Raw genomic sequence first — 71112 nt, forward strand, 5'->3', positions numbered from 1 at the left:
GCCAATTGTCAGCTGTGTGACTTTGAGCAAATCACTTAACTTCTCTGTACCTCAGTTACCTCATCTGTAGAATGGGGATTAAGACTGTGAGCCCCCCCCCCATGGGACAACCTGATCACCTTGTAACCTCCCCAGCACTTAGAACAGTGCTTTGCACATAGTAAGTGCTTAATAAATGCCATTATTATTGAGAGAAGCAGCGTGGCTCAGTGGAAATCCATCAGTCATATTTATTGAGCGCTTACTGTGTGCAGAGCACTGTACTAAGCGCTTGGGAAGTACAAGTTGGCAACATACAGAGACAGCCCCTACCCAACAGTGGGCTCACAGTCTAGAGCACAGGCTTTGGAGTCGTCAGGGGTCATGGGTTCAAATCCCAGCTCCGCCTCTTGTCAGCTGTGTGACTGTGGGCAAGTCACAGAGAAGCGGCGTGGCTCAGTGGAATGAGCCCGGGCTTTGGAGTCCGAGGTCCCGGGTTCGAATCCCGCCTCCACAGTGCTTTGCACATAGTAAGCGCTTAATAAATGCCATTAAAAACAAAAGTCACTTCACTTCTCCGGGCTTCAGTGACCTCATCTGTAAAATGGGGGCTGTGGGCCCCCCGTGGGACAACCTGAGCACCTTGTAACCTCCCCTGCGCTTAGAACAGTGTTTTGCACATAGTACGCGCTCAATAAATGCCATCAAAAAAAAGTCACTTCACTTCTCTGGGCCTCTGTTACCTCATCTGTAAAATGGGGACTGTGGTCCCCCCGTGGGACCGCCTGAGCACCTTGTAACCTCCCCAGCGCTTAGAACAGCGCTTTGCACATAGTAAGCGCTTAATAAATGTCATTATTATTATTATTATTATTTAGTCCAGTGGTCTGCACACAGTAAGCGCTCAATAAATACGACTGATTGATTGATTGATTGACTGTGGCCTGCTGCCCCCTCCCTGCCTACAATCTCCCCGGGCCCCGGGCGGCCATACCTCGATCCCTGCGGGGGTCGGCGGGGTGAGGGGGGCGATGGCGGGGGGCGATGGCGGCGCGGCCTGTGAGGCCCGGCGCCAACGGCTGCTCCGCCGCGCCTCCCTCCTCATCCAGGCGCTCGGCCCTCCGCCGGGAGCCCCGCCCCGACCCCCGACCGCCGACCGCCGACACAATCGAACCCGCTTACGGCCTGCTCTTCCGCCTGGCAGTCAGTCAGTCAGTCAGCCACTCAGTCAGTCAGCCATTCAGTCAGCCACTCTCAGTCAGTCAGCCACTCAGGCAGTCAGTCGTCAGGCATTCAATCAGCCAGTCAGCCAGCCACTCAGGCAGTCATTTTATTAATGATGTGCGTAAAGCTAGAATTCTAGATATACTACTAGTGGCTACTACTAGTGGCTGCTCAGGTAGTCTGTCAGCCACTCAGTCAGTCAGCCGGCCACTCAGGCAGTCAGTCAGCCATTCAGTCAGCCACTCAGGCAGTCTGTCGTCAGGCATTCAGTCAGCCAGTCAGTCAGCCAGTCAGTCAGCCACTCAGGCAGTCTGTCGTCAGGCATTCAGTCAGCCAGCCACTCAGGCAGTCATTTTATTCATGATGTGCGTATAGCTAGAATTCTAGATAGACTACTAGTGGCTACTACTAGTGGCTACTCAGGCAGTCTGTCAGCCACTCAGTCAGTCAGCCACTCAGTCAGTCAGTCAGCCATTCAGTTAGCCACTCAGTCAGCCAGCCACTCAGTCAGCCAGCCACTCAGTCAGTCATTTTATTAATGATGTGCATATATCTAGAATTCTAGGTATACTACTAGTGGCTACTCAGGCAGTCTGTCAGCCACTCAGGCAGCCAGACAGTCAGCCAGCCACTCAGTCAGTTAGCCATTCAGTCAGCCACTCAGGCAGTCTGTCATCAGCCACTCAGTCGTCAGCCACTCAGTCAGCCACTCAGGCAGTCATTTTATTAATGATGTGCATATACCTAGAATTCTAGATATACTACTAGTGGCGGCTACTACTAGTGGCTACTCAGGCAGTCTGTCAGCCACTCAGGCAGTCTGCCAGCCACTCAGTCAGCCAGCCAGTCAGGCAGTCAGCCACTCAGTCAGTCAGTCAGCCACTCAGTCAGCCATTCAGTCAGCCACTCAGGCAGGCAGTCAGCCACTCAGGCAGTCAGTCAGCCACTCAGCCAGCCAGCCAACCAACCAACCAACCGACCAGTCAGTCAGTCAGTCAGTTGTATTCACCGAGCGCTTATTGAGGGCAGAGCATTAATTCATTCATTCATTCATTCAATCGTATTTACTGAGTGCTTCCTGTGTGTAGAGCACTGGGCTAAGCACTTGGGAAGTACAAATCGACAACACATAGAGACGGTCCCTCCCCAACAGCGGGCTCCCTGGCTAGAAGGGGGAGACAGACAACAAAATAAGTAGACAGGTGTCAATACCATCAAGAGACCTCCCTTCAAAGCCCTACCAAGAGCTCCCCTCCTCCAGGAGGCCTTCCCAGACTGAGCCCCCCTTTATCCTCTCCTCCTCCCCACTCCCCCTGCCCTCCCCCTTTCCCCTCCCCACAGCACTTGTCTGTTTGTACATATTTGTTACTCTATTTTATTAATGATGTGCATATATCTAGAATTCTATTTATTTTGCTGGTATTGACACCTGTCTACCTGTTCTGTTTTGTTGTCTGCTTCCCCCTTCTAGCCTGTGAGCCCATGGTTGGGGAGGGACCATCTCTATCTGTTGTCAAATTGTCCTTCCCAAGTGCTGTAGTCCAGTGCTCTGCACACAGTAAGCGCTCAATAAATACGATTGAATGAATGAATGAAATAAATAGAATTACAGATATGCACATATAAACACAAGTGCTGTGGGGCAGGGAGGGGGGTAGAGCAAAGGGTGCAACTCTCACTATTCTCCACCGAAGCAGCGTGGCTCAGTGGACAGAGCACGGGCTTTGGAGTCAGAGGTCACGGGTTTGAATCCTGGCTCTGCCATTTGTCAGCTGTGTGTCTTGGGGCAAGTCACTTAACTTCTCTATGCCTCATGAAGACTGTGAACCCCCTGTGGAACAACCTGATCACCCCATCTTACCTCCTTCCCTTCCCCACAGCACCTGTATATATGTATATATGGCTGTACATATTTATTACTCTATTTATTTATTTTACTTGTACATTTCTATCCTATTTATTTTATTTTGTTGGTATGTTTGGTTCTGTTCTCTGTCTCCCCCTTTTAGACTGTGAGCCCACTGTTGGGTAGGGACTGTCTCTATGTGTTGCCAATTTGTACTTCCCAAGCGCTTAGTACAGTGCTCTGCACATAGTAAGCACTCAATAAATACGATTGATTGATTGATTGATTGATTGAGGATGAAGTCTGTGAGCCCCGGGTGGGACAGGGACTGTGATCAACCCAATTAGCTTGTATTCATTGAATCATATTGAGCGCTTACTGTGTGCAGAGCACTGTACTAAGCGCTTGGGAAGTACAAGTTGGCAACATATAGAGACGGTCCCTACCCAACAGCAGGCTCACTTCTAAAGGGGGGGGGGGGGGGGACAGACAACAAAACAAAACATATTATACAATATTCAATACGGTACGGTATTCAATAAATACCCAATTTGTACTTCCCAAGCGCTTAGTACAGTGCTCTGCACACAGTAAGCGCTCAATAAATACGGATGATGATGATGAAATACGAGTGTATGAATGAATGAAGGAACCGGAAGTTCTCCTGCCCCGAGTTCGGCCAATCAAAACGGCGCCGGTTCGATACCGGAAGTCTTAATGCCCCGAGCGCCTTTCTAGCGGAGCAGCTTCAACCCTCCCCCCATTAGCTCCGCCCCTTTGGGAGAACCAATAGTAGCGTGGGGGGGGCCCGGGAGGAAGGAATGGAGCAACCCTATTGGCTCTTTGCCGGCCCCCTTCAGCCAATGGCTAGGCGCGGGGGAGGCCCCGCTCCCATTGGCTGAGGGGCGAGTGACGACTGCCTGATTTATTCAATCGTATTTATTGAGCGTCTACAGCGTGCTCAGCACTGTACTAAGCGCTCGGGAAGTACAGGGGGCGGGGCTGGGGAGCGATGGCGACGGCCCTGGCCGGGAAGAGTGTGGTGTTCGTCACCGGCAACGCCAAGAAGCTGGAAGAGGTGATGGGAGGGAGGGTCCAGAGGGCCCCCTTGGGATCCCACAGCGGGGGAATCAATCAATCAATCGTATTTATTGAGTGCTTACTGTGTGCATCATCATCAATCGTATTTATTGAGCGCTTACTATGTGCAGAGCACTGTACTAAGCGCTTGATTTTAAGTTTTTCTCCTGGTAGTTTTGATGAGTGACTCTTTTAGTTTTGCAGCTTACCCGAAAGGTTTTAATGGCACCTGTCATTTAGCTATCTTTCTTAAGTGACCTACTCAGTCTCTGTGGGAAATATAAGCATACAATAATAATAATAATGGCATTTGTTAAGCGCTTACTATGTGCAAAGCACCGTTCTAAGCGCTGGGGGGGGGGGGGGGGATACAAGGTGATCAGGTTGTCCCACGTGGGGCTCACAGTCTTCATCCCCATTTGACAGATGAGGGAACTGAGGCTTCGAGAAATTAAGTGACTTGCCCGAGGTCACACAGCAGACGTGGTGGAGTCGGGATTCGAACCCATGACCTCTGACTCCAAAGCCCGGGCTTGTTCCACTGAGCCACGCTAGAGCACTGTACTAAGCGGTTGGGAAGTACAAGTTGGCAACATCTAGAGACAATCAATCAATCGTATTTATTGAGCGCGTACTGTGTGCAGAGAGCACTGGACTAAGTGCTTGGGAAGTACAAGTTGGCAACATCTAGAGACAGTCAATCAATCAATCGTATTTATTGAGGGCTTACTGTGTGCAGAGCACTGGACTATGCGCTTGGGAAATACAAGTTGGCACCATCTAGAGACGGTCCCTACCCAACAGTGGGCTCACAGTCTAAAAGGGGGAGGCAGAGAACAAAAGCAAACATACTAACAAAATAAAATAGAATAGGTATGTACAAGTAAAATAAATAAATAGAGTAATAAATATGTACAAACGTATATACATGTATACAGGTGCTGTGGGGAAGGGAAGGAGGTAAGATGGGGGGCTGGAGAGGGGGACGAGGAGGGGAGGAAGGAAGGGGCTCAGTCTGGGAAGGCCTCCTGGAGTTCACATGGGTTCACACTTTTTGTCATCATCATCAATCGTATTTATTGAGCGCTTACTGTGTGCAGAGCACTGGACTAAGCGCTTGGGAAGTCCAAGTTGGCAACATCTAGAGACAGTCCCTACCCAACAGTGGGCTCACAGTCTAAAGGGGGGAGACAGAGAACAAAACCAAACATACTAACAAAATAAAATAAATAGAATAGATATGTACAAGTAAAATAAATCAATAAATAGAGTAATAAATATGTACAAACATATATACAGGTGCTTGTGGGGGGGGGGGATGGAGAGGGGGACGAGGGGGAGAGGAAGGAAGGGGCTCAGTCTGGGAAGGCCTCCTGGAGTTCACACGGGTTCACACTTTTAGACCGTGAGCCCGCTGTTGGGTAGGGACCGTTTCTATATGTTGCCAACTTGTCCTTCCCAAGCGCTTAGTACTGTGTTCTGCACACAGTAAGCACTCAATAGATACGATTGATTGATTGATTGAGGGAGGGAGACCCAGTGGCTACCAGTCAATCTACGCATCAGGCAGAAACTCCTCACCCTGGGCTTCAAGGCTGTCCATCCCCTGGCCCCCTCCTACCTCACCTCCCTTCTCTCCTTCTCCAGCCCAGCCTGCACCCTCCGCTCCTCTGCCACCGCTAATCTCCTCACCGTACCTCGTTCTCGCCTGTTCTGCCATCGACCCCAGGCCTGGAATGCCCTCCCTCCGCACATCCGCCAAGCTCGCTCTCTTCCTCCCTTCCAGGCCCTGCTGAGAGCTCACCTCCTCCAGGAGGCCTTCCCAGACTGAGCCCCTTCCTTCCTCTCCCCCTCCTCTCCATCCCCCACACCTTACCTCCTTCCCCTCCCCACACCACCTATATATATGTATATACGTTTGTACATATTTATTATTCTGTTTTACTAGTACACATTCATCCTATTTATTTTATTTCATTAATATGTTTTGTTGCCTGCCCCCCCACCTCTAGACTGTGAGCCCACTGTTGGTTAGGGACCATCTCTAGATGTTGCCAACTTGTACTTCCCAAGCGCTTAATACAGTGCTCTGCACACAGTAAGCTCTCAATAAATACGATTGAGTGAATGAATAATAATGATGGCATTTGTTAAGCGCTTACTATGTGTGAAGCACTGTTCTAAGCGCTGAGCACTGTTCTAAGCAAACAAAACATATGAACAAAATAAAATAAATAGAATAGTAAATATGTACAAGAGAAGGGAGTTGAACCCGTGACCTCTGACTCTAAAGCCTGGGCTCTTTCCACTGAGCCACACTGGTTCTCTTGGTGATGCCCTTCCCCTGCTTATTTCAGCTTATCTACATTGAATCGTTCATCTTTTAATAATAATAATAATAATAATGATGATGGCATTTGTTAAGCGCTTACTGTGTGCAAAGCACGGCTCATTCATTGTCGTACAGTAATCACTACTAATCAAGCACTTAGTACAGTACTCTGCACCCAGTAAGCGCTCAATAAATACGATTGAATGAATGAATTGTATTTGTTGAGCACTCACTGGGTGCAGAGCACTGTACTAAGCGCTTGGGAAGTCCAAGTCGGCAACAGATAGAGCCCGACAATGGGCTCACAGTCTAGAAGGCGGAGACAGACAACAGAACAAAACATGTAGGCAGGTGTCAAAATCATCAGAATAAGTAGAATTATAGCTATATGCGCATCATTAACAAGAGTAGTAAATATGTACAAGTAAAATAGAGTAATAAATCTGTACAAATATATACAAGTGCTGTGGGGAGGGGAAGGAGGTAGGGCCGGGGGATGGGGAGGTGGAGAGGAAAAAGGGGGCTCAGTCTGGGAAGGCCTCCTGGAGGAGGGGAGCTCTCAGAAGGGCTTTGAAGGGAGGAAGAGAGCTAGTTCTAAGCCCTGGGATGGATACAAGGTGATCAGGTTGTCCCATGTGGGGCCTACAGTCTTAAGCCCCATTTTACAAATGAGGAAACCGAGGCACAGAGAGGTTAATAATAATAATAATTATGGCATTTATTGAGCGCTTACTATGTGCAGAGCACTGTTCTAAGCGCTGGGGAGGTTACAAGGTGATCAGGTTGTCCCTTGGGGGGCTCACAGTCTTCATCCCCATTTTACAGATGAGGTAACTGAGGCACAGAGAAGTGAAGTGACTTGCCCAAAGTCAGACAGCTGACAATTGGCAGAGCTGGGATTCAAACCCATGGCCTCTGACACCAAAGTCCATGCTCTTTCCACTGAGCCACGAGGTTAAGTGACTTATCCAAAGTCACACAGCTGACAAGTGGCGGAGCCGGGATTAGAACCCATGACCTCTGGCTCCCAAGCTTGGTACTGTGTGCAGAGCACTGTACTAAATACTTGGGAGAGTACAACATAGCAGAATTCGTAGACATGTTTCCTGTCCACGCAGCCCAGTGGCTACAGCCGGACTTGGGAGTCAGAGATTGTGGGTTCTAATTCCGACTCTGCCATGGGTCTGCTGTGTGACCTTGGATAAATCACTTAACTTCTCTGGGCTTCAGTTACCTCATCTAAAATAGGATTAAGATGTTGAGCCCTGTGTGGGACAGGGGCTGTGTCTTGTGGGCAGGGAATGGGTCTGTTTATTGTTATATTGTACAAGCGTTGAGTACAGTGCTTTGCAATACTAAGTGCTCAATAAATGTGATTGAATGAATGAGTACCTGATTAGCTTGTATCTACCCCAGCGCTTAGAACAGTGCTTGACACATAGTAAGCGCTTAACAAATACCATCATTACTATTATTATTATTAATTAAATGCCCATTTCATTATGTTCACGGGTCCAGCAACACTATTGTTTTGCTGTCTCTTGTTAAGCTTAAGATGACCTTTATCCGACTTAAATTTGGAATACTGGGTTCTCTGCTCTACTATTTTTAATTCCGAGTGTTGTGATTGCTGAATGATGTAAATCCAGATGACAAAAAAGATACTCTGTTTTATTCTGGCAGGTCATCCAGATTCTAGGAGATAAATTTCCATGTAAATTGGTTGCACAAAAAATTGACTGTAAGTCTACATTTTTTTAACTATATTTTTTTCCTTTTTTTTAAAAAAAAAAAACAACAGTACTGTTCCTTCTCAAACTTGTTTCCCAAAGTAATCCTTCTCTTTCTTTCCTCAAGTACCTGAATACCAAGGTGAACCAGATGAAATTTCAGTTCAGAAATGTAAAGAAGCAGCAAGACAGGTTACTGTTTTTTTTTTAATGTTCATTTTATTAGCATCAGTTTTATACATCATTTATATCAGTGTTTCCTATTCCTGGAGGGAGGGAAGATTTGAGGGTATCTAGGGAATGCCATCTTTTTTCATAGAATATTAATCTTGATGGAAGTATTAACTCCTTGTTTCACGAATGAAAAAACCAAGGCACAGAATCTTGGAAAGTCTTATCCAAGACCAGGTAATGAGTGATAGAATAAGGTTAGAAGGTCTACTGTGTGACCTTGGGCAAGTCACTTAACTGCTCTGTGCCTCAGTTCCCTCATCTAGAAAATGGGGATTAAGACTGTGAAGCCCCATGTGGGGCATTGACTGTGTCCAACCTGATAAGGTCGTACCTACCCCAGTGCTTAGTACAGTGCCTGGCACATGGTGAGCATTTAACAAATACCATTTAAGAACAAAAAAAGGCATTTTATCCCCATCCTCCACCCCACATTGAAGCTACCAAAAAATCAAGGCAGCTTTGTCTTTTACTTATAATTTGTCCCTCCAGAAACTGTAACCCTTTGTTTTGCGTTCCTGGGCTCTCCATTTTACCTCATCTGTAAAATGGGGAGTTAGACTGTCCAACACGATTTGCGTGTATTCCCCCCCAATGCTTAGTACAGTGCCTGGCACCTACTAAGCACTTATAAATACCACTATTATTATTATTATTATTATTAAAACAAGCTTCCCAGTGATAAGAAACGGTTAAGATCCTCTCTTTGTTGTTTTGGGGTTTTTTTTTGAAACATTTGCTTGGGAAACCATGCTTTTCCAGCTAACGGCTGGTTCAGATTGGGGGAGATAGTCCTGGGATGCGTTTGTCCAGAAGCAAAAGGCGATGCAAGGTTGTTCTCCAGGAAGACTGATAACTCTCAGTAATAACTCTCCCTTGATGGCACTGTAACGATAAGTAGTTCCTAGGTGTACTACACCTCTGCCTTGGTACTTCAGGAAATGCTTGAGTAGGGGGTTAATAATTGTGGTATTTGTTAAACGTTGACTATGTGCCAAGCACTGTGCTAAGCGCTGGGGTAAATATAAGATAATCCGGTCGGACACGTGAGGAAGAGTCCCGTTCTTCAGGCTCCCGAGCCCCATGTTCAGCTTCAGCAGTAAACCTGAGGATGTTGCATTCTCTTACACTCCATGTCTTTATTTCCCTCATTTCCTTGTTGCAGGTACAGGGACCGGTTATAGTAGAAGATACCTGTTTGTGTTTTAATGCCCTTGGTGGACTCCCGGGCCCTTACGTGTATGTATATAGACCATGTCTCATTGCAGGGATAATCTGTGTCTGAAGGGCCACATGATAAATTCAGTAAAAGCTTCCAAGGAAGTTCTCACTTAGGTTTTCGGATTTCATCTGAATGCCCCTAATTTTCCATTTCCCAGTTAAGCAGAGCTTAGTATTCAGTCCCTTGAAAAATTTCATGAGGGTTTCACTGTGTTTAATAGTAAATTATTAATGACTCATAATCAATTGCCTTGAAGATGTTGATTAATCATTCATATTCTTTTTAGGATAATTAATATTGACTCACCCCCAAAATATACTTTAATTCCTTCCCTAGAGAAATGCTACTACCTTTTCACTCTCTCAAAACAAGCATGTATGACTGACTTGGACAAAGGACTCTGCGGTTTAATTGAGATTCAGTCAAAGACGTGATGCTTTATATTCATTCAATCATATTTATTGAGCGCTTACTGTGTGCAGAGCACTGTACTAAGCACTTGGGAAGTACAGGTCGACATATAGAGACGGTCCCTGGGCTCACAGTCTAGAAGGGGGAGTACATATATATAACATTGTGATAGTAATATCCAGTGAGTAAAGGATAAAAGTTTCGATAAAGGAATTTATGTTCACAGAGACTTCAGAACTTCATATAAGAAATTTGAGCGACTTTCATTGAAACAGCGTGTTTTCACTGTAGTAACATGATTCATTACTTTTTGCATACATTGTTGCAACTTGAGAAATCAGTGTAAAGTTTTTTATAGGACCTTAAATGCAGTGGAGATTAACTACCCTAAGGAATCCAGATGTAAAAGCATTTCTAAATAGGATATCACCATTCAAAAGTGTCCCCATTTTGGGAGCAATACATGTGTATTTAATTTAATCTCTGCTGTTCTTTTGCAGAAAATGGTTCCTTGAAAAATTAAAGCCTGAAGGTATTTTTTAAAACAATTATTTTTAACTCAATTCATCATGAGTCGCCCCTCCAGAAAAAATAAGATAACAGTAGCCCTCGAGACAGAAAGTTTAGTTCCTTGGCCCCATTGCCACCCTTTAAAACTACACTAATTTCTGCCACAAAAGTTGACTAGTAAATGGGCACATTTACCATATGAGAACCATATGTTCTGAGTTCTAATCCAGTTCTACCACTTGGCCACTGAGCAAGTTACTTAAATTCTTCTTGCCTCGGTTTCCTCTTTTGTAAAAATGCGGATTTACTACTTGTTCTCCCTCCTCTGTAGACTGAAAGCCCCATATGGGACAGGGATTCTGTCTAATCTGATTTTATTTTATTGACCCCAGTCCTTAGCACAGTGCTTGGCACAGAGCAAGCACCTAACAAATACCAATATTATTATTATTATGGGGAACTCACAGCCCCGGTCACAAACGGCGTCCCTTCTTTGAACCTTACCACCTAGTTCTTACCTAAAATAATGTTCTTTAAAGCTGTCAGTAAATAATGTCCCCTTTGGAGTGAAACTTCGGCATCATGAACTCTTCTCTCCACTGTCTAGGTCTCTACAAGCTGCTAGCAGGATTTGAGGACAAATCAGCTTACGCACTCTGTACTTTTGCATTTAGCACGGGGAATCCAGAGGATCCAGTGAGGCTTTTCAGAGGCCAAACGTTGGTACGAACATGCGTTACCTTTTAAAAATTGATCGAATGCCTTTGCTAGGATAGATGAGCCCAACTCAGTGAAAGAAAATCCTCTCTCCAGGGATTAGTTACATACAGGGAAAATAGTAACAAATATCCCCATTCCTCTGGACCCTTCAATGGCTGCCCATCCATCTCCGCGTCGAGCAGAGGCTCCTTACTTTTGGTTTTAAAGTATTCAGTCAGGTCGCCCCATCGTGTCTCACCTCACTGATCTCCTACTTTAGCGCAGCCCTCACACTCCGGTCCTGTAGTGCCAGCATACACACTGTGCCCCAATCTCACCTATTTCACTGCCGACCCCTTTCCTACATCCTCCCTTTAGCCTGAAATTCACTCTCCCCTCCATATCCTCTGCACACAGTAAGCGCTCAATAAATACGATTGATGATGATGATATCCCCCGACCACCACTCTCTCCACCTTCAAAGCATCTCCAAGTCCCATCTTCTCCCTCTTTTCCCCGGCTCTCTCTCCCTTCTGCGTCTGTGCACTTCGATCTCCGACCATTGAACATTTGATCTTCACCCCACCCCCAACCCTGCAGCACTTATGTACATAACTTTCCATTATATATTATAAATTATTTGTTCATAGTAGTTTCCGTCTCCCCCTTTAGATTTTTGTGGAGCAGAACTGGTGGAGGAGTCACAGTTTTACGTTCTTTACAGTCTTGAGTTTCCATTATTGTTCAGTTATCTATCCTCATTAAAAGCCCCACAGTTCCCCCCCACAAAGCAGACTGTAGTGAGAACTTTGTAAATTTCTGTATTAATACTTGGTCAGTTAACCAGGTCTAATTCCTTAATGTTCCTGGATCCATTCTCCTCTCAATCAATCAATCAATCAATCAATCGTATTTATTGAGCGCTTACTGTGTGCAGAGCACTGTACTGAGCGCTTGGGAAGTACAAGTTGGCACTCCTTTCCATTGGTTTGCTTTTCATGCTGTTGTCCCCCCTCCCACATTGTTTCAACTGGCCTTCATGTTGCTTTTCAATATGAATTAATCAGTGCTGTTTATTGAGTGCTTACTGTGTGCAGAACACTGTACTAAGTGCCTGGGAGAGTAAATTCATTCATTCATTCAGTTGTATTTATTGAGCGCTTACTGTGTGCAGAGCACTGTACTAAGCGCTTGGGAAGTTCAAGTTGGCAACATATAGAGGAGCAGCATGGCTCAGTGGAGAAGAGCCCAGGCTTTGGAGTCAGAGGTCATGGCTTCGAATCCCGGCTCCGCCACATGTCTGCTGTGTGACCTTGGGCAAGTCGCTTAACTTCTCTCAACCTCAGTTCCCTCATCTGTAAAATGGGGATTAAGACTGTGAGCCCCATGTGGGACAACTTGATCACCTCGTATCCACCCCCAGCGCTTAGAACAGTGCTCTGCACATAGTAAGCGCTTAACAAATGCCATCATTATTATATAGAGTTGGCCCCTACCCAACAACAGGCTCACAGTCTAGAAGGGGGAGACAGACAACAAAACAAAACCTGTGGACAGGTGGCAAGTCAATTAAATTTAATCAGCTAAATTAACAGTTAGTAGTCATGTTTTCCTCCCACAAGGAACTGACTAGAGGAAACAGATATTAAATTATGGATACTTTAAGTGCTGTGGGGCAGAGGGTAGGGTAGGGTGAATATCAAGTCAGCTAGTCATTCTGTATTTATTGAGCGCTTACTGTGTGCCGATTACTGTACTAAGTGTTTGGGAGTGCACAATATAACAATAAATAGCACATTCCCCGCCCACATTGAGTTTACCGTCCAGAGGGGGACATTAAAGGGTACAGATCCACGTGCAAATTAGAACTAGGTTCCCTTGCCAACCCACTGGAGGAGGTGTTTAAGCCTGGGGCAGTTTCCCTCCTGTTTGGACAGCTCCAAAGTGCCGTGGAAGTCTCCTCACTCCTGGGAAGGTCCCAGGTTAAAGTCCGAATCGGGATTGGCCTCTCTGCCGTTCCCTGTCCATCACAGCATCTCCATATCATCATCGTCATCATCAATCATATTTATTGAGCGCTTACTGTGTGCAGAGCACTGTACTAAGCGCTTGGGAAGTACAAATTGGCAACATCTAGAGACAGTCCCTACCCAACAGTGGGCTCACAGTCTAAAAGGGGGAGACAGAGAACAAAACCAAACATACTAACAAAGTAAAATAAATAGAATAGATATGTACAAGTAAAATAAATAAACAGAGTAATAAATAAACTTGAACTGAGTGTGTGTTGAATGCATGGCCTAGACTAGGGGCTGCTGGAAGCTGAGGGGGGAGAGGGGTGGGGCGGGAGTGATAAGGTGTTCCCCCCCCACCCCCCGACCCTCAAAGAGCTTGCAACTCTTTTTTTTTTCCACTTTGGGGAAAAAAAAATCAATCAAAAATGTTCATTGAGCATTTACTAAGCACAAAAGCTGCTACTCCACTTTTTCTGAATGACTCGTCTTATATCTGAGCATGACCTGTAATGTCAATGTTGTTTCTGGGTCTATTTAGCAGTTACATCAAGATATGGTTCCGAGGAAAATGGGAGACTCATCGGATGGAATTTCCATAGAAGTCCAATGGTGGATCTCACCCTTAATCCTTAATGGAAGACCCGTTCCTTATTTTCAAGAAAACGGAGTCACTGTGGCTATTTCAAAATAGATTACGGGATATAAAATGGGACTGTGCATTTGAAGTTGCAGTAGCAGGAATTCTCAGGGAATGAATCTCATTGCCATTTCATTTTACTTTGATAGGGCCGTATTGTCGAACCAAGAGGCTCTAGAGACTTTGGATGGGATCCCTGTTTCCAGCCAGATGGTTATGAAGAGACGTAAGGAGGAATTTCTTTTCTATTTTGCTTTTTGGTCAGAGAAAGACTTTCTTTCATTCAATCGTATTTATTGAGCGCTTACTGTGTGCAGAGCACTGTACTATGCACTTAAAGAGAAACGATGAAACAGAAAATGAAAGGCTTAATTAGTACAAAAAGAAAGCTTCCTACAGAACCCAGTGACAGTCTGGATGGTTCACTGTTTTCTCTAGTGCCCTTCTATGAGAGGAATTCTTAATTTATGAGTTCAAATTCTTGTGGAAGATAGAAAACTCATTCCAAGTAATTTTTGTGCAGTCTTAAAGCACTCCTGAATTCTTCTGAAATACTAGTTCTCTTAACTAATAATAATAGTAGTAGTATTTATTGAATACCACCTAGGGGCAACACACTATACTAAGCGCTTGGTATATACCCTTCTTGGTAAATATTCCCTGCCCTCAAGAAGATTACACTATAATGGAGAAATAGACTAGCTATATGCTTGGCTTTTCTCAGATTGTTAATGGTCAGGGGCTAACATCCCCAGCACTCACACCTTTATATTGGGTTATTTCCATCATTCCCACACATCTCACATGAATATTAACTTTGATAGCTTGTAAACCTAGCAGTGACTTATTCAAGGGCATCATCTAATAAATATGAAGGAATGAAATAGATAAAATCGGGAAGCATGCAGTTACAGGGAAGAAGGAAGATTCGGTGGACACAGATTTCCTGCTTTTAGTTGACGTGCCTGCTAATTGTTCGTTGGGAAGAGTTCTGTACCATATCCTTAATGTTTCTTCGCTATTTTTGTTTCACATTTTCATCTGGTTGGATTTCCCTTCCTGAGCTTTCACAGAATATTTGTGACTTTTTGTCTTCAGATATGCAGAATTGCCTAAAGCAGTAAAGAACTCCATCTCGCATCGTTACCGAGCCCTGTACGAGTTACAGAATTATTTCACCCAACAGAATAGCACCTCAGAGGCTCCTTCCAGTCCTCATTAAACAGCTTCAGTACAATGTGGAGAGCAGGAAGAATGAACCAGAAAGTGAAGCGTGAAATGAAAGATAGACATGTACAGTCAGTGTAAATTAAAAATCGTAATTTGCAGGATTGTTGTCATTCTGGGTTGACTTTTCCTTTTAGTTGCATTTAAGGGTAAAAACCATGTCTGCTAAATGCTTTGGGATACGCGAGTTGAAGGAATTACCAGTCTCAGTATGTCTGAATATCTAGTAGATTCTGCTCCAAGCTGGCCATCACTGGGGCTGCTCACTATAACCCTTATTATTAATAATAATAATTATTAATCATTATCATTATATTACTAATAATAATAATGATGGTATTTGTTAAGCGCTTACTCTGTGTGAAACACTGTTCTAAGCACTGGGGCGATACAGTGGAGCTCACAGTCTTAATCCCCATTTTACAGATGAGGTAACTGAAGCACAGAGAAGTTAAGTGGCTTGCCTAAGGTCACACAGCTGACAAGTGGCTGAGCCGGGATTTGAACCCATGACCTCTGACGCCCAAGCCCTCGCTCTTTCCACTGAGCCACGCGGCTTCTCTATCTGTGACATTGATCTGAACCCACTGTGTGCAGAAGGATATTTGAAGAAATAACAAATAAGGTTTTTTTGTTGGGTTTTATGGCATTTATTCAGGGTTTATGATGTGTTAGGTACTATATTAAGCACTAAGGTAGATACAAGATAATTGGGTTGGACACAGTCCCTGTCCCAGATTGGGCTCACAGTCCTAATCCCCATTCTGTAGATGAAGGAACTGAGGCACAGAGAAGTTAAGTGACTTGTCCAAGGTCACACAGCAGACAAGTGGCAGAGTTGGGATTAGAACCCAGGTCCTCTGACTCCTGTGCTCCTTCCACTATGTCACGCTGCTTCTCTTCATGGTTCCTGTTTGAGACAAAAATACATGACACAAAAGGCATCAACATGTAAACAATACATAACCAAGGTGGTGGGGTAGAAAATACATTTGTGTAGAGGACAGGATTTATTGTAGAAATTGGACTTAATTGGGCTGGGTCTAGTAAGGTTTATTGTGAGGAGTGAGTCTTTAGTGTTACGAAGGGCCAAATTTGTTGGCGAGGAGGCAAGATAATTATTTCCACTATCTCCCTATAATTTATGTATGGTGCAGGGTCCTACCCAAAGTGCAAATATAATTAAAAAAATACATAAAACTGCCAATTAGCTCTAGCAACACAAACTTTAAGGGATACCAGCTTTCAAAAGAAGGAATTTGCACACTGAAGGGGTGTAGATGAATCAGCCAATTGCCATCAATTTTACCGGTGTAAACTGCTTAAATTCTTTATCGATTTTTAAAGAAACTTCAACTTGGCAATACCTCTTACGATCACTCCCGAGTTTTCTCAACCAGCCCAGAATGGTTCAAGTAGTCGGTAAGTTTAACGGGTAAGTGGGAGGAAAGAGAAAAATCAATTTATCAATTGTGTTTACTGAGCGCTGGGCACGGAGCACTGAATTCAAATGAATAGCTTCGCTCAAGAGCACGGACCTGGGGGGCTTCTGATTTCACTTGCCTGTTGTGTGACCTTGGGCAAGTCACTTGACTTCCCTGGCATCAATTTCCTCATCCGTAAAATGGGCATTACATACCTGTTCCTTGACCACCTAAGGGTGCAGCACGAGAAGCAGCGTGGCTCAGTGGAAGGAGCCCGGGCTTCGGAGTCAGAGGTCATGGGTTCAAACCCCAGCTCTGCCAGTTGTCAGCTGTGTGACTTTGGGCAAGTCACTTAACTTCTCTGTGCCTCAGTTACCTCATCTGGAAAATGGGGATTAAGATTGTGAGCCCCATGTGGGACAACCTGATCACCTTATATCCTCCCCAGCGCTTAGTACAGTGCTTTGCACCTAGTAAGCGCTTAACAAATGCCATTATTATTATTAACTTCTCTGAGCCTGTTACCTCATCTGGAAAATGGGGATTAAGATTGTGAGCCCCACGTGGGACAACCTGATCACCTTATATCCTCCCCAGCGCTTAGTACAGTGCTTTGCATCTAGTAAGCGCTTAACAAATGCCATTATTATTATTATTAACTTCTCTGAGCCTCAGTTACCTCACCTGTAAAATGGGGACTAAGATTGTGAGCCCCCTGTGGGACAACCTGATCACCTTATATCCTCCCCAGCGCTCAGTACGGTGCTTTGCACCTAGTAAGCGCTTAACAAATGCCATCATTATTATTATTATTATTAACTCCTCAGCCTCAGTTACCTCATCTGTAAAATGGGGATCAATCAATCAATCAAACGTATTTATTGAGCGTTTACTGTGTGCAGAGCACTGGACTAACTTCTCTGAGCCTCAGTGACCTCATCTGTAAAATGGGGATTAAGATTGTGAGCCCCCCGTGGGACAACCTGATCACCTTATATCCTCCCCAGCGCTCAGTACGGTGCCTTGCACCTAGTAAGCGCTTAACAAATGCCATTATTATTATTGTTATTAGTGCTGGCGCCTCAGCCGCGGCCGGCCGCCCCGAAGCGCTGCGCATGCGCCCTCCCCGGCTCGCGCCGCGTGCGTGCTCGTGCACGTGAGCGGGCGGGCAGGGGGGAGCGGCCTCCGTCACGTCGCGCCGGCCCGCCCGTGGGCGTGCGTGCTCGTTCACGTGAGCAGAAGGGATCGGCCTCCCTCACGTCACGCTGGCCCGCCCGTGGGCGTGCGCGCTCGCTCCCGCGCCGCGTGCGTGCTCGTGCACGCGGGCGGGCAGGCGGGACTGGCCTCCCTCACGTCGGCTGGCCCGCCCGTGGGCGTGCGCGTTCGCTCCCGCGCCGCGTGCGTGCTCGTGCACGTGGGCAGGCGGGAGCGGCCTCCCTCACGTCGAGCTGGCCCGCCCGTGCGCGTGCGCGTGCACGTGAGCGGGCGGGATCGGCCTCCCTCACGTCACGCTGGCCCGCCCGTGCGCGCTCGCTCCCGCGTGCGTGCTCGTGCACGTGGGCAGGCGGGATTGGCCTCCCTCACGTCGCGCTGGCCCGCGCGTGCGCGTGCGCGTGCACGTGGGCAGGCGGGAGCGGCCTCCCTCACGTCGGCTTGTCCGCCCGTGGGCGTGCGCGTGCACGTGGGCAGGCGGGAGCGGCCTCCCTCACGTCGCACTGGCCCGCCCGTGGGCGTGCGCGCTCGCTCCCGCTCCGCGTGCGTGTGCTCGTGAACGGGCGGGCAGGGGGGAGCGGCCTCCCTCACGTCGCGCTCGCCCGCGCGCGGACGTGCGCGCTCGCTCCCGCGCCGCGTGCGTGCTCGTGAACGTGAGGAGGCGGGATCGGCCTCCCTCACGTCACGCTGGCCCGCCCGTGGACGTGCGCGCGCGCTCCCGCGCCGCGTGCGTGCTCGTTCACGTGGGCAGGCAGGACTGGCCTCCCTCACGTCGCGCTGGCCCGCCCGTAAGCGTGCGCGTGCGCGTGAGCAGGCGGGATCGGCCTCTCTCACGTCGCGCCGGCCCGCCCGTGGGCGTGCGCGCTCGCTCCCGCGCCGCGTGCGTGCTCGTGCCCGTGAGCCGGCCTGTCGGCGGGCGGGCGGGCAGAGGGGAGCGGCCTCCCTCACGTGGAGGTCGTCGAGGGCCTCGGTCCCCGGTCCTGCGGGCGGGGCGGCGGCGCGATGAACCTGTTACCGAGAAGCTGTAAGGATTTCGGCTGTGCGGCCTACTGGGAGAAGTTCTTCCGGCAGCGGGGCCCCGCAGCCTTCGAGTGGTACGGCTCCTACGGCCAGCTGGCCGCCCTCCTCCACAAGTACCTCAGGCCCAGCGACCGGGTAAGGACCGAGCGCGCGCCCGCCCGCCCACAAAGGGCACGGGGGCCGGGAGGCCCCTCCAGCCCTTGAGTAATAATAATAATCATGATGATGATGATGGCGTTTATCGATCAGGCGTATTTATTTTTATTTATGGAGGCAATCAAGAAGTAGCGTGGCTCAGTGGAAGTGGCCTCCTCCAGGAGGCCTTCCCAGACTGAGCCCCTTCCTTCCTCTCCCCCTCGTCCCCCTCTCCATCCCCCCGTCGTACCTCCTTCCCTTCCCCACAGCACCTGTATAGATGGTTGTACATATTTATTACTCTATTTATTTATTTATTTTACTTGGACATTTCTATCCTACTTATTTTATTTTGTCGGTATGTTTGGTTCCGTTCTCCGTCTCCCCCTTTTAGACTGTGAGCCCACTGTTGGGTAGGGACTGTCTCTATGGGATGCCAATTTGTACTTCCCAAGCGCTTAGTACAGTGCTCTGCACATAGTAAGCGCTCAATAAATACGATTGATTGATTGATTGATTGGAAAGAGCCCGGGCTTTGGAGTCAGAGGTCATGGGTTCGAATCCCGGCCCCACCACCTGTCGGCTGTGTGACTTTGGGCATGTCACTTCACTTTTCGGAGCCTCAGTTACCTCGTCTGTAAAACGGGGATTATGACTGTGAGCCCCATGCGGGACAGCCTGATCGCCTTGTATCTCCCCCCCCGCCCCCCGGCGCTTAGAACAGTGCTTGGCACATAGTAAGCGTTTAACAAATGCCATTATTGTTATTATTATTATCAGTCGTATTGATTGAGCGCTTACTGCGTGCAGGGCACTGGGCTAAGCGCTTGGGAAGTCCAAGTTGGCAGCATCTAGAGACGGCCCCTACCCAACGGCGGGCTCACAGTCTAGAAGGGGGAGACAGAGAACGAAACCAAACATACTAACAAAATAAAATAAATAGAATGGATATGTACAAGTAAGATAAATAAATAAATAGAGTAATAAATATATACAAACATATATACAGGTGCTGTGGGGAAGGGAAGGAAGTCGCCATCCTCCCCCCCCCAGCCGCGGGAGCGTGCGCCCACACGGGCACGGGGGCCGGGAGGCCCCTCCAGCCTTAGAAGAATAATAATAATGATGATGATGGTATTTATCAATCAATCAATCGTATTTATTGAGCGCTTACTGTGTGCAGAGCACTGGACTAAGCGCTTGGGAAGTCCAGGTTGGCAACATCTAGAGAGGGTCCCTACCCAACAGCGGGCTCACAGTCTGGAAGGGGGAGACGGACAACAAAACAATTAATCAATCAATCAATCAGTCGTATTTATTGAGCGCTTACTGTGTGCAGAGCACTGGACTAAGCGCTTGGGAAGTCCAAGTTGGCAACATATAGAGACGGTCCCTACCCAACAGTGGGCTCACAGTCTAGAAGGGGGAGACAGGGAACAAAACCAAACATATTAACAAAATAGAATAGATGTGTACAAGTAAAATAAATAAAAGTAGAGTAATAAATACGTACAAACATATATACATATATGCAGGTGCTGTGGGGAAGGGAAGGAGGTAAGCGGGGGGGGGGGTGGAGAGGGGGAGGAGGGGGAGCGCTTACCATGTGCAAATCACTGTTCTAAGCACTGGGAATTACAAGGTGATCATGTTGCCCCACGGGGGCTCACGGTCAATCAGTCAATCAGTCAATCGTATTTATTGAGCACTTACTGTGTGCAGAGCACTGGACTAAGCACTTGGGAAGTACAAGTTGGCAACGTCTAGAGACGGTCCCTACCCAACAACGGGCTCACAGTCTAGAAGGGGGAGGCAGAGAACAAAACAAAACATTAACAAAATAAAATAAATAGAATAGATATGTGCAAGTAAAATAAATAAATAGAGTAATAAATACATACAAACATATATACATATATACAGGTGCTGTGGGGAAAGGAAGGAGATAAGACAGGGGAGCGCTTACCATACCATGTGCAAAGCACTGTTCTAAGCGCTGGGGAGGTTACAAGGTGATCACGTTGCCCCATGGGCGGCTCACAGTCTTCATCCCCATTTTACAGATGAGGTCACTGAGGCCCAGAGAAGTTAGGTGACTTAATAATTTTGGTATTTGTTAAGGGCTCACAGTCTTCATCCCCCTTCTAGACTGCGAGTCCACTGTTGGGTAGGGACCGTCTCTATATGTTGCCAACTCGTACTTCCCAAGCGCTTAGTACAGTGCTCTGCACACAGTAAGCACTCAATAAATACGATTGAATGAACGAATGAATGAATCCCCATTTTACAGATGAGGTCACTGAGGCCCAGAGAAGTTAGGCGACTTAATAATAATTTTGGTATTTGTTAAGCTCTTACTATGTGCTAAGCACTGTTCGAAGCGCTGGGGAGGTTACAAGGTGATCAGGTTGTCCCACAGGGGGGCTCACAGTTTTCATCCCCATTTTATAGATGAGGTCACTGAGGCCCAGAGAAGTTAGGTGACTTAATAATAATAATTTTGGTATTTGTTAAGTGCTTTCTATGTGCAAAGCACTGTTCCAAGCGCTGGGGAGGTTACAAGGTGATCAGGTTGTCCCACGGGGGGCTCACAGTCTTCATCGCCATTTCACAGATGAGGGCACTGAGGCCCAGAGAAGTTAGGTGACTTAATAATAATAATTTTGGTATTTGTTAAGTGCTTACTATGTGCAAAGCACTGTTCGAAGCACTGGGGAGGTTACAAGAAGCAGTGTGGCTCAGTGGAAAGAGCCCGGGCTTTGGAGTCAGAGGTCATGGGTTTAAATCCCAGCTCCTCCACTTGTCAGATGGGTGACTTTGGGCAAGTCACTTCACTTCTCTGGGCCTCAGTTACGTCATCTGTAAAATGGGGATGAAGACTGTGAGCACCCCCGTGGGACAACCTGCTCATCTTGGAACTTTTCCAGCGCTTAGAACAGTGCTTTGCACGTAGTAAGCGCTTAATAAATGCCATTATTATTAGTGTTATTATTATTACTACTACAAGGTGATCAGGTTGTCCCACGGGGACTCACAGTCTTAATCCCCATTTTACAGATGAGGTAAGTGAGGCCCAGAGAAGTTAGGTGACTTGCCCAAAGTCACACAGCTGACAAGTGGTAGACCGGGGTTTGGACCCATGACCTCTGACTCCGAAGCCTGGGCTCTTTCCACTGAGCCACGCTGCTTCTCAATAATAATAACGATAATTATGATAATATGATGATACCATTAATAATAATTATCGGACTGGTTTAGTGCTTACTTTGTACTGGGCACTGTATTAATAATGATGGGTATTTTTTAAGCGCTCGAGAAGCAGCGTGGCTTAGAGGAAAGAGCCCGGACTTGGGAGTCAGAGGTCATGGGTTCAAGTTCTGACTCCGCCGCGTGTCTGCTGTGTGACTTTGGGCAAGTCACTTAACTTCTCGGAGCCTCAGTTACCTTATCTGGAAAATAGGGATGAAGACTGTGAGCCCCACGTGGAACAACCTGATCACTTCGTATTCTCCCCAGCGCTTAGAACAGTGCTTTGCAAATAGTAAGCGCTTAACAAATGCCATCATTTTTTATCATCATTATTATTATTGCTACTCTGTGCTAGGCACTGTATTAATAATGATGGTATTTTTTAAGCGCTTACTCTGTGCCAGGCACTGTATTAGTAATGATGGTATTTGTTAAGCGCTTACTCCGTGCCGGGCACCGTATTGATAATAATAATGATGGCATTTAAGTGCCCGTCTGTAGTAACAAAAATACTACAGACGGTAGACACCAGTTTTTCTTTCCCCCCGACCGCCCGGTTCTCCCCGTGCTCCTCGGTTCCTCTTTGTTCCACCTGGAGATCCAGGAGAGACCTGTCAGTCAGTCAGATTTATTGAGCGCCTACTGTGTGCAGGGCACTGTACAAAGCGCTCAGGAGAGCACAGTGTAACACTATTGGAGACGCAGTCCTCACCCGCTTCAAACCCCTGCCGGCTCTTCAGGTGCTGGTGGTCGGCTGCGGCAACTCGGAGCTGAGCGAGCAGCTGTACGACGTGGGCTTCCAGGACATCGTGAACATCGACATCAGCGAGGTGGTCATCGAGCAGATGAAGGAGCGCAACGCCGGCCGGCGGCCGCGCATGAGCTTCCTGCGGATGGACGTGACCCGGCTGGAGTTTCCGGACGGGCATTTCCAGGTGGTGCTGGACAAGGGCACCCTGGACGCCGTCCTGACGGACGAGGAGGAGGCCACGCTGGAGCGAGTGGACCGGATGCTGGCAGAAGTGGGCCGGGTCCTGCGGGTCGGGGGCCGCTACCTCTGCTTCTCCCTGGCCCAGGCCCACGTCCTGAAGAAGGCGGTGGGCCACTTTGCCCACGAGGGCTGGATGGTGAGGGTTCACCAGGCGACCGGCGGCCGGGACCGGGCCGGGCCGGGCGAGGGGTCGCGCTTCTCCCTGCCCGTCTTCGCCTTCGTCATGACCAAGTCCAGGCCGGTCCCCGGCTCGGCCGTGAGGGTCCTGGAGCTGTGGCCCCACGAGCAGGCCCAGCCGGTGCGGCTGGAGAGCGCGGAGCGGCTGGCCGAGGCGGTGAGGGAGCGGCAGCGCTACGCCTGGCTCCGCGGCCGGCTGAGCCGCGAGGAGGGGCCGCCGAGCGTTTCCCTGGACCTGTGCGACGGGAGCACCGGGGAGCCGCGCTACACGCTGCACGTGCTGGACGGCCCCGCCGCAAAGCCGACCCGCGACAATCACTTTGCCATCTTCATCGGTGAGGGGGTACTTGTCCCACCTGAATGGGCGGAGGGGGAGGAGTGGGAGAGGACGAGGGTTGGGGAACAGCCCCTCAATTAAGGCTGTCGATGGAGCACTTACTGTGCACAGAGCATTGCGCTAAGAAGCGGGATGGCATAGTGGCTAGAGCACGGCCCTGGGAGTCACAAAGTCACGGGTTCTAATTCCAGGTCCGCCACTTGTCTTCTGCGTGAACTTTGGCAAGTCACTTCCCTTCTCTGAGCCAGTTACTCATCTGTGAAATTGGGATCGAGGCCGTCAGTCCCATGTGGGACGGGGACTGTGTCCAACCTGATTTGCTTGTATCCACCCCAGCTCTTAGAGCAGTGCATGGCCAGCGCTTAACAATACCATAGTAGTTATTATTATTACTACAATAGAATAAGTGCCTATAATTCCAGGTGTGAAGGTGAGCTTTATCTTTGGTTAGAGAATTCCACCCCACCGCCAGAATTGGAAGAGGTGGGGGCGGGGCCCGACCTGGGGCATTTCTTTTGTTTCTGTTCATCAAAATGTGGATGAACACACCAGTGGGCCCACCTTGCAGAACTTGGGGGTCTTGGGTAAATCCTGGGCTGCTGGAAGGGGCCCCAGAGCCTCCCCCTGGAATCCCTGGGCCCCCAGTTGGCAGGTTTGTGAGTGCTGTCCCAAATGGCTTGAAAATGGAGCTTCCCACCCCACTGCCACCTCCTCTGTTGGTATTCTGGATCCTGGGCTTCACTCTGCAGAGCGGGGACAGCCTGGGGGTCTTCCACCGATGGGGGGTGGGAGAGGACACAGGTGATTGTTTTGGGAGATTTCTCGGGTGCTACTGGCCCTGTAGATTGCTCCTTTGCTTCCTTCCCACGGGGTTGCCTTATGGTGGGACGAAAGCCCGGTGTCCTTTTCCCCATGCCTCGCTGGTCTCCTGACACCGGACTCTTCCCAGTCCCCCAGGGTCGAGAGACGGAGTGGCTCTTCGGGACGGAAGAGGGCCGGAAGCAGCTGGCGGCCAGCGCGGGGTTCAGGAGGCTGATCACGGTGGCCCTGCACAGGGAGCAGCGGTACGACGGGATGGACGGCATCCAGGCTGAGCTGTCGGGGAAGGTCATGGAGCTGGCCCCGCCAGGCCTGCCGGCCCAGCACCAGGTAACTGCTGGGGACTCTCTTCTGTTGCTCCAGGGCCCAAGGGGCCTCCCTGCCCCAAGGTCGGAGCCCTTTGGGAGGAACATTAACTCTCTCTGGCTGTCAGTGGTACATCCCTCGTGTAGACAGGGCCCTGGAAGTGGTCCCGGAGAGGTATGAAAGAGGCTTCTTAGGCCTCCCTCTTCTCGTTTGAGTTGCTGTTGCCTGGGACCCTCAGAGCAGTTCCAACCGTTGAAGTTTCTTTGCTCTTTTCCTGTCCCGATACCTCTGTCAGCAGCGGGGGGGAGCGGGCGCATCCTTCCCGTGAGTCTGTGCAATCCCCTCAGCCGAACTTGTCCCCGGGATCTCCCGTGCTTGGGCCTCCAGGTGCCGTTCTTGTCGGTGGGCGGAGACATCGGGGTCCGGACCGTTCAGCACCGAGACCGCAGTCCCCTGAGCGGCGATTACGTCATCGAGGACGTGAAGGGAGAGGACACGCGCTACTTTCGGCGGCTGATCTTCCTCAGCAACCAGAACGTAGTGCAGTCAGAGGCCAGGCTGCTGATGGATCCGCCTCTCAAGGGTAGGTGGGGAAGGCTGGGGAACTTAGTTGGGTGCCAACTAGGCAAAAAGGGCGGGGAGTTGGGCGAAGAGTTGGGTACACCAGACTGAGTGACTGTGCCAACGCCATGTCTCTTAGCCCAGAAAAAGCAGAAGAAGAACAGGAAGCTACCTCGCCCGGCCAGTGCCCCCGATAATCCTCCGGCGCCCCCGACTCAGTCCATCGACAAGAGCTTTCTGTGCTGCGAACACCACAAGGCCATGATTGCGGGGATGTCTTTACTGAGAGACCCAGAGCTGCTTCCAGGTGAGGAACACAGACAGACACAGAGAGGTCTCCTCCTCCTCCTCCTCCTCCTCCTCCTCCTCCTCTTCCTCCTCCTCCTCCTCCTCCTCCTCCTCCTCCTCCTCCCCCCTTTCTTATTAAAAAATCAGAGCTTCCTGTATTTTTGTTCATCCCAAGCCCAGCAGCCTCACCACCCAGCCCAAAGGGTCTGTCCTAAGGGAGCCCAGGCCCGACATGGCATCCGAGAGGGCGGTTGAGGTGGTGCGTCTAATAGAGTCGCTCAGATCAAGTGCCAGCCTCAGCATCATCATCAATCGTATTTATTGAGCGCTTACTATGTGTAGAACACTGTACTAAGCGCTTGGGAAGTACAAATTGGCAACATATATCAGATCTTTTCAGCAGATCCTTTCTCATTCTTCGTGCGTCTTACCAGAACCCTTGGCTCTCCCTTTGCAGCTTTATTCTGAGTAGGAAGAGATGATGCTCAGAGCCCTGAAGGGTGTGAGAGTTTCCACTGCTGACTAACGTTTGAGTTGGGGAGGTGGAGAGTTCAGGAAGTTCCAGGTGGGTTCGGTCAAATTCAGGAATGAGGTCTGTCGCAGTAGGTTACTCAAGGGAAGATAGGGACAGGAACGGGGGAGAGTTAGAGACCTTAGACGGTTCTCGGAGGGTTAATGATCCTGATCAGTTGCCTCAGGACCAGAAAGGTGGCCGTTTGGAGCGAGTATGACTGTTGGAACTGTCTCCTCCTCACTGAATAACCCGGGACACCCAGGTCAGGAAGTGCCTGTGATTGCGGTTTCTGTTGATGAGGGTCTGTCTGGGAGGTTACTGACTGGAGAGGGTCTCCATCTTTGGACCCTGGTTGACTGGCCGCTACGCAAGCAACCACGTTTGGATTGATCCGAGCCCCCTCTGTACTAGCTGGTGGGACCGTCATTGCTACAGTCCACAGTGTTTGCCGGCTTGTGCCTGCCAGCGACCTCGCAGAGGTGGAGTCCGCCGACCCAGCGATTTCACGGTTGAAGCCGTTGACTCGTTCCCGGGGCTTGTATTTTGGGCAGAATAGGCCTGGGTATGTGAGAGGTCTGGCCTAATGAGCGATTCTGACGGGAAATCACTCCAAGGTCAGCAGTTACAGCTTGGCTAGTAAAGGGGCTCCAATTTGTTCAACCAAGAGTCATTTTATCTACTTTCCAGACTACTGATGGGCCCCATTTGGTAGAGTAGTACAGACCCAGTTTTCTTTTTTTTTTTTAAATCCTAGTCATTAAGTGCTTACTATGGGCCAAAAAGTGTTCTAAGCGCTGGGGTAGATACTAGTCAGGTTGGGCACAGTACCTGACCCCTACTTGGGGTCCAAGTAGGAGGGAGAACAGGAGAACTGAGTTAAATTTAAAGTTAAATGACTCACCCGAGGTCTACACAGCAGGCGAGTGACACTGCCAAGATTTGAACTCAGGTCCTCTGCCCCCCGGACCTGAACTCTTTCCACTGGGCCAGCCTCCTTATCTGCTGGATCTGGGACCGGATTGGGTTTCCAGCCCCGAAGCGGCCGCTGGGTGAAACCGTTTCCTTAGAGTTCCCGACCCCGAAATTCCGGGGCTTTCTCGGAAGACGGAGCCAGGCTGAGGCCCGCCTTGCTCGCCCCGCAGAAGCCTCCAGGTGCGTTGCCACGCGTAAGTGATGCTTTGTCGTCTCGTCGCAGAGGCCCCGGTGGTAGTGCTGGTGGTGGGGCTGGGTGGGGGCAGCCTGCCTCTCTTCATCCACGACCACTTCTCGCAGTCCCGCGTCGAAGCTGTGGAGATTGACCCCTCCATGCTGGAGGTGGCGACCCGCTGGTTCGGCTTCTCCCCGAGTGACCGGCTGAAGGTCCACATCGCCGATGGCCTGGATCACATCAGCAGCCTGGCTGGAGAAGGTAACGGCAGCAGCCGGGAGTGGGAGGCGGTTGGGCGGAAAACCAGAGGATCTCCAGGGAGCGTATCCCCATCCCCATCAATCACTCAATCATAATTTAAATAATAATGATAGTTACATTTTTTAAGACCTTACTATGTGCCAAACCCTATCCTAAGAACTAGAGTATTCATTCATTTATTGTCATATTTATTGAGTGGTTACTGCGTGCAGAGCACTGTACTGAGCGCTTGGGAGAGGTACCAGATAATCAGATGGGGTACAGTTCTGTCCCACATGGGGCCCACGGTCAGAGTAGAAGGGAGGACAGGCACTGGCTCCCCTGTTTTACAGATGAGGAAACTGAGGCACAGAGAAATTAGGTGACTCGTCCAAGTTCACACAACAGGCGAGTAGTGGAGCCAATAGTAGATCCCAGGTCCTCCGACTCCAGATTTATTAAGTGCTTACTGTGTGCAGAGCCCTGTGCCAAGCACTTGGGAGGGTACAATAAAAGCGCTAAAACTGCAATATATAATACAATACTAAGTGCTTGAGAGAGTGTAGTACACCTTCCCAGCTGTTATGGGTAATTCCACTGTACTTGTGAGGGTTTTCTTTGTTTAGTTTTTTAATGGTATTTGTTAAGTGCTTGCTGTGTACTAAGTTCTGGGGTAGATACATGATAATCAGGTTGGACACAGTACCTGTCCCTCATAGGGCTCACAGTCTTAGTCCCCATCTTACAGATGAGGGAACTGAGATACAGAGAAGTTAAGTGACTTGCCCAAGGTCACACAGCAGACAAGTGGCAGAGTGTGGGGTTAGGGCACCCTGGGGCATTGGTCATCCTCTTAGCCTGGGCACCTGGAAACCACGCTCACATGGGGAAGAAAAAGGCTTCTGAGAGGCAGAGCTTCGATTTCCCGGCAGCTTCTTTGCTCCTGGTTCCCAGAAGCACCCCCGTGGCTTAGTGTTGGCCAACCCGCTGCATTGGGGGCGGGTGGTTGTGCCGCCGGCACGGCATGACCGTACTCTCCCAGCTGTGGACACTGAAGCCAGGTTTGACCACTTAATCACTGCAGTGTGGCTGAACGGAACGTGCTCGAACTGGTGTTCTGGTCCTTTTTACCTATCTTGATACGCCATTTCTTCCCAGCTATCATTTATTGTACTAGCCATCTCCTCCTCTAGATCACAAGCTCCTTGAAGTCAGGGATCACACCTACTATTACTGTACTCTCCCAAGAACTTAGTACAGTGCATTACTTAGTACATAATTACTTAGTACATTATTATCAGTATTACTATTTAATACCAAAATTATCTCAATTGTCAGCTGTGTGACTTCGGGTAAGTCACTTCTCTGTGCCTCAAGGACCTCATCTGTAAAATGGGGATTAAGACTGTGAGCCCTCCGTGGGACAACCTGATCACCTTGTAACCTCCCCAGCGCTTAGAACAGTGCTTTGCACATAGTAAGCACTTAATAAATGCCATGACTACAGTGCTGTGCACCCAGAAGGCTCTCGATAACTACGATAGCGTGATTGGTTGATTGATTCTGGCAAGCAGGGTGCTGTAGACATTGTTCTTTTATCCCATGGCTCTCCTTTTCTCTCCTGTCAATCTCTAGCACAAACTCAGTACGACGTCATTATGTTTGATGTTGACAGTAAGGATCCAGCACTGGGCATAAGTTGTCCACCCCCCGCCTTTGTGGACAAAGATTTCCTGCAAAAAGTGAAAAGTATCCTGGCACCTGAAGGTATGGAAAATGGAGATGGAGACTGCAAGAAAGGGAAGAGGCCTTGTTTTCTAACAACAATATATACGTGCTTATTACGCAGCAAGCACTGTTCTAAATGCTGGGTCGGATGCAGTCCCTGTCCCACGTGAGGCTCACAGTCTGAGTAGGGGGGAGAACACTCAGGCACAGAGAAGTTAAGTGACTTGTCCATGGTCACGCAGCAGACAAGCGACAGAGTTGGGATTAGAACTCAGGTCCTCTGACTTGCAGGCCTGGGTTCTTTCCACTACACCACACTGCATCCATATACCCTCGGGTACAACTGAGTGTGTATCTGCTATATTGTTCCAATATTAGATAGTCCATGATTAAAGACATTCTAAAATCTGATGCTTTAAAACAATGCTTTTGTCCCTCCAGTCATCTTTCCCCTTATCTCCGTGTATCTGTTACCATCTCCTTTCGCCATTAATCACTTCTGTGGGGGGGACCTGCAGAACTGCCCGTTTCCTAAGATTTTTACGATAGTTATTTTGAGGCAACTTTGAAGCCTTCCTCATTACCTTCCCATTAATACGTCCTATCATCTTGATATTACGAACGTAAAGCCGAGGAATGCTTCAGAGAAGCTGGCCTGACCTTTGTTGTAGCCCGGCATTACGCTCAGGACAGTTCTGCAGTTGGAATCTGAGGGAGGAAGAGATGGGGAGGGCCGTAAATTGCCTGCCTATCAAAAAAGCAAGAAAGGAGGAAAGAGGCAGCAGCAATCACAATAAAAAGTAACGGAGAGCATCACAGCAGGGGAGAATTAGTAAGGAAATCAGAAAATGTCAGGCAGCCAAGGTGGGCAAAGTACAGAACTACATTTCCCACGAGATTTTGAGAGAAGCTTCCATCGCTACCACCTCTGCCCTGCTTCCCGTGACTGCAGCCTCCTTCCTCTCTGCCCTGGCAGGTGTCTTTGTCCTGAATTTGGTGTGCCGGGACTCAGGCCTGAAGAACTCGGTGCTGGCCGGGCTCAAGGAGGTGTTCCCCTTGCTGTACATCCGGAAGATCGAGGGGGAAGTCAACGAGATCCTGTTCTGCCAACTCCATCCCAAACGGAAGCTGGCTACCTCAGAGCTGCTGGAGATGGCCCGGGCCTTGGAGAAAACGCTGAGGAAGCCCGGGAGAGGCTGGGACAGCACGTATGTCCTGTCGGACATGCTCAAGACCGTGAAGATCATGTGACAGCCAAGAGCAGGAGGGGCTCTTAACTCCCTGACAGACTGACTTTAAACTGGTGGGCTATGGAGACGGTATATGGAGGAGCCTTAGGGAGAAATAATGCCAAAAAAAGTTCTTTACGTTCTTTGTTCCCTTTGTTTTATTTATTTATTTTTTTTGGTCCCTCAGAATAATAATTAATAGTCATAGTACTAGTTAAGTGCTTACTATGTGCCAAGCACTGTTCTAAGCACTGGGGTAGATGTGAGTTAATCGGGTTGGGCAAAGTCCCTGCCCCATATAGGACTTACACTCTTAATCCCCATTTTTCAGATAAGGGAACTGAGGCCCAGAGAAGTGAGGCCCAAGGTCATACAGCAGACAAGTGGCAGAGCCAGAACTAGAACCCAGGTCCTTCTGACTCCGAAGCAGGTCCTTTATCCACTAGGCCACGCTGCTTCTCAGGTGAACAAGACGAAGTATGACAGCTTCTGATTTGACTGGGCAGTGAATTCCAGTGGTCCCTGTCTTCCAGTGACACGTCTGTTATAAACCCCAGAGTAGGAACCTGGCTAGAACTGAGTAGGGGTCAAGCAGGAACCCCTGTCCCTTCTGTGGCGTGAAACGGAGGACTCCATTCTTCACTCCTAGCCCTTCCTCGATGTCCTCTTCCTTCCCAGCCAGCTTTGCTCTGTAAAGCGAGAGGTAAGTACCAAGCTCTCCTGGGTCCAAGAAAGGAATCCCACAAGCAAGCCCCTTCCTCCTGCCAGTTGGTCCAGGGGCAAGGCCCTTTCCAAGGGCTCTGCCCTCACTGGGTTGCCCCCCAGTCTGTGATGGAGGACCCCCAGTGACCAGGAGACAGGGAGTGTCTAGCGAAGGGGAACACTTCCTTGTATCTCTGGTTTCACTCTCACTGCTTAAGTAAGATTGGCTGGGCTATTAGAACTTTGCTATGGGGCCTTGAGGCAACCAATCAATCACTCAGTCTTATTGATTGAGCACTTACTGTGTGCAAGAGTAGAATAATAATAATGATAGCATTTATTAAGCGCTTACTATGTGCAAAGCACTGTTCCAAGCGCTAGGGAGGTTACAAGGTGATCAGGTTGTCCCGTGGGGGGCTCACAGTCTTAATCCCTATTTTACAGATGAGGTAACTGAGGCCCAGAGAAGTGAAGTGACTTGCCCAAAGTCACCCAGCTGACAAGCGGCAGAGACGGGATTTGAACCCCTGACCTCTGACTCCAAAGCCCGGGCTCTTTCCACTGAGCCACGCTGCTCCTCTAAGTATGGTACTAAGAGTATGGTACGAAGCGCTTAGGAGGGTACGATACCACAAAGTTGGTAGACATGTTCCCCGCCCATAACGATACATCAAAGTTGGTAGACCTGTTCCCCTCCTGGCTTTTCAGGAGAGGTTTGAAGATGGGCGGAATGTGGTTAGGCAGATTTGAGTGGGAAATTCCACACAGAGGCAGGAGAGTGATGAGAAAGGTGCAGTTAGGTTAGATTGATAGAGTGAAGGAAGCTGAAAAGATGAGGGACAAGGGTGAGCCTCTAATTCACTTTCCACATTCGGAACTAGGGGGTTTAAATGGTACAATTCTGCCAGCTAGTCCTTGAGAGCTCCGGCTTGTTTGGCTCCTTTCCCTTCTGCAGCTTGATTTAAAACATGTTGAATAGCAGAGAGATAATAGAAGATGAGATCCAGTTTACCTTAAAAGTTCAGGGCTATAAAATGATTGCTAATAGTCACTGGTGGATTCCCCTAGAACTAGCAGGCCGGAAATGCAGGTTTGCCAGTCACTGTTCAGAGCAGGAGCGTCAAGGGGACACGTAGAATGAAGATGGAGAGAAGCAAGTTCTGTGTGGGTGAGTTTATGATGTGTGAGACTCTAGTGTGTCTGCCTGGCTCTTCTACAGTTTCAGTTGTCTTGAATTCTCCAGCAGAGGCCCCCAACCATCTGACACTGCCAAAGCATGGCTGAGTTCTAGTTCTCCAAGAATTTTGGTCCCTTTCCTCAATCAATCAGTGCTATTTATTGAGCCCTTGCTGTGTGCAGAGTCCTGTACTAAGCCTTTGGGAGAGTACGGCACAGGTTAGTTGGTAGACACAATTTCCGCCCTCAGAATCATTATTTTTTGAGATTTCTCTGCCCCTTCCCCCTCTCTCCCTAGTGCCTCACCCACTCTCCCCGCTCACCAGTTATCCCTGTTTCATCTCAATATCAGGGATATTGATTCCGATTCCGATTTATAGCACTATAAAATGCAGAGAGCAGGCCTCTGAACTCTGTGAGCCTCTTTCAGTATCAACCTTAGTGGTCTGTTTTGGGTGGGGTGGTTTTTTTGGTATCTGTAAAGCACTTAATATTTGCCGGGCACTGGGGTAGGTACAAGCTAATCAGATTGGACGCAGTCCCTTTCCCAAATGGGGCTCAGTTTCAGTCCCCATTTTACAGATGAGGTAACTGAGGCACAGAGAAGTGAAGTGACTTGTCCAATCAATCAATCAATCAATCGTATTTATTGAGCGCTTACTGTGTGCGGAGCAGTGTACTGACGGCTTGGGAAGTACAGGTTGGCGACATATAGAGACAGTCCCTACCCAACAGTAGGCTCACAGTCTAGAAGGTCCAAGGTCACACAGATGACAAGTGGCAGAACAGGGATTAGAAACCAGGTTTTTTGTTGTCCTTTGATTCAAAGAAGATGTGGATGGTGAGATTTTATCAAATAAATGTGTCACCGTGCCCATGAAAATCCAGTGATGCCCTTTTTCTGGCTCCCTGCCAGGTGGGGTGAATATTACCCAGACACCAGTGGTTAAGAGGGTAAAAGCGGGACAGAGTTGTTTTTGCAATAGTGATCATATGGATTGGCTCTTGCTATGTGCAAAGTACGGTTCGTACTTTGGGGTTCATAACAGATGTGACACTGGGGGACAGGGAACACTGGACTTCACTGCCTGGGACTGGGAGTCAGAGGACCTGGGTTTCAGTCCTGGCTCTGCCCCTTGCTGGCTGTGTGGCTTTGGGCAAGTCACTTATCTGTGCCACAGTTTCCTCACCTGCTCCTTCCTACTTAGACTGGATGCCCAGTGTGGGACAAGGATTGTGACCAACCTAATTATTTTGCATCTCTTTCAATGTTTAGTAAAGTACTTGACACGTAGTAAATGCTTAACAAATACCCCAATTATTACCAAGTGCTGTGGGAAGTTGAGTGCACCAGTGCTTAGGTGGCGCAGAAGTGCTTAAATGGCAATTTGCCAAGGGAGGAACTTGGGGTGATTATAAATTAATCAGAGAAGGTCTCCTGGTGGTGATGTGATTTCAGAAGGGCTTGGAACTTAAGGGGAACCATGGTTGTCAGGTTTAAAGGGGGGAGGGAGCCCTGTGGAAGTAGGGGGTTGGGAGCAGTCAGTCGATCGTATTTATTGAGTGCCTTTTGGGTGCAGAGCACTGTGTGAAGCACTCGGGAGAGTACAATAAAACAATATAACAGGCACATTCCGTGGGTTGGCAGTGGGAGAGATGAGAATGAGGCACAATGAGTTGGTTAGTTTAAGAAGAAGAAGAGTACAAGCAGAAGTGAAGTAGAGAGTGGATAAGTAGGAGGGAGAGAGAGCTGATTAAAGGCCTACTTCCTACCTACTCACAAGGATATTAGGAGGATAAAGCTTTGAGCTTCTTGGAAAAAAGCTATAACAGAAATGTAGGTTGCTTTAAAGTTTCTTGAAGAAATCTCTCTGAGAAGATATCTCTGAGCCGCTGCTTCAAAGCACTACATTAAAAAAAAACATTATTAGTAATAATTGTGGTATTTAAGAGCTAACTCTGTCCCGAGCACTATGCTAGATTCAAGATAATCTTGTCCCACATAGGGCTAACAGTCCAAGGGGGAGGGAAACCATACAGTTTATCTTTTACAGATGAGAAAACTGACCCACGGAGAAGTTAAATAATTTGCCCAAGGTCTCAGAGCAGACAAGTGGCAGAGCTGGGATTAGAACCCAGGTCTTTTGATTCCCAGTCCTGTGTTCTTTCCACTAAGCCACACTGCTTCTACAGTGTGGAGTGGGCAGGTCTAACACAAAATAATCTGATAAAATGGTTGTTTTGTATGAGAAGGACCACGATGACATTCTGCTGATCTTGGTTTTTTTTTTTTTTATTTTTATGCAGTAATGCACAATGCTGCCAGGATCAGGGTGTTGTTGCTTGATGCATGGACTTGTCCCTGCCCCAGACTCCAAGATAGGTGCAAACTAAGCACTGTGGCTGGTGGGTTCTCCGAAGCCTGCCATTGTCATACACAGGGTGATAGGTTCTTTTGCTGGGCAGCCTCTGCTTGTGCCCAGAGAAGTGAATGTGTTCAGGCCCCCAAATCCTGGGGGTTCCCCATTAAGGCAAGCAACCCTGGCAGGAGGCCAGAAGGGATGGGCTGCATTCTGGCCCGGAGCCTTCCCAAGGGCTTGTAGGAAACACCTTCGGCTTCCTGAGCCCGGGTCCCCGTTGGGTGAAGTCTCTAGGCGCAGCTCGCTCCTCCTCTGGCACAATGGAGCCAGTATGGCAGGGCCTGGTGACTCACGGGTGGGGAATGGGTCGATTCCGGGTCAACTGCCCATGAGAAAGGGCAGAGCGTGAATGTCTCTTTGTCCCCATCTCCCCAGCGAATGTTTTAGCGCATCAGTCAGAAGTGACTCTTTTCCCTAGCTGGCTCCAGGCTGAGAGAGCGGCGTGGCCTAGATGGATCTCCAAGGTTGCTGGAAGCTTTTAAAGCACATAGGCACGGAGGGGGACTGGGAAGCTTCTGTCCTTTTTAATCAGCAAAGTCGACGAGGATGGCAAGAGGGACAGTCTTCTGTTAGGGTGGGAGGAGTTGGACCAGGATGTTGTGTGTCCTGTACAGCCCTCTGCATTCACTGGACAAGTCTATAATAATAATGATGGTATTTGTTAAGCGCTTACTATGTGCCGGGCACTGAACTACGTGCTGGGGTGGATACAAGCAGATTGGGTTGGACACAGTCCCTGTCCCACGTGGGGCTCCCCATTTTACAGATGAGGTCACTGAGGCCCAGAGAAGTTAAGTGACTTGCCCAGGGTCACACAGCAGACAGATGGCAGAGCTGGGATTAAAACCCAGGTCCTCCTGAATCTATCCACTAGACCACTCTGCTTCTCACCACAACAGTTCTCTTGCAACAGTTTGGTTTGGAACTGGCCCTGGAAGGGGGGACTGGGATTTGAGTGTGAGTCTCTGTGGGCAAGTTCAGGAGTCGGGTAGGAGGAGGAGTAAACTATTATTTATAATATATATATATATATATATTATATACATATAATGGCATTTATTAAGCGCTTACTATGTGCAAAGTGCTGGGGAGGTTATACGGTGATCAGGTTGTCCCATGGGGGGCTCACAGTCTTCATCCCCATTTTACAGATGAGGTCACTGAGGCCCAGAGAAGTGAAGTGACTTGCCCAAAGTCACACAGCTGACAGTTGGCAGAGCTGGGGTTTGAACCCATGACCTCTGACTCCAAAGCCCGGGCTCTTTCCACTGAGCCACGCGATCTAATCCGGTAATTGCCACTTGTCTGATGTGTGACTTGGAGCAATAATAATAATAATTGAGGTATTTGTTACACTTACTACATGTCAAGTACCGCATTAAGTGCTGGAGTAGATAGAAGATAATTGGGTCCAACACAGCTCGCAGCCTAAACAGGAGGGAGAACAGGTATTGAATTTCCATTTTGCAGACGAGGGAACTAAGGCACAGAGAAGTGAAGCGATTTGCCCATGTCACACAGCAGGTATGTGGCAGAGCTGGGATTAGAACCCAGGTCCCAGACCCGTGTTCTTTCCACTAAGCCACGTTGCTTCCCTGATTGATGGTTCTTGTCTCTCCTGCCACCATTACTGAGTCAGATTCCCTACTCGTTAAAGGGCTCTGCTGAGGTGGAGAGACAGAGAGAGAGAGGGGCTGGCGAGGGGTATTGGGAATTTGTCTATTCTAATTCCACTATCCCTAATCTATTTTAATCTCAGTCTCTCCCTGTAGACTGCAAACTCCTTGTGGGCAGGGATCATGTCTACCACTCTGTTGTATTGTTCTTTCCAGAGAGTTTACTTTAGGCAGGGAATGTCCATTTTTATAGTGTCCTCTCCCAAGGGTTTAAGAATAGTGCTCTGCACACAGTAAGCACTCAAATATAATTGACTGACTGAATAAGTGCTCAATAAATATTATTGATTGGTTGATTGATGGTATCTGGTCATTGGGTCCAACTACTGTTTCTCCATGGGTGCAAGCTAAGAAACAGCTCCACCCTTCAAATTCATTCATTCAATCGTATTTATTAAGCGCTTACTGAATGCCGAGCACTGTACTAAGCACATGGGAAAGTACAATACCACAATAAACAGTGACCTTCCCTGCCAACGACGAGCTCATAGTCCAGAAACGGGGAAATAGAGTCAGGGTAGGGGACATTGAGACTCGTTATGGAACTTATTAGCATTTACTGTGTGCTGAGCACTATGCTAATTACTGGGGAAAGCACAAATGAGCAGTTCAGACATAGTCCTTTTCCCACATAGGGCACAATCTAGGGTTGAGAGAGCAGGTATCTTGTCATTTTACATATGAGAAAACAGGCTCAGAGAGGTTGTTATTTGCCCAAGGTCACACAGCAGGGCAATGACACAGAATAGAATATTTCCTGACTCCTAAAATATAGAAGCAGTGTGGCTTGGTGGAAAGAGCCCGGGCTTTGGAGTCAGAGGTCATGGGTTCTAATCCCAGCTCCACCACATGTCTGCTGTGTGACCTTGGGCAAGTCACTTAATTTATCCGAGCCTCAGTTATCTCATCTGTAAAATGGGGATTAAGACTGTGAGCCCCATGTGGGACAACCTGATCACCTTGTATCCCCCCCCACAGGGCTCAGAACAGTGCTTTGCGCATAGTAAGTGCTTAACAAATGCCATCATTACTATTAATCTATTTTAATGCCTGTCTCCCCCTGTGGATTATGAACTCCTTTTGGATAAGAGCTCACCCTCTAGGCTGTAAACTCATGGGCAGGGAAGATGTCTGTTATATTGTTAAATATTACTATTCCAAGTGCTTAGTAAGTTGCTCCTCACACAGTAAGTACTCAAATATGATTGATTAATTGGATGGAGTCTACCAACTCTTATTATTGTACTTTCCCAAGGACTTAGTACAATATTCTTCACAAAGTAAGCACTCAGATACCATGGATCAATCGATTTTTTTTTTTTCCTACTGCTATTCAGACAGTCCCCATCCCTTAGTGGATTCAGAATCCAAGAGGGTGAGCCAAGCAGCAGGTCCAAGGCTCAGACTGCCCACCCAATGTGGCCCAGCCCAGTACCGCAGTGGTCTCGGCTGCCAGCCTCCAGGCAGATTGAAAGACAAATAGGACTGGGCAGTCGAGCTCTGAAATGGCCTCCTCGGGGAGCATGAACCTCAGTCAGCCTGGCAAAGAGGCACACCTCCTTATATCCATACAAAGTTAGCGGAATTCCCTCCTGGCTTTCCTCCTTCCTCTCTAGCCATTCTTCATCGGTCTCTTTCTCTGGCTCCGGCCCAATAAATTCTATCGATTCATTCATTCAAGGGGTTTACAACTGAATTAGACACCGAACCCCATTTGTCAATCGTATTTATTGAGCGCTTACTATGTGCAGAGCACTGTACTAAGCGCTTGGGAAGTACAAATTGGCAACATATAGAGACAGTCCCTACCCAACATTGGGCTCACAGTCTTAAAGGGGGAGACAGAGAACAAAACCAAACATACTAACAAAATAAAATAAATAGAATAGATACGTACAAGTAAGATAAATAAATAGGGTAATAAATATGTACAAACATACATAAATACAGGTGCTGTGGGGAAGGGAAGGAGGTAAGATGGGGGGGATGGAGAGGGGGACGAGGGGGATAGGAAGGAAGGGGCTCAGTCTGGGAAGGCCTCCTGGAGGAGGTGAGCTCTCAGTAGGGCCTTGAAGGGAACAAGAGAGCTAGCTTGGCGGATGGGCAGAGGGAGGGCATTCCAGGCCCGGGGGAGGACGTGGGCCGGGGGTCGATGGTGGGACAGGCGAGAACAAGGTACGGTGAGGAGATTAGCGGTGGAGGAACGGAGGGTGCGGGCTGGGCTGGAGAAGGAGAGAAGGGAGGTGAGGTAGGAGGGGGCGAGGTGATGGATAGCCTTGAAGCCCAGGGTGAGGAGTTTGTGTCCAACTTGTGTCCAATTTATCTCATACCTACCCCACACTTAGCAAACTGTTTAGTACATAGTAAGTGCTTAACAAATACCATAATTATTTACTGAGCACCTGCTCTCCACTGTTTTTAGCCCCTGGGAAACACGCAGTTGACCCGAAAGACCTGTTCCCTGCCCTTGAAGAACTTACAGTCAGTGGAAAGGAGGCAGAAGCTATCCTCAAACTTCTCTGGCCACCTTGGATCCCTCTGCCCCAGAGTTGAACTACCTCTTCTTTTCAGTCCCTTGCCTTAGGCATTCAGAGACAGGGATGGAGGACTCAATCTCTTCCCAAGGATGAGTCAAATTCAGTCATACAAATGCCAGTGCTTTGAGATCTGGAGAAGAAAGATTTCATACACAAATACACACATACACAGGTTCATATTCTCCCTCCTTCCCTCCACCCACCATATAATTACCAAGTGGGGCTAGCTTGTCTTTGCCACCACTTAAAATCAGAACATCAGTCATGATGTCCAAAACAGAACTGGCCCTTCCAAAAATAGCAACCAGAGAAAAGAGAGGTGTTAACTGAAAAGGCAAAGCATTTTACCACCTAGGGCTTCTGGCTTTAATAGCTCCCTCCGCTTCAGTGATGGAGGGTGATTCATAGCTTCATTACCCAGTGGATCCTTTTCAGCTGAGAGGTTGGGCCACTTGCAGCTCTCCCTCAGAGCTGGGGTGTGTTCTCAAGTTGAGCAAACTCACCAAACCCCCATTAGCAGGAAGGCATTTCCTCAGCTCTTAAAAGGTGCCTGCAGAGCTAATGGAGACCTCCATAACTGAGTGTGCCCCCGCCTCCGCTGCTGTCCTGGGTGGTTTCTCTCCATCACCTTGTGCCCTGCAGAGAGGAGCCAGTGTGGAAGGAATTAGGTGGGATGGATCAGTATGCTTTCAGAAGGTTAAAATGAAATCACGAGGCCTGCAATCATTTTTCCTGGTCCCCGAAATGCTCCCAGCCCTTCTTTCTGATACTCACTGATGTCATGCAGATAAAGTCAGCAGATCTTCTCCATATTGAAGTGGAATAGCCTCCCCTCCCTCCAGGAAACAGGTTTTTACATTGGGACAGGGAGCATTGTCCAATCTAATTGCTTATGACATAACAGGCACTTAACAAATGCTACAAGGATTACTATCCACAATTAATGATATATAACAACATATTTTTATTATTATTGTTAGACTCAACTGCAAGCTTGTGGGCAGGGAATGTGTCTACCAGCTCTGTTGTGTTGTACTTTCCCAAGCACTTCAGAGAGTGCTCTGCACACAGTAAGTGCTCAGTAAATACCATTGATTGATTATTAACCATCATTATTATCTCCCTACTTGCCCAATTTTGGACTGATCAATCAGTCAACAGATGTCTGCTGTGTGGCCTTGGGCAAGTCACTTAACTGCTCTGTGCCTCAGTTACCTCATCTTTAGAGTGGGGATTAAGACTTTGAGCCCCATGCGGGACAGGGACTGTGTCCAACCCTATTTGTTCGTATCCACCTCAGTGCTTAGTACAGTGCCTGGCACATAGTAAGTACTTATCAAATACCATTATTATTATTATTATTTTACTAAATACCTACTGTACTAAGTTTCTAGGAGAACACAGTAGAAGGTAGATGGATTAGGGTGTGACTTAGGACGTAGAAAGGATCTGGCTCATCGTAGAACAGGTGGGTAGAGATGGGCATTGAGAAAAGTTGGAATTTGTTTTTCTTTAAACCAGACTCACCTTTGCCCAGTTTTCCTCCTATGGAAGATCACTCCGGGTAGGTTCTTATCAAAATGTTAAATGTCCTCTTGGAAACAATACCCACACTTTGAACTCTGTCATTGCTGGTAAATGAATCTGTAGCAAACACTGGCAGCATAACAGGCTTGGCCTAGGGAACAGAGAATATGTCTACCAACACTATTGTATTGTACTTTCCCAAAATGAAAAATGAGTTTGGGTCAGCACAGGAATTTAGTCATCTCAAAGTGTCATTTTTTTTTCAGGGAAAGGCCTCTGATCAATAAGGGTAGGACAGTCATTCCATGTCCTGCAAGGAGCTGACCCATTCAATCAATAGTGTTTATTGAGCACTTACTGTTTGCAGATCACTCTACTTAAACTCCTGGGGCAGTAGATATAATCCCTGTCCTCAGGGAGTTTGTAACCTGGTGTGCAAGACAGGCATAAAAATAAATTACAGGTAGGAGGAGGAAGAAGTAAAAGGGGATATGCCTCTACAGTTTTGATAATGCAGTACTTGGGTATTTCTAGCATCTGCACCCAGCAAAAACCCAATTCCATTCACAAACCAGAGGCAGAGTTAGTAAATCCAAGAAGGAACTGATGAGCGGGAAGTAATCATTCTTGAGCTGGGGATTTGTGCTAATAGGGCCATGAAAGCAATCCTCACCCAGGTGCCTGGGGCATGAAGGAAACCAAGGTAAACCTAGTGGAAATTGGATAGAGGGCCCAAGGAGGGATTTAATAAACTCTGCCTCTCCAAACTAGTTACTCTTGGCTGGATTTCCAAGGGATTCTGGAATGGTGGGGAAACAAACAGTACATTTACTGTTGGCAGATGGTTGTTAGTCTCAGACCCTGGGGAGCAGGAGGAGGTGAGGATGGTGGGGAGGCTTTGGTCATAGTGGCTAGGGCTACTGCAAGTGTTAACCCAATTTGTATCCACTTCAGCACTTAGTACAGTGTCTGGCACAATAGTAGGTGCTTAACAGATACCTTTATTATTATTATTATTATTATTATGTTTTGCAAACGAAATAGAATTTTTAAGGGTCTGATGATTTGGGTAAACTATCTGCCAGACCTCCCAATGGCAAAGTGAGTCTGGTAAGCTGAGGAAGAGGGATTTAACTTAAAGACGGGTAAGGTGAGCACTCTGCCCACCCATTAGGGACCCCTTCTTAAAAAGGCCCATGCAAGAGAGTGAAAAGACAGTAGATTTGGCCGTATTTTTTTTGTAGCATTTATTAAGCGCTTACTATGCGCAAAGCACTGTTCTAAGCGCTGGGGAGGTTACAAGGTGATCAGGTTGTCCCACGGGGGGCTCACAGTCTCAATCCCCATTTTACAGATGAAGTAGCTGAGGCACAGAGAAGTTAAATGACTTGCCCAAAGTCACACAGCTGACAATTGGCGGAGCCGGGATTTGAACCCATGACCTCTGACACCAAAGCCTGGGCTCTTTCCACTGAGCCACACTGCTTCTCATTGATACAGAGGGTGACAAGAATGATTAAAGCAAAGTGCAGTTCTGGCTGCACTCTCACTGTCTCAGCAGATCAGGCTTAAGGCACATTACCCTCTTCATTTTAGGCAGTTTGCTGTTTTTGCTGGGGCTGGGGGGGGTGGGGGATGATAATTTTGATCCCTTTCTCTTCAGAAAAGTGAGATCAGATGGAGCATCTGTTTCTTCAGCTGGGCCCCGCTGACAGCAAAATGCGTCCGAGTCACAGGAGGGCAAGTTACTGGCCGTGGGTCCTATGAGTCACTGGTGAGCTTGTACTTCACAAGGGGAGGCCGGGGGCCGCTGAGCACCAGAAAGAAAGCCGCAGCTCCTGGCAGGAACCCGGCTCGGGCGGAGAGGCTGCGGACTCTGATCGAGATCGGACTCGGATGGGCAGTTTCCCAGGAAACACCTGCCTGCAACAGGAAGCAGAGTCCAGGCTTCAACAGAGGGCAACCTCTCCTCTCAGTTGATAGCAGAACTCACCATTCCCCGGGGTTAGTCTTTGACTAAGCCAAAGTAATTCAACAATTAAGATGCTTCAGAAAAAAGGGGGTTGCTTTGTAGAGGGCCCACCGTTCCCCGGTCAATCATTCCTCACAAATAACCCTTACTCTCAGACCTTTTCCCCATCTGTGACCCCCTGCCCCTTCAAATCCGCTAGGCTTCCTAAAAATCTCACTTCTCCTGGGAAGTCTTCCATGATTAATTCTCAACATCCCAGTTTGCCCCAATTCAACAACCGTTCTGAGCATTCCGCGTTTACACCTGCTCTCACCGCTTACACGGATCAATCAATCAATCATATTTATTGAGCGCTGACTGTGTGCAGAGCACTGTACTAAGCGCTTGGGAAGTACAACATATAGAGACAGTCCCTACCGAACAGTGGGCTCACAGTCTAAAATCAATCAACTAGTAGTAGTAGATCAATCAACTAGTAGTGTTTTTGAGCACCTACTAAATGCAGAGCACTATTCTAAACACTTGGGAAGACATGATCCTTACCCTCAAGGATAATAATAATGATGGCATTTGTTAAGAGCTCACTATGTGCCAAGCACTGTTCTAAGCTCCAGGGGGATACTAGGTAATCAGATTGTCCCACATGGGGCTCATAGCCTTAATCCCCATTTTCCAGATGGGGTAACTGAAGCACAGAGAAGTGAAGTGACTTGCCCAAAGTCACACAGCTGACAAGTGGCGGAGCAGGGATTAGAACCCATGACCTCTGACTCCCAAGCCTGTGCTCTTTCCACTGAGCTACGCTGCTTCTCTGTCTTACATCTTACAGTCTACAGGATCTTACAGGATCTTTACAGGAGGAGAAAGCAGAAAAGAAATTATTGATAGGAGGAACAAGAGAATGAGAAGGTAGAGATATGTATGAGTAAATGGTTTCAATTATTACCTATTTCATTCAGACATATTCTTCCTTGTTCTTCCTACTCTCATTCTTTAGGAATGATGTGCACCTGCTGATATCCTTCATTACATTATAAGATGCTTGAAGGCAGGAACTGTCTTTTCTGTGTACTCTTCCTAGCCACTTAGAAGAGTGCTCAATAAAAGACACTTTTATGGTATTTGTTAAACGCTTATTATGTGCTACGCACTGTACTAATTGCTGGGGTAGAAACTAATTTGGACATGGTCCATGTGGGACAGGGACTGTATCTCATCTCTTTATATTTTATTTCCCCAAAACAGTACAGTATGCATTTAAGAATACTATTATTATTACTATTATTAGGTATTATTCGTAATGTGTCATTTGTTTTCCTCTCCACAGTTATGTGTGCTTGAAATGATGTATATCTGTAGCCTTGCTTTTTTTTTTTTTTTTTTGCTAGGTGCACTTCACTTTATCCTTCATTTTCAGAGCACAAACAGTTAAAGTTAAATCCCAAACCTGTTTCCCACCGAACTGTGGGGTTGGGTTTTTTTTTGTAATTCCAAATCTTTTCACTAAATGTGATTTCCAAAAACTCTGCGTTCTGCATATTTTAAAAATAACTCTTGAATCATCTAGTCATTTTCTGTCATTTTTTCTGATTTCCCAGATGTTCATGGTAAACACGAAATATTTTTCCGGCCAATTCAAAACAGGCATCCTGGTTAGTGAAGAGAACCCTGGCCTCGTTCTTTAGTGATGGAGTTTCTCACTCTGCTATTGACTAGCTGGGTGATCTCTAATGAATGGTTTCATCTCTCTGTACCTTGTTTCCTGCACTGGTCACCAGGGCTGTTGCTCCATCTCACAGAGATGCTGAGAGACTTCACTAAATGTTGTATTATACTCTCCCAAGCCCTTACTACAGTATATTCCCTGTGCATACACATTCCCTGAAGCAGCATGGCTCAGTGGAAAGAGCACGGGCTTTGGAGTCAGAGGTCAGGGGTTCAAATCCCGGCTCGGCCACTTGTCAGCTGTGTGACTGGGCAAGTCACTTAACTTCTCTGTGCCTCAGTTACCTCATCTGGAAAATGGGAATTAAGACTGTGAACCCCCGTGGGCCAACCTGATCACCTTGTAACCTCCCCAGTGCTTAGAACAGTGCTTTGCACATAGTAAGCACTTAATAAATGCCATTATTATTATTATTATATCAAGCTTACAGCTTAGAGGGAGACTGTACAATACAATTCTGTTGTACCTTCCCAAGCACTCGGTACAGTGCTCTACACGTAGGAAGAGCGAGGGTAAAGAAAAAAGGAGACAGACACCAAGGAAGACAAAGGGAAACAGTAAAAAAGCAGATGGAGCAAGATAGTGGAAAAAAAGATCAGGATCCACAAGAGGAAGGAATTGAAGCAATTAATCAGAAACAGTCGGGAGAGACATCCAGGGTGAGGAGAGGTTATAAGGCAAAGGTAAAGGACCCTGATTGATAGGGCTCCCTCCTTAAGGCCTAATAACCGAAGATAAACTAGGCCAGCAGGCTTTGGTAGGTCACTGGCTGGTGAGATGAAAGGAGAAGGGAGAGCTACCATGTCTTGTCGGGACTCAGCGTTTGGATCCTTCCAGCTGAAGAGAAACCTTGGGTTGGAATCGTGCCCAAGGGACTTTAGATAAGCAATCTGAGTCCTGAGAATCAACCAATTAAAACCATCAGCATGCTGAAAGTAACTAGGAAAAAAACAAAAAAAAGCTGTAATAGCCGAAAGCGTAGAAATGAGCCTTTTGCAAATTGGGCTTCCTAGGTTGGAGAAGCAAACTTTTGAGACAATTTACTCATTCCTTTGTTTTGAACCGCTCTCCCCTTGCCTCGTTGGTGTTGAGGTTTTGCAGCTGGCTTGACTAATAAGCCCAAGTATCTCCAGGAGAGGAGACAGACCTCCATAGAAAGATGTGAAATCTGAAGCACGTTGTTTGCCAACTCCTACCATAGCTAGCCACCCAGCACCGAAGCATGATGAGGGAGGGGGTAACAACATCAGTAGTTAAGGCAGTCTAAGATGCCACCCACAAATTCCATCAGAAACAAAAGAGAGAGGAGCAAATCTGTGGGCTTCGCCAAGGAGTCCGATTTGAGAGAGACAACTTCTTATTTTGGCTGAATTGCCATGGGATAATAGGCTAGAGAATGCTCTGGTCCATGTTCAGTCACACACCCTTGTGTATTTTGGCATGGGGTTGTTCAGGGTGGAATAGAGAAGCTCCCGCTTCTATCCCATTTCCCACCTAGCTTATTGTTGGAGATGGGAGAAAGCTTACCACTGCCTCCTTGATTCCCCCGCACCTGCCAATCAATCAACAGTTATTAGGGAGCCCCCCCCCCCCCCCCATAGAACAGCACTCACTGCAATAAATCAATCAATTCAGGGTAGTCAATCAATCAGTTCAGTGCAGAGCCTGAACCGGCTCTGTGCAGAGTGAAAGGAATGAAAAAGACATGATTCCAAGCTCTTTTTTTCCAGTGCTTTTCGTTAAGCTCTTACTCTGTGCCAGGCACTGTCCTAAGCGCTGGGGCAGATACATGCTAATCAGGTTGGACAAAGTCCATGTCCCATGTGGGGCTCACGGTCTTTTAGCCCCATTTTACAGATAAGCTAACTGAGAAGCAGTGAAGTGACTTGCCCAAGGTCACCCAGAAGACGTCATTCATTTCATTCATTGTCGTATTTATTGAGCACTTAGTGCAGAGCACTGTACTAAGCACTTGGAAAGTACAATTCGGCAACAGATGGAGACAATCCCTACCCAACAAGGGGTTCACAGTCTAGAAGGGGGGGAGACAGACAACAAAATGAAACAGACAGGCATCAATAGCATCAAAATAAATAAATGGAATTATAGATATGTGCACAAGTGACAGAACGAGGACTAGAACCCAGGTCCTCTGACTTCCAGGACTGTGCTCTATCCAGTAGGACATGCTGCTTCTCAAGCTTCTTGAGGGCCTTGCAATCTGAGGAGGAGGTCAGGACAGGGGCAAATTAGAAAACTTAGAGGGAGCACAACACCTAGTGACTGAGGTGGTCCGGGAGACAAACTGTTTGAAAGACAGAGGCTGCATGCCAGCGTGGCCTCAGTGGAAAGAGCCCAGGCCTTGGAGTCAGAGGTCATGGGTTCAAATCCCTGCTCCACCACTTAGCTTGGTGACTTTGGGCCCACTGTTGGGTAGGGACCGTCTCTATATGTTGCCAACTTGTACTTCCCAAGCGCTTAGTACAGTGCTCTGCACACAGTAAGTGCTCAATAAATACGATTGATTGATTCTCTGGGCCTCAGTTACCTCATCTGTAAAATGGGGATTAAGACTGTGAGCCCCCCATGGGACAACCTGATCACCTTGTAACCTCCCCAGCACTTAGAACAGTGCTTTGCACATAGTAAGCACTTGATAAATGCCTAAAAATAAAAATAAATAAATAAAATGCCATTTTAATGTCTCTCTCCCCCCTCCAAATTGCAAGCTACTTGTGGGCAGGGATCGCATCTACCAACTCTGTTGTCCTTTCCCAAGTGCTTTGAATAGTGCTGTGCACACGATGAGTGTTTAGTAAATACCATAGTTTGCTTGCCCAGATGACTTGTTCCAGGTAATCCAGTGGGCCAGAGGCAGGGCTAAGATTAAAACCCAGGTTTCCTGACCCTGAAGCCCATGCTCTTTCCACTAGGTCATGCTGCCTTCCACATGTTTATGGACTTGGGTTACTGAACTCCTAGTCCCAGGACTGTTTGTTTTTTATAGTGTTTGCTAAGCGCTTACTTCTTTGTGGTATTTCTTATGCTCTTACTATGTGTCTATAACACCGTTCTAATGGCTGGGGGCAGATACAAAATAATTAGGTTGGACACAGTCCCTGCCCTGTGTGGGAATCCCCATCTAAGCAGAAGGGAGAACAGAGAACCGAAGCTCAGAGAAATTAAGTTACCCGAAAGGTCACACAGCAAGCGATTGGCAGAGCTGGGATTAGAACCCACTTCCTCAGGCCCCCAGGCCCATTCTCTTTCCACAAGGCCAAGCTGTTTCTCTACTATGTATTGAACAGTGTTCTAAGCTCTGGCATAAATACAGTTTAATCAGGTCAGATACAGTCCCTGTCCCTCATGGGGCTCACGCTCTTTATCATTCATTCAATCGTACTTATTGAGCACTTACTGTGTGCAGAGCACTGTACTAAGTGATTGGGAAGTACAAGTCAGCAACATATTGAGATGGTCCCTACTCAACAATGGGCTCACAGTCTAGAAGGGGGAAACAGACAACAGAACAAAACATGTAGACAGGTGTCAAAATCGTCGGAACACATAGAATTATAGCTATATGCACATCATTAACCAAGAGTGCTCAACTGAGTGCAGAGCACCATAACTGAGCGCTTGGAAGAAAATGAAGAAGCTGCTTAAGAAGCGGGGAGCCAAACTACATCGTCCGATATAGTGGCCAAACTAGGCCAGTACTTCTGTGTCCTGGCAATACAGCCAAGATCGGACATGGAAGGTTTCAAGGCCGAGGGATATGGAAGAAGGGCTTGAGCCGTCAATCAGCCGTCAAGCAGTGTGGCTCAGTGGAGACGAGCAAGGGCTTTGGAGTCAGAGGACATGGGTTCGAATCCTGTCTCTGCCACATATCTGCTGTGCGACTTTGGGCAACTCACTTAACTTCTCTAAGCCTCCATTACCTCATCTGTAAAATGGGGATTAAGGCTGTGAGCCCCATGTGGGGCAACTTGATCACCTTGTATCCAGCGCTTAGAACAGTGCTCTGCACATAGTAAGCGCTTAACAAATCCATTATTCCCCCCCTTTTAGACTGTGAGCCCACTGTTGGGTAGGGACTGTCTCTATATGTTGCCAATTTGTACTTCCCAAGTGCTTAGTACAGTGCTCTGCACACAGTAAGCGCTCAATAAATAATTGATGATGATGATGATGATGGTATTTCTTGAGTACTCTGTGCTCTGCACTCAGTAACCTAAGTGTGGTTATATATGTGCTAGTGGGTGCTCATTTTTTCTCACACTTTCTCTAATGTCAAGTATTTCACATCTGGAAACTCAATTTAGCCCCAAATACAGAAAATAATTCCTCTTAGTTCACGTGAGGCTTAATTTCTCCGCTTGCTCCTCTCAATGTATATTCTTGCCCTCCTTGTCTCCCATTTTAATGGCCATGATTCCTGATGAATCTCAAATGCCATTCCTTGCCCTTCTTTTTCCGAGAGTGAATAATACTCCGTAATCAGGGAGCAGAAACAAAATTGACTAGGGAGGTGATTAATGCTGCGTTAATATTTTCTGTATCACAGATCTTTATCCCATAAATCATGGGTTAGCTCCTCAGTCTTAAAAAAAGGAGTCAAGAATGCTTTGCAGTGTAATCAGAGAATTTTGCAATTCCTGGGTAGAAATAGCTACATAGAGTAAATTTCTAGTGTTGAGTGTGTGCCTACTAAACTGGGAAAAAAAAAAATCTGCTTTGGTTCAAAAACATATTTTTATGTTCTCAGGAAACGGGGTGTTTTGTGACTCAACACAGCAAATACAGATGGTTAAAAAGAAAACAGAAAACTGCAACGTTACGTATTGAGAAGAATGGTGAAAGTAGTCATCGCCAGAGAGGTAGCCCCAAAGCGTCACCTCACTCGTGGTGGCCGCACTGTGATCTTCGGTGCACAAGTTAGCCGGGTTTCACCTCTCTTTGGTGGAGAAAACTGGGCTAGGCATCTTGAGTCCTGGATTCTAGTTGCGGGTCAGTCCCTGACGTACTCTGTGCTCTGGATAACTTATGCTATTTTGCCTCTGGGTATCCTCTACTGTAAATATTTACCACGAGACTGCTATGTTCTTTGTAGTAGTTCTCGAGTGTAGGAATGTGTCCATGGATGCCATAGGATCTGGCATAGTGTAGACTGTTCATTCATTCATTCATTCATTCAGTCGTATTTATTGAGCGCTTACTGTGTGCAGAGCACTGTACTAAGCGCTTGGGAAGTCCAAGTTGGCAACATATAGAGATGGTCCCTACCCAACAGTCTAGAATAAAAGTCCTCCCCTCCGCCCTCCCACCCGTGTGGCTCCTGAACGATTTCCCGCCGTGGTGAGGGGGGTGGGAGATGGACAGGGGCCAACAGAGAAGCAGCGTGGCTCAGTGGAAAGAGCACGGGCTTTGGAGTCAGAGGTCAGGGGTTCGAATCCCGGCTCCGCCAAATGGCTGCTGTGTGACCTTGGGCAAGTCACTTAACTTCTCTGAGCCTCAGTTACCTCATCTGTAAAATGGGGATTGACTGTGAGCCCCACGTCGGACAATCTGATCACCTTGTAACCTCCCCAGCGCTTAGAACAGTGCTTTGCACATAGTAAGCGCTTAACAAATGCCATTATTATTAACATGACCGCAGCGGGGGGTCTTCGTTTTTATTTCTTCTTCCCGGTTGTTCCTGATTGAGGTAGCAGGGCCTAGTGGAAAAATGCCCGGCCCTGAGAGACAGAGGACCTGCTGTGTGAACTTGGTCAAGTCATTTAACTTCTCTGTGGCTCAGCTTCCTCATTTGTCAAATAGGGATTAAATCCTACTCCCTCTTACTTAGATCGCGAACCCCATGTGGGACAAGGACTGTGTCCAATGTGATTATCTTGTATCTTTCCCAGCTTTCAGCATAGTGCTTGGCACATGATGATCAATCAATCAGTCACATTTATTGAGCACTTGCTATGTGCAGAGGACTGCACTAAGCACTGGGGAGAATACAATACAGCAGAATTAGCAGACAAGTTCCCTGTCCATAATGAACTTGCAGTCTAGAGGGGGAGACAGACATTAATATGAATCACTATTATGATTATTATTTTTATTTTTGTGAATAACCAGAATTCTGGGGTTTTTGGGTGCCCCAGCTACTTGCGGACTATGTTGCCAATTTGTACTTCCCAAGCGCTTAATACAGTGCTCTGCACATAGTAAGCGCTCAATAAATACGATTGATGGTGATGATGATGTAGAAGGCTAGCTGCTTGATCAGACAACCATATGGAGGTATTGGCCTGAGGGGGAAGAGGATGCCGCTGTTGACACAGAATCTGGTTCTGGAAATGGAGGCTGGGGCTCCGGGGAGGGTACTGGATCAATCAATCAATCGTATTGAGCGCTTACTGTGTGCAGAGCACTGTACTAAGCGCTTGGGAAGTACAAGTTGGCAACATATAGAGACAGTCCCTACCCAACAGTGGGCTCACAGTCTAAAAGGGGGAGAGTCTAAAAGGGGGAGGTCCCTTAATTCTGTAGACGGGTCCAACCTTTCTGTGCCCGCAGCCTCGTCACTCCTTCTGCCCCCTCCTTCAGAGGAGAGTAAGATAAGTGTGGGGTGCTCCCTCCACCCTGTATATATGTATATATGTTTGTACATATATTTTTTACTCTATTTATTTAATTTATTTGTACATATCTATTCTATTTATTTTATTTTGTTAGTATGTTTGGTTTTGTTCTCTGTCTCCCCCTTTTAGACTGTGAGCCCACTGTTGGGTAGGGACTGTCTCTATATGTTGCCAATTTGTACTTCCCAAGCGCTTAGTACAGTGCTCTGCACATAGTAAGCGCTCAATAAATACGATTGATGATGATGATGACCTACTTTGACTATGTCTGCAGCTGTTCCAGCTCTATGGCTCCACTCAAATACCTCCAATTATTATTAACGGAGAATGAGGGAGGGAGGGGGAAGGAATGGGCAGAAGAATCTTAAAGAAGAAGAATTCCGAGGAGGGGGATTTTGTATCCCATTCTCCGCACTGCTCAGTACAGTACAGAAGCAGCTTGGCGTGGTGCCTGGAGCACAGGCCTGAGAGTTACGGGTCACGGGTTCCAATCCCCGCTCTTCCACATGTCTGCTTTGTGGCCTTGGGTGAGTCACTTCACTTCTCTGGGCCTCAGTTCCCTCATCTGTAAAATGGGGATTAAGACTGTGAGCCCCACCTGGGACAGGGATTGGGTCCAACCTGACGACCTGTATCCACCGCAGTGCTTAGAACAGTGCTTGGCACATAGCACTTACTAAAATACCATAATTCATTCATTCACCCGTAAAATGGGGAGTAAGAGTGTGAGCCCTCCGGGGGACAGGGACTGTGTCCAGCCTGACGACCCTGTATCCACCCCAGCGCTTAGAACAGTGCTTGGAAACATAGTAAGTGCTTACTAAGTACCATCATTCATTCATTCATTCATCTGTAAAATGGGGAGTAAGAGTGTAAGCCCTCTGTGGGACAGGGACTGTGTCCAACCTGATTACGTCGAATCCACCCCAGAGCTTGGAACAGTGCTTGAAAACATAGAAAGCGCTTAACAAGTACCATAATTAATTAATTAATCTGTAAAATGGGGATTAACAGCGTAAACCCTATCTGGGACAGGGATTGTGTCCAACCTGACTACCTTGAAATAAGAATGATAATGACGATGGTTTTTGTTAAGCCCTATGTGCCAAGCACTGTTCTAAGCACTGGTTATACACAAGTTAATCAGGTTGTTTTACGTGGGGCTCACAGTCTGACAGATAAGGGGACTGAGGCACAGAGAAGCTAAGTGTCTTGCCCAAAGTCACACAGCAGACAAGTGGTGGAGTCGGGATTAGAACCCACGACCTCTGACTCCCAAGCCCGGGCTCTTGCCACTGAGCCACGCTGCTTCTCTAATGATGGAATTTGTTAAGCGCTTACTCTGTGCCAAGCACTGTTCTAAGCGCTGGGGAGGATACAAGGTGATCAGGTTGTCCCACGAGGGGCTCACAGTCTCCATCCCTATTTTACAGAGGAGGGAACTGAGGCACGGAGGAGTGAAGTGACTGGCCCAAAGTCACACAGCTGACAAGTGGTGGAGTCGGGATTAGAACACATGACCTCTGACTCCAAAACCACGCTGCTTCTCTAATGATGGAATTTGTTAGAGAAGCAGCGTGGCTCAGTGGAAAGAGCACAGGCTTTGGAGTCAGAGGTCATGAGTTCAAATACCTGCTCCGCCACTTGTCAGCTGTGTGACTTTGGGCCAGTCCCTTCACTTCTCTGTGCCTCAGTTACCTCCTCTGTAAAATGGGGATTAAGACTGTGAGCCCCCCGTGGGACAACCTGATCACCTTGTAACCTCCCCGGTGCTTAGAACAGTGCTTGGCACGAAGTAATCACTTAATAAATGCCATTGTGTTATTATTAAGCGCTTACTCTGTGCCAAGCACTGTTCTAAGAGCTGGGTAGGATACAAGGTGATCAGGTTGCCCCACGCGGGGCTCACAGTCTCCATCCCCATTTTACAGAGGGGGGAACTGAGGCACGGAGGAGTGAAGTGACTGGCCCAAAGTCACACAGCAGAGGCGGGATTAGAAGCCACGACTTCTGAGTCCCACACCCGGGCTCCTTCCACGGAGCCACGCTGCTCCACCCCGGCGCTTAGAGCAGTGCTCGGCACATAGTAAGTGTTTAACAAGCCGCCTGATTTCATCCCACATCTGCCAAGCTAGCTCTCTACCTCCCTTCAAGGCCCTAGTGAGAGCCTCACCTCCTCCAGGAGGCCTTCCCACACTGAGCCCCCTCCTTCCGCTCCCCCTCGTCCCCCTTTCCACTCCCCCGTCTTACCTCCTTCCCTTCCCCACAGCACCTGTATATATGTTTGTACATATTTATTACTCTATTTATTTTACTTGTACATATCTATTCTATTTATTTTATTTTGTTAATATGTTTGGTTTTGTTCTCTGTCCCCCCTCTTCTAGACTGTGAGCCCACTGTTGGGTAGGGACTGTCTCTAGATGTTGCCAACTTGTACTTTCCAAGCACTTAGGGAAGCAGCGTGGCTCAGTGGAAAGAGCCCGGGCTTTGGAGTCAGAGGTCATGGGTTCGAGTCCCGGCTCCGCCACATGTCTGCTGTGTGACCTTGGGCAAGTCCCTTAATTTCTCGGAGCCTCCGTTACCTCATCTGTAAAATGGGGATGACGGCTGTGAGCCCCACGTGGGACAACCCGATCACCTTGTATCCCTCCCCCAGTGCTTAGAACAGTGCTTTGCACATAGTAAGCGCTTAACAAATGCCATCATCATTATTATTAGTAGTACAGTGGTCTGCACACAGTAAGCGCTCTACTTCCCAAGCGCTTAGTACAGTGCTCTGCACACAGTAAGCGCTCAATAAATACGATTGATGATGATGGCTTAGTACAGTGCTGTGCGCACAGTAAGCGCTCAATAAATACCTTGGAATGGATATATACCTGTATATATGTATATATACCTGTATACATGTATATATACCTGTATACATGTATATATGTTTGTACATATTTATTACTCTATTTATCTATTTATTTATTTTACTTGTACATATCTGTTCTATTTATTTTATTTTGTTAGTATGTTTGGTTTTGTTCTCTGTCTCCCCCTTTTAGACTGTGAGCCCGCTGTTGGGTAGGGATTGTCTCTATATGTTGCCAACTTGGACTTCCCAAGCGCTTAGTACAGTGCTCTGCACACAGTAAGCGCTCAATAAATACGATTGATGATGATGATATAGAGACAGTCCCTAGCCAACAGTGTTATTTGTAGTGATTGAGCACTTACCACTACTACTACTAGTAATAATGATGGCATTTGTTAAGCGCTTACTACGTGCAGAACACTGTTCTAAGCGCTGGGGAGGATACAAGGTGATTAAGTTGTCCCACAGTGAATCCCCATTTTACAGACGAGGTCATTGAGGCTTAGAGAAGTGAATCAATCAATCAATCAATCAATCAATCAATCATATTTATTGAGCACTTACTGTGTGCAGAGCACTTAGTCCACTGCTCTGCACACAGTAAGCGCTCAATAAATACGATTGATTGATTGATTAACAAATGCCATCATCATTATTATTATTAGTCCAGTGGTCTGCACCCAGTAAGCGCTCAATAAATACGATGGAATGAACGAATGAATGTGAGCCCGCCGTTGGGTAGGGACCGTCTCCAGATGTTGCCAACTTGGACTTCCCAAGCGCTTAGTCCAGTGCTCCGCACACAGTAAGCGCTCAATAAATACGATTGATTGATTAACAAATGCCATCGTCATTATTATTATTAGTCCAGTGGTCTGCACCCAGTAAGCGCTCAATAAATACGATGGAATGAACGAATGAATGTGAGCCTGCTGTTGGGTAGGGACCGTCTCCAGACGTTGCCGACTTGGACTTCCGAAGCGTTTAGTCCAGTGCTGTGCACACAGTCAGCGCTCAATAAATACCTTGGAATGGATATATACCTGTATATATGTATATATGTTTGTACATATTTATTACTCTATTTATTTATTTTACTTGTACATATCTATTCTATTTTATTTTGTTAGTATGTTTGGTTTTGTTGTCTGTCTCCCCCTTCTAGACCGTGAGCCCACTGTTGGGTAGGGCCCGTCTCTAGATGGTGCCAACTTGGACTTCCCAAGCGCTTAGTCCGGTGCTCCGCACACAGTAAGCGTTCAATAAATACGATTGACTGATTGATTAGTCCAGTGCTGTGCACCCAATAAGCGCTCAATAAATACGATGGAATGAACGAATGAATGTGAGCCCGCTGTTGGGTAGGGACCGTCTCTAGATGTGGCCAACTTGGACTTCCGAAGCGCTTAGTCCAGTGCTCCGCACACAGTAAGCGTTCAATAAATACGATTGATTGATTGATTAGTCCAGTGCTGTGCACCCAGTAAGCGCTCAATAAATACGATGGAATGAACGAATGAATGTGAGCCCGCCGTTGGGTAGGGACCGTCTCCAGACGGTGCCAACTTGGACTTCCCAAGCGCTTAGTCCAGTGCTCCGCACACAGTAAGCGTTCAATAAATACGATTGATTGATTGATTAGTCCAGTGCTGTGCACCCAGTAAGCGCTCAATAAATACGATGGAATGAACGAATGAATGTGAGCCTGCTGTTGGGTAGGGACCATCTCTAGACGGTGCCAACTTGGACTTCCGAAGCGCTTAGTCCAGTGCTCCGCACACAGTAAGCGCTCAATAAATACGATTGATTGATTGATTAACAAATGCCATCATCATTATTATTATTAGTCCAGTGGTCTGCACCCAGTAAGCGCTCAATAAATACGATGGAATGAATGAATGAATGTGAGCCCGCTGTTGGGTAGGGACCGTCTCCAGATGTTGCCAACTTGTACTTCCGAAGCGCTTAGTACAGCGCTCTGCACACAGTCAGTGCTCAATAAATACCTTGGAATGGATATATACCTGTATATATGTATATATACCTGTATATATGTATATATGTTTGTACATATTTATTACTCTATTTTACTTGTACCTATCTATTCTATTTATTTTATTTTGTTAGTATGTTTGGTTTTGTTCTCTGTCTCCCCCTTTTAGACCGTGAGCCCACTGTTGGGTAGGGCCCGTCTCTAGATGGTGCCAACTTGGACTTCCCAAGCGCTTAGTCCAGTGCTCTGCACACAGTAAGTGCTCAATAAATGCGATTGATTGATTAACAAATGCCATCATCATTATTATTATTAGTCCAGTGGTCTGCACCCAGTAAGCGCTCAGTAAATACGATGGAATGAACGAATGAATGTGAGCCCGCTGTTGGGTAGGGACCGTCTCTAGATGGTGCCGACTTGGACTTCCCAAGCGCTTAGTACAGTGCTGTGCACACAGTCAGCGCTCAATAAATACCTTGGAATGGATATATACCTGTATATATGTATATATACCTGTATATATGTATATATAATGTTTGTACATATTTATTACTTTATTTTACTTGTACATATCTATTCTATTTATTTTATTTTGTTAGTGTGTCTGGTTTTGTTGTCTGTCTCCCCCTTTTAGACTGTGAGCCCACTGTTGGGTAGGGCCCGTCTCTAGATGGTGCCAACTTGGACTTCCCAAGCGCTTAGTCCAGTGCTCTGCACACAGTAAGTGCTCAATAAATGCGATTGATTGATTAACAAATGCCATCATCATTATTATTATTAGTCCAGTGGTCTGCACCCAGTAAGCGCTCAGTAAATACGATGGAATGAACGAATGAATGTGAGCCCGCTGTTGGGTAGGGACCGTCTCTAGATGGTGCCGACTTGGACTTCCCAAGCGCTTAGTCCAGTGCTCCGCACACAGTCAGCGCTCAATAAATACCTTGGAGTGGATATATACCTGTATATACGTGTATATACCTGTATATATGTATATATGTTTGTACATATTTATTACTCTATTTTACTTGTACCTATCTATTCTATTTATTTTATTTTGTTAGTATGTTTGGTTTTGTTCTCTGTCTCCCCCTTTTAGACTGTGAGCCCACTGTTGGGTAGGGCCCGTCTCCAGATGGTGCCAACTTGGACTTCCCAAGCGCTTAGTCCAGTGCTCCGCACACAGTCAGCGCTCAATAAATACCTTGGAGTGGATATATACCTGTATATACGTATATATACCTGTATATATGTATATGCGTTTGTACATATTTATCACTCTATTTATTTTACTCGTACCTATCTATTCTATTTATTTTATTTTGTTAGTATGTTTGGTTTTCTTCTCTGTCTCCCCCTTTTAGACTGTGAGCCCGCTGTTGGGTAGGGCCCGTCTCCAGATGGTGCCAACTTGGACTTCCCAAGCGCTTAGTCCAGTGCTCCGCACACAGTCAGCGCTCAATAAATACCTTGGAGTGGATATATACCTGTATATATGTATATATACCTGTATATATGTCTATGCGTTTGTACATATTTATCACTCTATTTATTTTACTTGTACCTATCTATTCTATTTATTTTATTTTGTTAGTATGTTTGGTTTTGTGGTCCGTCTCCCCCTTGTAGGCTGTGAGCCCCCCGTTGGGTAGGGACCGTCTCTAGATGTTGCCAACTCGGACTTCCCAAGCGCTTAGTGCAGTGCTCCGCACACGGTCAGCGCTCAATAAATACCTGGGAGTGGATGAATGAATGACTGCTCCGCGGGCGGTGGGCGGGGCTTGGAGCGCGGCCACGCCCCCTCCCCCCGTGGTGGGCCCCCCCCCCCCCCCCCGCCGGGCCCGGGCGGTGGTTGTGCGCAGGCGCGCGGCGGGTCCGTTAGCTGTCAGGAGGCGCCGGGGGAGGTGGCCCCGGGCCCTCGAGGGGGCGGCCGCGCTCGGCTCGGCTCGGCTCGGCTCGGCTCGGCTCGGCTCGGCTCCTCCGCGCTGCTCCTCGGCTCTGCTCGGCTCCTCCGCTCGGCTCGGCCATGGGGAACCGGGAGATGGAGGAGCTGATCCCGCTGGTGAACCGGCTCCAGGACGCCTTCTCGGCGCTGGGCCAGAGCTGCCTGCTGGACCTGCCGCAGATCGCCGTGGTGGGCGGGCAGAGCGCCGGCAAGAGCTCCGTCCTCGAGAACTTCGTCGGCAGGTGCGGGGGGGGGGGGAAGGTCACGTGTCCCCACTGGAGGCGCGAGGCCCGGGGGGGGGAAAGGTCACGTGTCCCCACTGGAGGCGCGAGGCCCGGGGGGGGGGGGAGATAAGGGAGGGGTGCACCCCGGGGGGGGGGGAGGTCACGTGTCCCCACTGGAGGCGCGAGGCCCGGCCGGGGGGGGGGGGGGGTTGGAGGAATCAATCAATCAATCAATCGTATTTATTGAGCGCTTACTGTGCGCGGAGCACTGGACTGAGCGCTTGGGAAGTACAATCCATCAATCATCCATCAATCGTATTTATTGAGCGCTTACTGGGGGCGGAGCACTGGACTGAGCGCTTGGGAAGTGCAATCAATCAATCATCCATCAATCGTATTTATTGAGCGCTTACTGGGGGAAGAGCACTGGGCTAAGCGCTTGGGAAGTACAATCAATCAATCGTATTTATTGAGCGCTTACTGTGCGCGGAGCACTGGACTGAGCGCTTGGGAAGTACAATCCATCAATCATCCATCAATCGTATTTATTGAGCGCTTACTGGGGGCAGAGCACTGGACTAAGCGCTTGGGAAGTACAATCAATCAATCGTATTTATTGAGCGCTTACTGTGCGCAGAGCACTGGACTGAGCGCTTGGGAAGTACAATCAATCAATCATCAATCAATCTATTGAGCGCTTACTGGGGGCAGAGCACTGGACTAAGCGCTTGGGAAGTACAATCAATCAATCGTATTTATTGAGCGCTTACTGGGGGCAGAGCACTGGACTAAGCGCTTGGGAAGTACAATCAATCAATCGTATTTATTGAGCGCTTACTGTGCGCGGAGCACTGGACTGAGCGCTTGGGAAGTACAATCAATCAATCATCAATCAATCGTATTTATTGAGCGCTTACTGTGGGCGGAGCACTGGACTAAGCGCTTGGGAAGTACAATCAATCATCCATCAATCGTATTTATTGAGCGCTTACTGGGGGCAGAGCACTGGACTGAGCGCTTGGGAAGTACAATCAATCAATCGTATTTATTGAGCGCTTACTGTGCGCGGAGCACTGGACTGAGCGCTTGGGAAGTACAATCCATCAATCATCAATCAATCGTATTGATTGAGCGCTTACTGGGGGCAGAGCACTGGACTAAGCGCTTGGGAAGTACAATCAATCAATCGTATTTATTGAGCGCTTACTGGGGGCAGAGCACTGGACTAAGCGCTTGGGAAGTACAATCAATCAATCGTATTTATTGAGCGCTTACTGTGCGCGGAGCACTGGACTGAGCGCTTGGGAAGTACAATCCATCAATCATCCATCAATCGTATTTATTGAGCGCTTACTGGGGGCAGAGCACTGGGCTAAGCGCTTGGGAAGTACAATCAATCAATCGTATTTATTGAGCGCTTACTGGGGGCAGAACACTGGACTAAGCGCTTGGGAAGTACAATCAATCAATCGTATTTATTGAGCGCTTACTGTGGGCAGAGCACTGGACTAAGCGCTTGGGAAGTACAATCAATCATCAATCAATCGTATTTATTGAGCACTTACTGTGGGCAGAGCACTGGATTGAGCACTTGGGAAGTGCAATCAATCATCAATCAATCGTATTTATTGAGCGCTTACTGTGGGCAGAGCACTGGGCTAAGCGCTTGGGAGGTACAGGTTGGCAACACATAGAGACGGTCCCTACCCAATAGTGGGCTCACAGTCTAGAAGGGGGAGACGGAGAACAAAACCAAACGTACTAACAAAACAAAATAAATAGAATAGATAGGTACGAGTAAAATAAATAGAGTAATCAATCTGTACAAACATCTATACAGGTGCTGTGGGGAAGGGAAGGAGGTAAGATGGGGGGGATGGAGAGGGAGATGAGGGGGAGAGGAAGGAAGGGGCTCAGTGTGGGAAGGCCTCCTGGAGGAGGTGAGCTCTCAGTAGGGCCTTGAGGGGAGGGAGAGAGCTAGCTTGGCGGATGGGCAGAGGGATTGGGGGCATTCCAGGCCCGGGGGAGGACGGGGGCCGGGGGGCGATGGCGGGAGAGATAAGGGAGGGGGGCACGAGGCCTGACCGGGGGCGGGGGGAGATGAGGGAGGGGGGCACCCCTGCTGGGGGGGGGGGAGGTCACGTGTCCCGACGGGAGGCGCGAGGCCCGGGGGGGGGATGAGGAAGAGGGCACGAGGCCCCCGGGGAGGGGGGGGGAGAGATGAGGGAGGGGTGCACGAGGCCCCTGGGGGGGGGGGGGCAAGGTCACGTGTCCCCACGGGAGGCGCGAGGCCCGGGTGGGGGGGGGGGAGGAAGAGGGCACGAGGCCCCCGGGGAGGGGGGAGAAGGTCACGTGTCCTGGGGGGGCACGAGGCCCCGGGGGGGGAGATGAGGAAGAGGGCACGAGGCCCCCGGGGAGGGGGGAGAAGGTCACGTGCCCTGGGGGGGCACGAGGCCCCGGGGGGGGGAGATGAGGAAGAGGGCACGAGGGGTCCCCCCACCCCGTCCCCATCCCCCTCCCCAAGAGCCGATCGCCAGCTACCTGGCTACCCAGTCTCTTTCCCGCCCGCTTCCCCGCAGCGCCTACCACAGCGCTTGGCACGTAGTAAGCGCTTAACAGAAGCCGTGATTATCATTGTACCCCAGGAGGAGGTTATCCTCAGCTCGGGATCTGGGTTATGGGGCTGCCCCCCACCCTGAGCCGATCGCCAGCCCCGTTGGCTCCCCCCGGACATGCCCCTGGCTACCCAGCCTCTTTCCCAGCACCTACGACAGCGCTTGGCACCTAGTAAGCGCTTAACAGGAGCCATGATTATTGTTGTATCCCAGGAGGAGGTTATTCAGCAGCAGGTAGGGGGCTTTTTTCCCTTTTCCCATGTGGCCTCTCCGGCCGCTGAGCGTTTGAGACATCGGCTGGACGGCCGCCTCTTCCCTCCGACCCCCCCTCTCCCTTTCCCTCTCGGTGGGCAGAGAATGAAATCATCTGGCAGGGGGAGGCCTAGCGAGAGACGCGCCCGACCATCCTGCCCGGAGGACTTGGCGCATAAAAGGTGGTGTGTTCGCCCGGCCATCTGTTCCCAGGCGTGGGCCTGGATCCGAGAAGCCAGGAGGGGAGCCCGGCCTTGTTTGTGTGCGTGGACTTGTGTCGCTTCGGAGGGGAGGGGAGGAGGCCTGTGCCAAGCATCAATCAATCAATCAATCAATCGTATTTAGTGAGCGCTTACTGTGTGCAGAGCACTGTACTAAACACTTGAGAAGTGCAAGTTGAAGCCTGAACGGTCGAAGCCTGAAAAATGGCTAGCGTGCGTCTTCTTCCGCCTCCTCCATCTTCACTGCTTGAGTCAGGTGCCCCATGGCGGAACCCAAAGATGGCACGCCGCCCGGTGCACTTGGAACTGGACAACCGGGTACGACTTCGGAGGGGGAGGGAGAGCTCGAGGATCATCCCCCAAATAGGAACTTGGACGACCAAAAAGTGGAATTCAAGAGAAGGGCCGCTTACCTCCGTAGTCTGGTCTGCACAATAACGTGCGGAGCAGCGCCTTATGAGGATGGAGTAGTGTCCATCTGTCATCAGGTAGGAGGGCACACTTAATAATAATAATGATGATGGCATTTGTTAAGCGCTTAGTATGTTCCAAGCACTGTTCTAAGCTCTGGGGCGGTTACAATGTGATCAAGTTGTCCCACGTGGGGCTCACAGTCTTAATCCCCATTTTTACAGATGAGGGAACTGAGGCTCAGAGAAGTTAAGTGGTTTGCCCAAGGTCACACAGCAGACTTGTGGCGGAGCCGGAATTCAAACCCACAACCTCTGACTCCAAAGCCCGTGCTCTTTCCACTGAGCCACGCTGCTTGTGCGTGGACTTGTGTCGCTTTGGAGGGGCGGGGAGGGAAGGGGGCCTGTGCCAAGCATCAGAACGGTTGAAGCCTGAAAAATGGCTAGCGTCTTCTTCCGCCTTCTCCATCTTCACTGCTTGAGCCAGGGATTTGGAACTGGACAGCAGGCTATGACTTCGGAGGGGGAGGGGGAGCTCGAGGATCATCCCCCAAATAGGAACTTGGACGACCAAAAAGTGGAATTCAAGAGAAGGGCCGTTTACCTCCGTAGTCTGGTCTGCACAATAACATGCGGAGCAGCACCTTATGAAGATGGAATAGTGTCCATCTGTCATCGGGTAGGAGGGCATACTTAATAATGATAATAATAATAATGATGATAATGGCATTTGTTAAGCGCTTATTATGTGCCATTTTACCTCCTTCCCTTCCCCACAGCACCTGTATATATGTATATATGGTTGTACATATTTATTACTCTATTTATTTATTTTACTTGTACATATCTATCCTATTTATTTTATTTTGTTAGTATGTTTGGTTTTGTTCTCTGTCTCCCCCCTTTTAGACTGTGAGCCCACTGTTGGGTAGGGACTGTCTCTATATGTTGCCAATTTGTACTTCCCAAGCGCTTAGTACAGTGCTCTGCACATAGTAAGCGCTCAATAAATACAATTGATGATGATGATGATGTGCAAAGCACTGTTCTAATCTCTGGGGGGGATACAGTGTTATCAAGTTGTCCCACGCGGGGCTCACAGTCTTAATCCCCATTTTTACAGATGAGGGAACTGAGGTTCAGAGAAGTTAAGTGACTTGCCCAAGGTCACACAGTAGACTTGTGGCGGAGCCGGGATTCGAACCCACGACCTCTGACTCCAAAACCCGTGCTCTTTCCACTGAGCCACGCTGCTTCTCTGTGAGCCCACCAGCGGGCTTTACTTCTAGAGGAACAGGGATCTAGTGGTTTCATCAAGGGAATTTTTGGATTCCTTTCACTTTTTAGCCACATTTATGATCCACGTGTTTGGTTCATTCCTTGTCTTTACAGTTCATTCCTCTGCAAAATGGGCAGGAGTAGGGGATGATGTGTGTGTGTGTGTGTGTGTGTGTCAGAGCTATGCCAATCTGTTTGGTTAGCACTAATGTTTTAGGTGGTTTTAGTATCTTCAGAAAGGAGATCTCAGTCCAAGGTGTTGCTGTCATAGTTAATGGGTATTTCCTGAGAAGGTAGAGAGATAGCAGGTGAAACCAAAGATGAAAAATTCCAAGTGATCTGCTACAAATTCACCGTGTGACCTTAGTCAAGTCATGTAATCCGGCTGTCTGTTTCCTCCCTTGTTTTGAGGAATACAAAAACGAATGATGATAAAGGATTCTTTAGCTCGAGAAAGTAAACATCTCCAAATGCAACTAATTATTTTAACACCTTTCAAAAATGTAATTTCTCCATTCTGTAACTAATGGAATGAACCAAGCCCATTAATATGTGTCATATTCTTGAATTTGCCTCTTTGAAAACTTGTTGCAAAAAGGGCACTAATTTCCCTTGGTGGCATTTTGAAGATTTTAGTGTTCCAGCCCATAATGTACTTTAACAGTAATTTGAGTAGCTGCTTTAAAATGAACAATTAAGGATTAGTGTTTATATTTTGAAAATAAAAGCACTATATCTGGTGGGGAGGGGGGCCGCTTTGGGATAGCCCCAGTGCATGAGTATTTTTAGAGGGGAGAACCTACTTTGACCATATAAATGCCAGTTGCAAGCATTTTCAATTGACCTCTCCAGAAAGCCTGCTGTTCCTTTCAGTAACATGGTTTTATCGTTCTTCCTCTCTCTGTGTTTCTAGTCTTGATTTTTTTGCTTTTTCTAAACAGTATTTATTCTTAATCACGAGACAAAAATAATCTACTGCTGTTCTTGACTTTGCTCTTTGATAACCATTTATTTATCCTTGGTCAGAAGAGAAATAAAATTTCAATATTTTGTTGTATAAAATATAGCAACCACAATCTTTTGGTGTGCATCTGTAATTCATTCCTAATTAGTGATTTTTTTTGCTAATTAAACAATACTAGAATGTCCAAAGCCAAGGAAAAAAGCAATTACCAAAAAATTCCTTCATTTAACACGTCAGAAACAACATTTATCTGCAGAAATGATACCTACCTAGTAGAAATCAAGTGTTAGGAAGAAACCTAATTAAAATTAGTGTGGTCATTTGTCTTTATTAAAGGTTTCTGTTGGAGGCTGAACCATCAGAGTCAATTTTTTTTAATAATCACCCAAAGCAGAAGGGGCTAAGGGGTAGCTCTGTTTTGACCGCCGATTTAGACCAGAAGAATAAGTGTATTAATTTTAAAGTACAGCATTTCAGCTTTTGTTTGACCTTGGTTTTATTTCAGTGAGTGAAAGTAGAAATAAGCTCCTCTTTCCCAAACATGTCATTTCCCTCTTTTGTGTCCGTCTGTCTATTCATTTGAGTCATTGAACAGTTAAGAGCGACCTTAGCGTAGTCATCAAAGGAAGGGGAATTGCTGTTGATCGTAAATTGCTTAATAGAGTTTTCAGAGGGGCTAGATCCATTCCATTGAAAACAACGATTTAATTTCCCTCCTTAATGGTTGATGGAGGTCAACGGACCCTTATTCATTGAAACAGTTAAATCTCTTTTCTCAAATTGCTTTGCTTGGAATTAATTTTTGCCACCCTCTGGATAAACTTGCATGTCGATTTGTTTACCTCTTTCAGTTGTAACTTTAAAGACAAGTGGTCCAGAGTGATGGGGTTTGCGATTCTTGTGAAGGGGATATTTGTGATTTTTTTTTTTAATTGCTGAAACAATGACTCCTGCTTATCGTTAACAGCATTCATTGTGTGCCTTCTGTGCAGTGGGTGTTTGGGAATACATAATAATAATAATGGCATTTGTTAAGCACTTACTATGTTCAAATCACTGTTCTAAGTGCTGGGGAGGCTACAAGGTGATCAGGTTGTCCCTCAGGGGGCTCACAGTTTTAATCCCCATTTTCCAGTTGAGGTAACTGAGGCACAGGGAAGTTAAGTGACTTGCCCAAAGTCACACAGCTGACAATTGGCGGAGCCGAGGTAGTATTCGTACAGCGTAAGTAGACCGGGTAGTTTAAAAAGGTGAGCTCTAGAGCTTCAATGGATGAACAGTGAATCCTAAGTCCGAGTTCTGTACCTGTTTCTGATAATTGGAGAAATCACTTGGCTTGTCCAGTCTCCCATTTCTCTTCATTAAATTGTAAACTCCTTGGAGGCAAGGAGGATGATTTATGCCTCCCCCTCTTGATTGTAAGCTCCTGGTGGGCAGGGAATGTGCCTGCCGACTCTGTTGAAATATACTCTCCCAAATGCTCAGTACAGTGTTCTTTGCCAGTAAGCACTCAGTAAATATCATTGATTTCTAAATATTTCCTAAGCGCCTAGTGCAGTGATCTGCCCCGGTAAATGCTGTTGATGAAATAAAATGGTAATGCTAACACTATTTGGCATTTACTAACTCATAACAGTTTTGGGAAAATGAATACTTATAAATCATCTTTGTTCTCTTGAATAAGTAGCTCTATATAAATACAGAGTAGAATTTCAGTATTAATATTAATATGAAGCCATTTTAGGTTAAAAAAATGCTTTTTCCCTACTGGCTTAGGACTTATTAGAAAGGAAATATAAGTGAAACTTGACATATGACGCTCAAAGAAGTTGCACTTGCCTGTTTGTAGATTGTTTATGGAAGTGTTAAGTCAAAGCTAATGTGCAAATGATTTTAATGATATACTTGTTAGAAGCATTAGCTTCCTCATGCTAATTGTTTAGGTGGATTGTGCCACATAACTTGATTCTAGTCTTTTAATTTTGGATAATTCAGCAATTGTGAAATTGCTCTTGTGAACAGGAAAATGTTATTTTAAAAAAATGGCTTTCTAGGGAAGAGAATATTAGTAGGTCAGTGAGATTTATTTAAAGCGTTAGTTCAAGCCTTGACTTTAGTTTTGAATCTTTCCAGCATGGGTCAGTTGATTAGTGCAAGACCTATTTCCTGAGGAGGAGGAGGATCTTCAGCATTAGTCTTTTGATGCTAATGTCGATAGATCAATCATTCGATTTCATATTTATTGGGGCTTTTTCTGGGTGCTGAGCACTGTACTAAGTGCTTGGGAAACCGCAGTAGAGTGAGTGAACAAACCTAGTCCCTGCTGTCAATGGTATTCCAATCTAGTGGGACCAGAAGAATAAATTTTTTAAAGACTTTGGAGACGGGTGTTTTTTCCCTACTGATTTGTGCCCTTAGTCAACTGCAAAGTCAAATATTCTAATAATGGGCCATGAAATGCTTGGCTTTACCCTCTAACTGGCACCTGGGGAGTACTCAGTTCTGCCATACTGTGTGTTTTTATTAAACATTTTGGTCAGTACGGTGTTAGGAAATTAGAGAAGTGTTCACCCAACGAAACGAGCCTGTTCGGAAACAGCTCACTGCCGTGTTGGGAGAAACGGTTTGTGCACATCTATGCATCATTGTACCTTGTTAATACTTCAATGCAAGTTTTCCTTAACCTGTGGTTTGCAAGAATGCGCCCCCACCCCCATGCATTCTTATGGGATTACTAAATGTATTGATCTTAGATCTTCAAGCTTAATATTTTTAGAACTATTTGAGTAACAGTATGGATAAAAACAGAATAATCATGGGCCCTGTCCAATGGGCTTACAATCCAAACATTAGATACTCAAAAAGGTTTTTTTTTTTTCTTCTTCTTCTTCTTTGGGAACCAAGTTGGATGGGCAGCCAGCCAACATAGGAAGTGGAGGAGTGAGATCTTTGTAGTTAATTCTATTCAACAAGTAGCTGATGCATTCTGTGCCAGGCGTAACTTCTCATAGCCTTCTGGGCCATTCCTAGATGGAATTCTTCATGTAACAAATGTATGGGCCTCTATTCTATCTTTAATCCATGGAGGAGATACAGGCTGGCTGCCAGAAATGAGCATTTCTGTTTGCTGAAAAGACTGGGGAGTCCAGTACCAGTGTTGAATTCAGATTGCTTCAAAGATGTGCAACACAGAGGTGCTGTTTGTTGGCCTGGTCACTTCTACAGTATATTCTGTAACTGCTGATTCCCACCCTTTTCATTACCAACTGGCTGGCTTTTTTGTATATTTTAACACTAGGCATTAATTTCTAGAAAGGTTGTTTGAAAGATGAGGAGGATTTTGGGTTGGTGTCATGACAGTTGTCAAGGGCTCCAATTTATTCTGCCCTAGGCTTTTCAGATGGCACGATGGAACCCTCCAAATTTGGGACTGCCCCATTCAAGTGGGACATCTGGTTCCATTCGAAGAGGCAAGGTAATCCTTAGTGTGCCAGTATATTGTAACCTAGTGGAAAGAGCACGAGCCTGGGTTTCCAGTCCCAGCTCTGCCACTTCCTGCTGTGTGACCTTGGGCAAGTCACTTAACGGCTCTGTGCCTCAGTTTTCTAAATTGCAAAATGAGGATTGAGCACTTGTTCTCCCTCCTACTTCACTGTGAACCCCACGAGTGATGGAGACTATGTCTCACCTGATTAACTTGTATCTACCCCAGCGCTTAGTAAAATGCTTGGCACAAGTTAAGTGCTTAACAAATACCACCTTTACTAGTTGACTGTGAAGAAAGAAGGAAGATTGCAGTGCTGGACCGAGAGCAATATAAGGTTCTTCAGGGCCATTTGGCTGGCGGTCACTATCATCTGTTCGGATTAGTGCAGAACCACTAGGTAGTTATGAAAAAGCAGGGATGTAGTGATGTCAGGGAAAAGATACTGTACATTTTATGGTTAGAACAATAACAACAATTAAAAGGGACTGGAGAGATTAAAAGTAGTGCAAGGAGGATTAATGTGCTAATGGCACAAGTGGGATTAATGGTTTTAGAAGTACCTTCAAGGAGTAAATATTTAAAGGAAGAAGGAGATATTCCACCTGATACAAGCAGCTCAGTAACAGTCGTGGGTTGAAACTAAGGTAATAAAAAATAGAGCCTAATAATAATAATAATGGCATTTATTAAGCGCTTACTATGTGCAAAGCACTGTTCTAAGCGCTGGGGAGGTTACAAGGTGATCAGGTTGTCCCACGGGGGGACCCCAGTCTTAATCCCCATTTTACAGATGAGGTAACTGAGGCACAGAGAAGTTAAGGGACTTGCCCAAAGTCACACAGCTGACAAGTGGCAGAGCCGGGATTTGAACCCATGACCTCTGACTCCAAAGCCCGGGCTCTTTCCACTGAGCCATGCTGCTTCCCTAAATGTCAGGGAACATTTCCTGACCCTAAGACTTAGACAAGAAAATGGTTTCCTGTAGACAGTGGAAGGAGTACTATGATCTTAACATCCTTTTTAATTATTCAGACAAGCCTCCTTTGGTGGGGGGTAAAATTTTTTATAAGCTGATTTTCTTTGTCACCAAGATGGTCTTGATTTTTGCTTTCTTGCCCCACTTCAATATAATTCCTGTTTCAGTTTGAATTTGCACAGCAATTGGCAATAATAGAAATCATCTTTAAAACATCCCCAAAAGATCAAGGCCATATCGTTCTCCTTTCTGCTACAGTATAGACTCAGAGATGCCAAGAAAGTTGTCCAAGGTCAGATGGGGAGGCAGAGTTGAGATTAGAATTCACAGTTACTAATCCAAACCACTATTTCTCTTTTCCTCCTCTTACTGTTTCTAGGTTGCCTCCTTTTCTTTCCCAGTGTCTCTCCCTCAGAAGCTATCCTTCCTCTGGAAACAGGGAACTTGACAATAAATTAAAAAAAAAAAATCACTTGCTTGTCAAATTGAGTATAGGAAGAGGCAGGAGCAAAGACTCTTTATGTACCAGAGAAAAGAAATTGTTTGAAGATTATCTATCCCTGAATCTAAAAGTGGATTGCAGGGAACAATTTTGAGCTGACGTAGGGATGAACTGAGTGAGGTAATGGGTATTTTTCCATTTCATTCAATTTTGTCTTATGAGCATTAGCGAAAAGCTTGGGAACAGTTGGTTTGGAGAAATAACTCTGAGCCAAAAATTGGATAGCATTAACCTTCAGTGATGACTTGATAAGGAAAATAGCTTGACTATAATACTTGATAAAGAGGAATATTTTTTTCCAAAAACTCAGTGCCCCGCATTATGACAAATGTAATATTCCACTTAAACTCCCGGTACCTTGTGATTATTTACTGGCTGTTCTAAATCAAATTGATCCAGCAGTTTTACATGTAGGATAATGCTCCTTTGTGACTCTATTGTCAGAGCCGCACTGCTTCTTGGAAGGCGGGTTTCTCACAAGCTAACATCCTGGAAATGAATATGACTTCCTCAGAGTTGCATTGTCCATTGTGTCAGTAGTCTAAGGGAGTTAGGTTTGCATATTTAAATGAATTCTTCTTTGAATTTTGATTGTGGATTTAGAGCTAATCTGTGTGCTTGTGTATACTTCCCTAGGCATTTACAAAGCAGGACTTGGGGGTGGAGGGGGAAAAGTTAAGCCCCAGTAGTTTATCTAGGCTGGTCATTTCCTGGTTGTAGCTAAAAATGAAATGAAATCTAGAGGAGAAAAAAAAATTTGGTAAGATGTTCTTGAGAATTCTGTTCAGGGTAAAGTGGAAAACTGTCCATGTATTGAGCCTTATCTAAGTCCCTTTAAATAGGAACCAAACCTGCCTATTTTCTTTTCTTTCAAGTAATTATCCACTTACTTAGGATGGCTAATCTTTGAGCCTTAGCAATGATTTAATTAGTGTTGCTCAAGTAATAAGCCCTTATACAAAGCATTACAATAACAGTGCACTTTTTATTTCAAGGAGCTCTAAACACTTTTCGTGTGTGTGTGTGTGTGTGTGTGTGTGTGTGTGTGTGTATAGAGAGAGAGAGAGAGAGAAGCAGTGTGGCTCAATGGAAAGAGCACGGGCTTTGGAGTCAGAGGTCATGGATTCAAATCCCTGCTCTGACAATTGTCAGCTGTGTGACTTTAGGCAAGTCACTTAACTTCTCTGGGCCTCAGTTACCTCATCTGTAAAATGGGGATTGACTATGAGCCCCCCGTGGGACAACCTGGTCACCTTGTAACCTCCCCAATGCTTAGAACAGTGCTTTGCACATAGTAAGCACTTAATAAATGCCATTATATATATATACACACACATATATGGATATATGTGTGTATGTATGTATCCATAATATACCTACAAATACATACAATATATACATTCATATACTCAGGACACCATGAGTCTGGAGGATTCCTCCAGGAGGCCTTCCTTGATTGTTTTATTTTCCTTCCATCTAGCACTTCTGCACCAACACACTTGTATACTCCCAATCACTTATAACCCCTCTGTAAATGTCGACTTATGTGCCCTACTATTTAAGCACTTACTCATAAAAATACCCACTTGCCCTTTTTTCCTGAACATTATTTCAGCATTTCCCTCTCTGAATTGTAAACTCCTCTAGAGCAGAAAGCAGGTCTACGAACTGTACTGTACTCTCCCGAGTGCTCCATACAGCTAGATGGTCGATAAATGCTATTGCAGTTGGAGAAGAGGAAATAGAGAGTAAACCAATATTAACTCATCAGTTTTTGAAGAAATAGATTTTTCCTTAGAGTGGAAGATTGGAGAAGCAGAACTTCTTGGCAAGGAGGGTAATGAAGGCAAGGGATGTTAAAGATGGTTGACAAGAAAAGCTATATTTTATGTTTTTTAAGACATACTGAGCATTCAGGGAGGGGAGAAAGAAAATGGTTTAGGTCTGTAAAGAAGTACAAAAATTCTAAGAGCAGCTGTTGTCATGGTAATACCCTACCCTTCTATTACTTTTAGTGGAAAGGCATTGCATTTTTCCTCCCCCATGCTTTGCCAGCCTGACTAGCATTTCCATCACTCAGTCAATGGTATTTATTGAGTGCTTACTGGGTGCAGAACTCTGTACTAAGTGCTTAGGAGCATACAACACTAAAGGAGCCCTGCCCACCAGGAGATTTGAGTCGAGAGGATTGCTTGACTAATCGGTAGCTCCTAGCTCTATTTCATATATCCGTGGCTACCGAGACAAAGTCCTGAACATTATCTGTGAGCAGTCTAGAATCTTAAAAGATAAACTTAAGGTTCAAGGGCTTAGTACAATGCTTTGCACACAGTAAGCGCTCAATAAATAAGACTGAATGAATGGAAGCACAAAGAGTCTTGTTCTTTTTGCTGGAACTGAAGCCCTTTTAGGGAAGCCACATGCCTGAACAACGGGCAAACATTGTGGGCTGCTCCTCCTCTTTGTCTTTGCTGAGCATGAATGTGCAATC

General features: G+C 47.1%; 3 protein-coding genes across 12 annotated transcripts in view; all 3 read left to right on the forward strand.

Annotated features, from left to right (window-relative positions):
* The first annotated feature begins 3986 nt into the window (after positions 1-3986).
* ITPA (inosine triphosphatase) lies at positions 3987-15247 on the forward strand. Its single transcript, XM_038758125.1, has 8 exons — positions 3987-4127; positions 8145-8202; positions 8319-8383; positions 9588-9661; positions 10556-10587; positions 11173-11288; positions 14066-14142; positions 15015-15247. The coding sequence occupies exons 1-8, from the start codon at positions 4062-4064 to the stop codon at positions 15136-15138; spliced, it is 612 nt and encodes a 203-aa protein (XP_038614053.1). The 5' UTR covers positions 3987-4061; the 3' UTR covers positions 15139-15247.
* A 3514-nt stretch (positions 15248-18761) lies between these two features.
* On the forward strand, positions 18762-30670 carry EEF1AKNMT (eEF1A lysine and N-terminal methyltransferase). The gene is made up of 8 exons (XM_038758467.1): positions 18762-18934; positions 22924-23686; positions 24638-24837; positions 25201-25396; positions 25514-25681; positions 27372-27584; positions 29199-29330; positions 30268-30670. Exons 1-8 carry the CDS (start codon positions 18782-18784, stop codon positions 30540-30542), a joined length of 2100 nt encoding a protein of 699 aa, XP_038614395.1. The 5' UTR covers positions 18762-18781; the 3' UTR covers positions 30543-30670.
* A 27099-nt stretch (positions 30671-57769) lies between these two features.
* Positions 57770-71112, forward strand: part of DNM3 (dynamin 3) — a 346807-nt gene continuing 333464 nt past the window's right edge. For all 10 annotated transcript variants that reach the window (XM_038758051.1, XM_038758053.1, XM_038758044.1 and 7 more), the window contains exon 1: positions 57770-57934. In XM_038758051.1, coding sequence (XP_038613979.1) covers positions 57774-57934 — 161 coding nt within the window. In that variant the 5' untranslated portion in view covers positions 57770-57773. The remainder of the gene's footprint in view (positions 57935-71112) is intronic.

This window comes from Tachyglossus aculeatus, chromosome 16, assembly GCF_015852505.1.
Source record: "Tachyglossus aculeatus isolate mTacAcu1 chromosome 16, mTacAcu1.pri, whole genome shotgun sequence".
In the NCBI taxonomy this organism is placed as follows: Eukaryota; Metazoa; Chordata; class Mammalia; order Monotremata; family Tachyglossidae; genus Tachyglossus; species Tachyglossus aculeatus.

Excerpts from the sequence above, each read along its gene's own strand:
- ITPA (XM_038758125.1), top strand. The coding sequence starts at position 4,062 with ATGGCGACGGCCCTGGCCGGGAAGAGTGTGGTGTTCGTCACCGGCAAC. Across the intron at positions 10,588-11,172 it reads TGAAAAATTAAAGCCTGAAG|GTCTCTACAAGCTGCTAGCA; the intron begins GTATTTTTTAAA and ends TCCACTGTCTAG. Across the intron at positions 11,289-14,065 it reads TTTTCAGAGGCCAAACGTTG|GGCCGTATTGTCGAACCAAG; the intron begins GTACGAACATGC and ends TTACTTTGATAG.
- EEF1AKNMT (XM_038758467.1), top strand. The coding sequence starts at position 18,782 with ATGAACCTGTTACCGAGAAGCTGTAAGGATTTCGGCTGTGCGGCCTAC. Across the intron at positions 25,682-27,371 it reads AGACCCAGAGCTGCTTCCAG|AGGCCCCGGTGGTAGTGCTG; the intron begins GTGAGGAACACA and ends GTCTCGTCGCAG. Across the intron at positions 27,585-29,198 it reads CAGCAGCCTGGCTGGAGAAG|CACAAACTCAGTACGACGTC; the intron begins GTAACGGCAGCA and ends GTCAATCTCTAG.